Below are 62,975 nucleotides of genomic sequence, written 5' to 3'. Positions count from 1 at the left end.
CCTTGGAGGCAAGATTGCAGGTGGGGTGCCATAGCCAGCCAGCCAGCCAAGAGTGAAAATCCCGAGAAGCCAGGGTGCTGTGGCTTTTGTTCAAGAGCGGTTTGGGATTTGGAACCAGGAGTGTGCTTCATAGGAACTGGACCCTAATCCTCTTCTCCCCCCTAGAGACCAAGGTCCTACCTTTTAAGCAAGTGAGTTTGCATATTTATGGTTATTCCTTTTGAAACAAATATTTCTGTACTAAAAGATTCCATTATTCCATCAAAATACTGAACTCATGTAGCACACCAGTGGGCTCAAGGAACGCTGCTGTTATTGCTCGGTCATGTCCATGGACCATCATAGATCACAGCACACCAGGCCCTTTGGGCACATCAGTTGCTATCTCCTGAAGTCTGTTCGAGCTCGTGTTTGCTGCTTCCATGACGCTCTCTCTCCACCTCAACCACTGCCATATCCTTCTCCTTTGGCCTTCACTCTTTCCCAACATCAGTCTTTCCCAATGAGTCCCACCTTTTCGATATGTGGCCAAAGGATTGTGGGGATTAAAATTACCCATCTACCATAAGAGAGACTGAGGCAGAGCTCTGGGTCAATGGCCCTTTATTAAAAGGTCCATGATCATCTCTAATGAAGTAGACCTCAGATTTTCCTCTCTATCTGAGCTGCCTCCTCCTTCCAGGGCCCTATTTTTATAAGGTTAGATGTGCAGTCATTCCAGAATACTTAGACCAAATACAGAATAATGCCACTGATTGACATGTGACATATAAGCTAAAATAAGCAAAATAATATGTCAGTAAGGTCACAAGTTGGGTGAAGCAAGAAATAGCTCCAAACAAGATGAACGGGCTTCTCCTTAGGTCAAGCAGGAAGAAATGGAGCAAACTATCACAGTCAGTCACCTAAGTAGTCACAAGATGGTTATCTGCTCCTACTGGACAAGTGGATAAGCCACTTTGTCCAGAGGAACAAAAATATTGGGGGATGGGCCTTTCCATGTAGTTGTCATATCTGCCACACTGGGCTTGGCCACCATGACAAGGACAAAAAAGAGTGGGAGGCCTGTAATTAACTTCTTATGACCAAGCAAGTAAACTTAGAAATTGCAGATCACAGCTCTGGGATCTTATAGACAGAACTTTGATATGATTCTATCAAGGTGATTAAAAATGAATCACCTCTCACAGTATCTAAACTTCAGCTTCGGTATTTAACCTTCAGTGAATTCCTTTCAGCCTGAATTCATTTCTCTAAGTACTGACTGATTTGACCTCCTAGCTGCTCAAAGGACTCTCAAAAGTCTTCTCCAGCACCACAGTTCGGAACACCGACTCTGCAGCCCTCAGCTTTCCTTAAAATCCAACTCTCACATATCTACATCGCTGCTGGAAAAACCATTGTTTTGACTGTATTGACTTTTGTCAGCTAAGTGACGACTCTACTTTTTAATCTGCTGCACAGATTTGTCAGTTTTCCTCCCAAGGAGCAGCATCTTAACTTCATGACTGCAAACTGCTGAGTGCAGTGACCTTTGAACCCAAAAATATAAAATCGGACACTTCTTTCCTTTTCTTCTTCCTCTGTTTGCCAGGAAGTGATGGAATCAGTTTTCATGATTTTGGGGGTTTGAGGGTTTGGGTTTGGCTTTTGCTGTTAAACTTCAAGCTAATCTTTATAAATCTCTTCTTTCCTCATCAAGAGACTTATTAATTCTTCACTTTCTGCCATCAGATTGGTCTCATCTGCATAAATGAGACTGTTTCTCCTGACAACTTTAATTTTGGTTTTTGATTCATCCAGGTGATGTTCTCTGTGCAAAAGTTAAATTAATAAAGTGACAATATACTTTCCCAATCTTAAACCAATTGTTTTTTTTCCCAGTTTTCCAGAACTCCCTTTGTTTTCTCCATAATTCAGCAAATATTGGCAATTTGGTCTCTAGTTCCTTTGCCTCTTTGAAAACTAGCCTGTTCTTCTGGTAATTCTTGGTTCACATATTGATGAGGCCTGTAGCTTGTAGAATATAAAGTATAATCTTGCTGACATGTGAAATCAAAGAATGGGCCCTGTCCTGTTCAGATCTAACTCTCTTTAGGCCCAGAATATACTCTCCTAGTGAACCTTGGTCTTCAGGGTTTGAATGACCTTGAGCTCTGTTGAGAAGACTTGCCTAGTCATTTCCAAGATTTCCACAAATTCTTCCATCCCATTCCTGGTCAAAACTTGATGAGTAATCATATCCTCTGTTCTTGTTCATCCTACCTGGACCTATTAGGTGCAGGCACCTACTGTGCAATTCATTTAGAACCAGTCTGAAGACCCGACTTTCTGTAATCTACCTTTCCATTCTCCTTGGCTATCACTCCTTCCCTTCATTTGGCAATCCAGCCAAAATGGCCTCTTTGTTCTTCATCTGATACTCCATCTCCAGATCTCCATGCCAAGGGAAACTTGAGCCAAGGGTCCAAAAGACTCTGGGGACTTGGGGCCTTGTCTGGCATAAATATAGACAATGCAACACATAACCTCAGTCTTCTTTAATTCTAGCCAACAAAAGAGTTCCTTGGCTGTGTGATACAGTAGTTCTTACTTGGGCATCTTGTTCAAGCCCATATCAATCAGTCTTGATTCCTTGTGGACTTTCCTTTCTGTAAGTTGGTTCCTTCTGGTGTTCCGCTGGCTCAGAAGAGCTTGGACTGGGTAATCTCTTAGTGATTTTCCAACTCTGACATTACGATCCTGAGCTCCTTTGCCTCGGTGTACTCGCTTTAGTATCTTCCTCAGGTCTGCTGTAGCAAGAAGGGGCAGTCTTGAAAATCCCTCGGGAACTTGTGTGAGATCATTTGAAAACCATCTCAATACCTTCTTCTTCTCTGGTCTTCTTTGGTTTCCTCAGTTGTGCTGAAATGGGAGAGCTTGGCCTAAATGATGTCTTAGAAGCTTTCCAGCTGGGGAGAGGGAAGGGCAGGGGCAGAGAAAACATGGAGGATCCTCTTTTTTTCTGGCATTCCTCTCCCTCTGTGGATCGACTCAGGGTTCCTCGGTTCTGCCTGGCCAAGTTTTATAGCAGCCAGACGAGGGCAGTAGAAAGAAGATGGGGCTAAAATCAGAGGATCTGGGTTCAGAGGTTCTTCATCTGAAGGCTTACATTTAATTCCCCCATCACTGCCCATATCTGGTTCTGGCCATTGGGACTCCTTAATCAATCACGTGAGTTGAAATCTGCTTCCTCTGTGGTTTACACTGGACTACAGGAAGGATGTTTGGCCTGCAGCCCAGTTAGAGCTGCCAGAGAACTCAAGGTGAGTGTGCAGCTCATTTCCTTAATCACCTCAAACCTTCCTTCCAACCTGCTTCCCATGGCCAAACAAGGCAGCCATCGGAGCCAATAGGCATAGCAGGAAATGGGGTAAGTTGGCCCTGGACTTCTCTTCAGTTGATTGCTTCTTCCCCAAGTCACCTTCTGTAAAGCAACAGGACTTCACCCTAGTGAGAGAAGTGACTTTGTTGACCTGTACTGCCTGCAAGGGTCTGATGCACATGTGCAAATGCATGTGTGTCCGCAGTCACCCACACCAGGAGACACGTTGCATGCCCCAACCCTTATCCATTTGGAGCAATTATCTAAGAGCAGAGCACACGGTAAATCGGTAAGCCTAATGTCAAATCTAGCACTTTCTTTGTAATTGAGGCCATTGAAGTTAGGCGTTTGAAAAACCTTATTAGAAAAGCCTCCTGGGTTCTGGATTGAGTTGATCCACAGACTCACTAAGCACAACTAACAAAGTTTAGAAAACAGAAAACTGAAAGATGTCTGCAGTAAACTTTCTAGTTTCTTCACCTTTCGAAATGCAACTTTATTAAAGTGTGTTCAAAAAAGAAATGGGACTGATGTGGGGAGGGAGAGAAAATGGCAATCCTATCCTTGAACCTTCCCAGAAACTGGCACAGATGTGTATGGCAAGCTTTGGAACCACCACATGGGCTTTGAAGGCCATTTATCTCCTTCAGCATCTTAATAGTCAAGTATATGTATGCCCCCCCCCACTAAATAATAAAGTACCATTCCAGAACAGGCACCTGGCAAAATTGGCTCCTGGCCCTGGACTCTAGCTTCCTTTATCAGTTGTTTGAGTGATCTGGAGATGGCATGTAAAAGAAAAGTTGTCACCAAAATGCTAAAAATGAAGAGAGGCCCATAAGTTGCTGCCAACAGAAACAGAAACCTTTAAATCATGCTCCTTCTGTGCAGCCAAGGCTGGGTCCTTGACGATCTCTGGTGGGGCAAAAGTCTGTTTCACCAAAGATTACAAATCTGAGTTTCCAATAAGTTTCCTGACAAACCAGAGGAGGAGTAACTTCTCCTGACCAAGATGTCATAGTATTAGAGATCTTCTGGTGGAAGACAACAGCCTTGGCCTTGACCATACTGTCATTGGTGTCCACTTTGTTACCACACAACCCACTGGGATGTTGTTGCATGCTTGGATTGGATTTCTGTCCCGGTTTGGGATGCTCTTTTAGGTCACTTTAGAAGCAAGCCCAAATGTGATAATGGCACAGTAGACTTGGAGGTAGCAATCTTTGGGGAAGTCTCAGAACTTCTCTTGGAATTCCATACACTGAACTTGACCTCCACATCCAGGATAACCATAAACATACTTCTCAAACTCCCCAGTCAAGTGGTGCTTGGTGAAGGTAGTTTTGTCAGTCCCCCTATCACCTCCTAAAATGAGTTTGGACTGAACTTGGGCTGCCATGGTGATGGTAGTTCTCATAGTCCACTCAATAGTCACTTATCCAACTATTGTCATGCTGAGGGAACAATGCAAGGAAACTCCAGAGACAAATGAAACATGGACGACTAGGATAATTATGAGGTGAAGAAAACAGAAGTAGGGGAGATGGGATGAAAAGAGAGGAAAGGAAGCCAGAACAGGAAAGACTAGAACAGGAGGAGGAGAAAAGAAGGCGGGAGGAGAGAGAAGGAGAACACATTCCCCTGCCTTTTTTTTTCTTTTTCTTTTTCTTTTTTTTGGTCAAATTAATTTTTTTTTATTTCTGAACAAAAATTAGCCTTCTCTCCCACTTTCCTCTCACCTGCAGCCCCCTTGAGAAAACAAGAAAAAACAGAAAACAAAATCCCTGCTATAAACATGTATAGTTAAATAAAACAAAGGTTCTCACTGGCCAAAACTAAAAATATCTCTCTCAATCTACTGGACTCAATTTTGAGTTCTTTAGCGCTTGGTCAGGAAATGGGCAGCAAAAACCAACAGAAATTATATGAAAATCTTAATAGATGCAGAAAATACTTTTGACAAAATACAACACCCATTCCTATTAAAAACATAAGAGAGCATAGGGATAAAGGGAGCTTTCCTTAAAATAATAAACAGTATCTGTCTAAAACCAACAGCAAGCATTATCTGTAATGGAGAAAAGCTGGATGCATTCCCAATAAGATCAGGGGTGAAACAAGGATGCCCATTATCACCACTATTATTCAACATTGTACTAGAAATGCTGGCTTTAGCAATAAGAACAGAAAAAGAAAGGAAAGGAATTAGAATAAGCAAAGAGGAGATAAAACTATCACTCTTTGCAGATGATATATTTAGAGAATCCTAGAAAATCATCCAAAAACCTACTGGAAACAATTCACAGCTTTAGCAAAGTTGCAGAATTTAAAACAAACCCACACAAATCATCAGCATTTCTATACATTACTGACAAAGCCCATCAACAAGAGATAGAAAGAAATTTCATTTAAAATTACTGTTGGGGGCGGGGGGGTCTACCTGCCAAGACAAACCCAGGAATTCTATGAACACATTTGCAAAACACTTCTCTCACCAATAAAGTCAGAAATAAACAAGTGGGAAAATGTCAAATGCTCATGGATAGGCCAAGCTAATAAAATAAAAAGGACAATTCTGCCTATATTGGTCTACTTTTTCAGTGCCATATCAATTAAAAATTATTTCATAGAACTAGGAAAAATAATCACAAAATTCATCCGGAAGAACAAAAAGTCAAGGTTATCAAAGAAATTAAGGGAAAAAATACAAAAGATGGTGGCTTAGTAGTACCAGACCTAAAACTATATTATAAAGCAGCAGTCTTCAAAACCATTTAGTACTGGCTAAGAAATAGAGTGATGGATTGATGAAATAGATTAGATACATACAACACAATAATCAAGACTTATAATGATCTAAACCCCCAATCTCCAGTTTCTGGAATAAGAACTCTCTATTTGACAAAAAAAATTCTGGGAAAACTGAAAATAATATATCAGAAACTCAGCATAGACCTACATCTCACATCCCATACCAAAATAAGGTCAAAATAGGTACATGATGAATGCATCTAACCATTCTGGAGAGCAATTTGGAACTATGCTCAAAAAGTTATCAAACTGTGTATACCCTTTGACCCAGCAGTGTTTCTACTGGGCTATACCCCAAAGAGATCTTAAAGAAGGGAAAGGGACCTGTATGTGCAAGAATGTTTGTGGCAGTCCTCTTTGTACTGGCCAGAAATTAGAAATTGAGAATCAAGTGGAGAATGACTGAATAAATTGTGGTATATGAATATTATGGAATATTATTGTTCGGTGAGAAATGACCAGCAGGAGGATTTCAGAGAGGCCTGGAGAGGCTTACATGAACTGATACTGAGTGAAATGAGCAGGACCAGGAGATCATTATATACTTCAACAACAATATTATATGATGATCCATTCTGATAGACCTGGCCATCTTCAGCAATGAGATGAACCAAATCAGCTCCAATAGAGCAGTAATGAATTGAACCAACTACACCCAACGAAAGAACTCTGGGAGATGGCTATGAACCACTACATAGAATTCCCAATCCCTCTATTTTTGCCCACCTGCATTTCTGATCTCCTTCACAGGCTACTAGTACACTATTTCAAAGTCCCGATTCTTTTTGTACAGCAAAATAACTGTTAAGACATGTATGCTTATATTGTATTTAATTTATACTTTAACATACTTAATATGTATTGGTCAACCTGCCATCGGAGGGAGGGGATGGGGGGAAGGAGGAGAAAAATTGGAACAGAAGGTTTGGCAACTGTCAGTGTTGTAAAATTGCCCGTGCATATAACTTGTAAATAAAAATCTATAATAAAAAAAATAGGTACATGATTTGGGCATTAGGGATGATACCATAAACAAATTAGGAGAGCAAGGAATCATTTACCTCTCAGCTCTTTGGAGAAGAGAGGAATTTATGACCAAAGAAGAAATAGAGAACATTATGAAAGGCAAAATGGACAACTTTGATGATATTAAATTTAAAAGGTTTTGCATAAACAAAACCAAAAGAAACAAGATTAAAAGGGAAGTACAGCCAGTGTTTCTGATAAAGATCTCATTTCTAAAATATATAAAGAACTGTGTCAAATTTATAAGAATACAAGTCATTCTCCAACTGATAAATAGTCAAAAGGTATGAACAGACAATTTTCAGATGAGGAAATTAAAACCATCTATAGTTATATGAGGAAAAAAAATGCTCTGAGTCACTATTGATTAGAGAAATGCAAATTACAACAACTCTGAGGTACCACCTCACACCTTTTAGATTGGCTAAGATGACAGGAAAAGATAATGATAAATGTGGGGAGAGGGATGCATTGTTGGTGGAGTTGTGAGATGATCCAGCCATTCTCTAGAGCAATCTTAAACTATGCCCAAAGGGCTATAAAACTGTGCATACCCTTTGACCCAGCAGTGTCATTACTGGGTCTGTATCCAATGGAAATCTTAAAGGAGGGAAAAGGACATATGTACATTGCAAAAATGGGTTTTTTGGGGGGGATGAGATCTGTAAATGTTAAATTATAATTTAATTTATAAATAATACATAACATAATAAGAATATATAAACACATTTATATAAATGTATAAATAATAATATAAAATGTAACATGATAATAATATAAAATATAAATTATATAATTTATAAATAATAAGCACTTGTTAAGCACCTACTATGTTCAAGGCACTGGAGAAGATGAAACTGAATTGGATGAGCCTTTTTTTATTTAATAATAATAATAGCATTTCTATAACATTTCAGGGTTTGCAAAGAATTCAACATTTGCTATCTCTGTTGATTGTCATAGCAGCCCTACAGGATAAGTGCTGTTATTTTCTCCACTTTAGAGTGAAGCTGAGATAGGATTAAATGACTTGCACAGAACCACACATCTGATAAACGTCTGAGGCAGGATTGGAACACAGAGGATCTATCTTCAGATGCTCTATCCACTGTAGTACCTTGCTGCCTCTTTTACTTTGTATATATTTTGTATTTGTTTATTTATTCCTCTTACTCCCCAAGTAGAATTTAAATTCCCTGAGGACAGAGATTTTTTAATTTTTTTTTTTAATTAAAGCTTTTTATTTTCAAAACATATGCGTGGACAATTCTTCAACATTAACCCTTGCAAAACCCTGTGTCCCAATTTCCCCCCCTTCCCCCATGCCTTCCCCTAGATGGCAAGTACTCCAATATATGTTAAACATGGTAGAAATATATGTTAAATCCAATATATGCATATATATTTATATAATTATCATGCCACATAAGAGAAAAAGTGAAGCAAAATAAAATGCAAGCAAATAACAAAAAGAGTGAAAATGCTATGTTGTGAACCACACTCAGTTCCCAGTCTCTGGGTGTAGATGGCTCTCTTCATCACAAGATCATTGGAAATGGCCCAAATCATCTCGTTGTTGAAAAGAGCCATGTCCATCAGAACTGATCATCATTTAATCTTCTTGTTACCAAGTACAATGATCTCCTGATTCTGCTCATTTCACTTTGCATCAGTTCATATAAGTCTTTCCAGGCCTCTCTGAAATCATCCTGCTGGTCATTTCTTATAGAACAATAATATTCCACAACATTCATATACACTAATTTATTCAGTCATTATCCAACTGATGGGCATCCACTCAGTTTCCAGTTTCTTGCCACCACGAAAAAGGCTGCCCCAAACATTTTTCCACATGTGGGTCCCTTTCCCTCCTTTAAGATGTCTTTGGGATATAAGCCCAGTAGTAACATTGCTGACAAAGGGTATGTATAGTTTGATAACTTTTTGAGCATAGTTCCAAATTGCTCTCCAGAATGGTTGGATCCATTCACACTTCCACCAACAATGTATCAGTGTCCTGGTTTTCCCACATTCCCTCCAACCTTTATCATTATCTTTTCCTGTCATCTTAGCCAATCTGACAGGTGTATGGTAGTACTTCAGAGTTGTTAAATTGCATTTCTCTGATCTGTAGTGATGTAGAGCATTTTTTCATATGACTAGAAATGGTTTCAATTTCTTCATCTGAAAATTGTCTGTTCATATCATTTGACCATTTATCGATTGGAGAATGGCTTTAATTCTCATAAATTTGAGTCAATTCTCTATATATTTTAGAAATGAGGCCTTTATCAGAACCTTTGCAAGTAAAAAATGTTTTCCCAGTTTATTGCTTCCCTTCTAATGTTGTCTGCATTAGTCTTGTTTGTACAAAAACTTTTTAACTTAATATAATCAAAATTTTCTATTTTGTGATCAATAATGATGTCTAGTTCTTCTTTGGTCACAAATTCCTTCCTCCTCTACAAATATGAGAGGTAAACTATCCTATGTTCATCTAATTTGTTTATAATATCATTCTTTATGTCTAGATCATGAACCCATTTAGACCTTATCTTGGTTTATGATGTTAGATGTGGGTCACTGCCTAGTTTCTGCCATACTAGTTTCCAATTTTTCCAGAAGTTTTTGTCAAATAGTGAATTCTTATCTTCAAAGCTGGAGTCTTTGGGTTTGTCAAACACTAGATTGCTATAGTTATTGACTATTTTGTTCTATGAACCTAACCTATTCCATTGATCAACTATTCTATTTCTTAGCCAATACCAAATGGTTTTGATGACTGCTGCTTTATAATCCAGTTCCAGAGCTGGTACAGCTAGGCAACCTTCATTGCAAAAATGTTTGTAGCAGCTCTTTTGGTGGTAGCAAAAAATTGGAAAATGAGTAGATGTCCATCAGTTGGGGAATGGCTGAACAAATTGTGGTATATTAAAATAATGGAATACTGTTCTCTTAAAAATAATGAATAAGCTGATTTTAGGAAGGCTTGGAAAAATTTACACGAACAGATGCTGAGCTCAACAAGCAGAACCAGGAATACATTGTACCCAACAACAATAAGAATATGTGTTGATCAACTATGAAAGACTTGGTTTTTCTAAGTGGTTCAGTGATTCAGAGTAATCCCAATACACTTTGTCTTTTTTTCCCCTGAGGCAATTGGGGTTAAGTGACTTCCCCAGGGTCACACAGCTAGGAAGTGTTAAGTGTCTGAGACCATATTTGAACTCAGGTCCTCCTGACTTCAGGGCTGGTGCACTGCACCACCTAGCTGCCCCAACCCAATATACTTTGGACAGAAAATGCCATTTGTATCCAGAAAAAGAACTAAAGAGACTGAAGGTAAATCAACACATGTTATGTTCACTTCTTTTTTCTGTTTTTTTTTTAATCTCTCCCATGTTTTTCCCTTTTACTCTGATTTTTCTTTCCCAACATGATTCATAAAGTAATGTGTATTAAAAATAAATAAATTTACTAGAAAAAAAAAACAGAAATGGGCAGCAAGTTTCATCATCAGTTCTTTGGAGTTATGGTTAATCATTGTATCCAACAGAATTTCCAAGTTGACATATATACATACGTGTGTGTGTGTGTGTGTGTGTGTGTATCTCAGCCAAAAATCTGTCTTTTCAATTTGCCTCTGCACCTCCCATAACCCCCATCATTACATATGTACAATCAATCTATTTTCCAGGTAAATTGTTTTGCTTTGAGGTACCTGACATTTTCATCCTATTTTGACTTTGTTTTAATATTTCTTGTGCCATGAAGTCACTGACTTCTATTTGGTTCAATCAAATTTTCAGGAAGTTTGTTCCTTGGGCAAGGCTTCCCTTGAGCAAAATTCCCTTTTCCAGTTCATTCTTCCAAAGCTCTCATTTTTTCCAATTTTTTTCTCAAGCGTTCTCATTTTATTTATAAAAATATTTTTAACTTTTGTTTCATCTCTTCCAAGAATTCCAACTGAGTTTGTGCCCAAGCTGTCTTTTTCTCTGAGTCTTGGATTACAGATGTTTTAGTGCCATTCTCTTCTGCATTTGTGTCTAGAGTGACCCTGCCACCATAATAACTCATCATGGGTGATTTCTCTTTGTGTTTGCTCATTCTTCCAGCTCGCTTCCTGACTTCAGACCTGGTGTGAGGGCTAGACTCTTCCATACTACTGGAAGGAAAGTCTAGGCTGATTCTTCTGCTTTTTTTCTTGGAATTTTGAGTGTTGTATTCTAGGATCTCAGGAACAGGCTGGGGACCTGTAAGCTTACCATGCTCCCTAAGGGATCTGATGCAGGGCAAAGTTAATTGCGGTCCCCACTGCAATCTGAACTCCGAAAATTCCTGGCCTAGGTTTGGGTCTAAGCAACAGTAGATGCTGTTGGCCTAAGCCCCCGCTAGCCAGCTGACAAGCTCTTAACTCAGTGACAGAGTTGTAGGTTCCCCTTTGGTCCAGGACATTATTATTCAGTCAGACACAACTGAAAATAACTGCATAACAACAACACTATTATAATCATTATTTTAAAGTTAAGGAAAATTAGGCAGACTGAGGTGATTTGCCAAGAGCTAAGCAACTAGAAAATGTCTTAATCCATATGTGAACTCAGATCTTTTCTAATTTCACCTAGCTGCTTCTCCCTTCATTCTCCTATTCAAAAGGATAAGGTTTTCTTGGACCCTAAACAGGGTATAAAAGTTTCTGCTAGTCATTAGTGAAGGCTCTGTCTCTGTTATATAGTTATTTTTTCAGTCATGTCTGACATTCATGACCCCATTTGAAGTTTTCTTGGCAGAGATACTATAGTGCTTTGTTATTTCCTTCTCCAGTTCATTTTATAGATGAGGGAAATGAGGCAAACAGAGTTAAGTGACTTGCCCAGGATCACACAAATAGTAAGTATCTGAGACAAGATTTGAAATCAGCTCTTCAGTTCTATTCACTGTGAGATCTAGCTGCCCCTAGAATTGAATTCAGGAATAATAAAATATATTTGGAGAAGCAAAAAGAATTTCAAAGGGAATGATGAAAGCATGAAGAGGCAAAGAGGTTCAGTTACAGAACTCAAATTATACTACAAAGAAGTCATTTAAATGGCTTGATATTTTTAAAAAATAGAAAAATATATCAATGAGATAGACTATACACACAATACCAAGAAATGATCAAACATAGACCCACCTATTGTTCAATGAACACAAACCATTAGGGGAATGAGTCCCTATTCCAGAGTAATTGCTAGGCAGTTTGGCAGAAAATAAGATTAGACCAGCATATGCTACAATAAGCTTCAAAGGGCTAGTTAACCTATAACTTAAAAGTCATACCATTAAGAAAATTGCCAGGAACAGACAAAGATACCTTTCACAACTATAGCTAAGAGAATTATAAGTCAAAGAAAGTATAAAGGACATTTTAAAAGATAAGCATTTTATTATATGATATTAAAATTTTTTTCCATAAATGAGATTAATAATTAGAATAAGAACTGGTAAAATGGGGGGAAATTCTTTGGATCAAATTTATCTGATCTAGGTTGGGAATTGAAACCAAGATACTTAGATATGCCAGTAGATTTGTTATTCCCTCCATTTATTTAGGCATTCCCTCCAATGATCAAGTACCCATTCATCCTGGTCAAATCTTGTCTCTGCCCTTCCAAAAGATTGCCATGGAAGGCTCCAAAGGTTTTCTTTGCCTTCTGTCAACATTGAAGAATAGCAACAGAGGACTGGGGCCATTTGCTTGTCATCCCTCACTCTTTCTAAGTGACCAGCCCATCTTCTTGCTCTGTCAGTATTCTTTCATCTTGTTCTTCAGAGTTCCTGCTCACTCTCTTGAAAAGGTAGGTCTTAAAAATACTAAACTGAAAAGATAGGCTTTAAAAGAATACACTTTCACCCATCATTCTCACTATTTGGCCTGTATCCCAAAAAGATCAAAAGAATAAGAAAAGGACCTATATGTACAAAAAGAGTTACAGCTCTTTTTGAGGTGGCAAAAAATTGAAAATTGAGGAGATGCCCATCCATTGGGGAATGGCTAAACAAGTTGTGGTATACGATTGTGCTGGGATACATCGTGCTGTGGTTGGTTGTTGTTGTTCTTTCATGCTTGAAGAGGAAGAAAATGACATCACTGTTGTCGAGGTAAGTGTGTCTGACTATGACTATGAGTTCAAAAAGCTCTACCACAGATTGGGTACAAATAGTCCATGTGAACATTTGGAGTGTATGTGTCTCTGAATTTGTGCATTTTCACAGTTCTTTTGTGCTACTGCAATTCTGCTTTGCTCATAGAACACAGCACCTTCTTTGGTGTGGGCAGGCCATGCTGGGCAGTCCTGTCTCCCATGTCTCACAATCAGTTCCGAAGCTCCTTGGAGAGAGCTTAAGAGTGTCCTTGTATTACTTTTTCTGACTTTTATGTAAGAACTTGCTTTGTATGAGTTGTCTTGTAGACAAATGTACCTTTGGTATTTTGATATGTAGCCAGTCCGTGGGAATTGCACTCTCTGCTTCAGGGTTTGGACGCTTTGCAGTTCAGAAAAAGAGGATCTCAGTGTCTAGCAGGTGATCTTCAGAACCTTCCTAAGACAATTCAAATGGAAGCGGTTTCGTTTCCTGGCAGGGTCCCATAACGGTACAGATTTTACAGACATATGGCAATGAGGTCAGCACAACAACTCGGTAGATCTTCAGGTAGGAAGTCTAATACCTCTTTTCTTCCACACTTTGCTTCAGAGCTTCCCAAACACTGACTCAGATCTTTTCTAACTTTACCTAGCTGCCTCTCTCTTCACTCTTTCTATTCAACAGGACAAGGTTTTCTTGGACGCTAGGCATGGTGTAAACCTTAGTGAAGGCTCCGTCTAACCTCACTGCCTATGTGTCTGTACACATTTAACACCAGAAAGTATACTGCTGAGGTGAGTGAACTTATCTAAAGCATTCAATGTTTCTCCATTTGCTATAACTGATGGTTTCACATATAGATGGTGTGAGGCTGATTGGTGGGGAATCTCTTAGTGTTCTTAGGACAAAATTAGTACAAACAGCAAAGAACTGATGCATACTACATTGCACTTCTACCTGAGAGGTTGCAAAATCTCCTGCAAACAAAAAGTAGTTCAACTCTCCCTCCGCTTTAGTCTTGGCTTGTAATCTTTTCAAGTGAAATAATTTACCATCAATGTGGTAGTTGATCTTGACACCATGCTCATCTCTGTTAAAGGCATCCAGCAACATTGCCAAAAACGTCATATTAAAAATCATGGGAACAAGCATACAGCCTGGCTTCACTCTACTGGTGCCTGGGAAAGCACAAGAGCATTGCCTACTATGAAGAAACTGCAAATATGCTGTCATAGAATTGATGTAGAATAGAATATCAATGAACTTCTTTCAGCAACCAAATTTTGCCATGATCTTCCATAAACCCGCATGATTGACAGTGCCAAAGGCCTTGGTCAGTCATACAAATGTTCTGGACAGACCTCTGTTTTGCTCCTGGCATTTCTCCTGGAGTTGTCAGACAGTAGAAACCATAGCAACTATTATTTTTTGTTTTTTATTTTTTTTCTGGTTATACCCATACATTCATTTAAAAAAAAACATTTCCTTATGAATCATTTTGGCAGAAAAAAATCAGAACCATGAGAGAGAAAAAAAACAAAAAAAAAGGAAAAAAATGAACATATCATGTATTGATTTACATTCAGTCTCCATAGTTCTCTCTCTGAATGTAGATGGCATTTTCCATCCAAAGTTTATTGGAATTGCCTTGGTTCATTGAACTACTAAGAAGAAGAAAGTTTTTCATAGATGATCACTGAACAATCTTACTGTTACTTTGTACAAAATGTATTCCTGGTTCTGTTTGTTTTACTCAGCATCAATTCATGTCAATCCTTCCAGGCCTTTCTAAAATTAGCTTGTTCAGCTATTAACCAACTCCCTAAGAAAAAATCCCCAGGACCAGATGGATTTACATGTGAATTCTACCAAACATTTAAAGAACAATTAACTACAATGCTATATAAACTATTTGAAAAAATAGGGATTGAAGGAGTCCTACCAAATTCCTTTTATGAAACAGATATGAAACCTAAACCAGGTAGGTTGAAAATAGAGAAAGAAAATTATAGACCAACTCCCTAATGAATATTGATGCTAAAATCTTAAATAAGATATTAGCAAAAAGACTACAGAAAATCATCCCCAGGATAATACACTATGACCAAGTAGGATTTATACCAGGAATGCAGGGCTGGTTCAATATTAGGAAAATTATTAGCATAATTGACTCTATCAATAACCAAATTAACAAAAACCATATGATCATCTCAATAGATGCAGAAAAAGCATTTGATAAAATCCAACATCCGTTCCTAATAAAAACACTTGAGAGCATAGGAATAAATGGACTTTTCCTTAAAATAGTCAGGAGCATATATTTAAAACCTCAGTAAGCATCATATGCAATGGGGAAAAACTGGAACCTTTCCCAGTAAGATCAGTAGTGAAACAAGGTTGCCCACTATCACCATTATTATTCAATATTGTATTAGAAATGCTAGCCTCGGCAATAAGAGCAGAGAAAGAGATTAAAGGAATTAGAGTAGGTAATGAGGAAACCAAACTATCACTCTTTGCAGATGATATGATGGTATACTTAGAGAACCCCAGAGATTCTACTAAAAAGCTATTAGAAATAATTCATAACTTTAGCAAAGTTGCAGGATACAAAATAAATCCATGTAAATCCTGAGCATTTTTAGACATCACCAACAAAATCCAACAGCAAGAGATACAAAGAGAAATTCCATTCAAAATAACTGTTGATAGCATAAAATATTTGGGAATTTATCTACCAAAGGAAAGTCAGGAATTGTATGAGCAAAATTACAAAAAAACTTTCCACACAAATAAAGTCAGATTTAAATAATTGGAAAAATATTAAATGCTCTTGGATAGGCTGAGCGAATATAATAAAGATGATAGTACTCTCTAAACTAATCTATTTATTTAGTGCTATACCAATCAGACTTCCAAGAAAATATTTTAATGACGTAGAAAAATAACAACAAAATTTACATGAAGAACAAAAGGTCGACAATCTCAAGGGAATTAATGAAAAAAATCAAATGAAGGTGGCCTAGCTGTACCTGATCTAAAACTATATTATAAAGCAGCAGTCTCCAAAGCCATTAGGTATTGGCTAAGAAATAGATTAGTTGATCAGTGGAATAGGTTAGGTTCACAAGACAAAACAGTCAACTATAGCAATCTAGTGTTTGACAAACCCAAAGATCCTAACTTTGGGGATAAGAATTCATTATTTGACAAAAACTGCTGGGAAAACTGGAAATTAGTATGGGAGAAATTAGGCATGGACCCACACTTAACACCATATATCAAGATATGATCAAAATGGGTCCATGATTTAGGCATAAAGAACGAGATCATAAATAAATTAGAGGAACATAGGATAGTTTACCTCTCAGACTTGTGGAGGAGGAAGAATGTGTGACCAAAGATGAACTAGAGACCATTACTGATCACAAAATAGAAAATTTTGATTACATCAAATTAAAAAGCCTTTGTACAAACAAAACTAATGAAAACAAGGTTAGAAGGGAAGCAACAAACTGGGAAAACATCTTCACAGTTAAAGGCTCTGATAAAGGCCTCATTTCCAAAATATAGAGAGAATTGATTCTAATTTATGAGAAATCAAGCCATTCTCCAATTGATACATGGTCAAAGGATATGAATAGACAATTTTCAGATGATGAAATTGAAACTATTTCCACTCATATGAAAGAGTGTTCCAAATCACTATTGATCAGAGAAATGCAAATTAAGACAACTCTGAGATACCACTACACACCTGTCAGATTGGCTAAAATGACAGGAAAAAATAATGATGAATGTTGGAGGGGATGTGGGAAAACTGGGACACTGATGCATTGTTGGTGGAGTTGTGAATGAATCCAACCATTCTGGAGAACAATCTGGAATTATGCCCAAAAAGTTATCAAATTGTGCATACCCTTTGATCCAGCATTGCAACTACTGGGCTTATACCCCAAACAGATACTAAAGAAGAGAAAGAGACCTGCATGTGCCAAAATGTTTGTGGCAGCCCTGTTTGTAGTGGCTAGAAATTGGAAAATGAATGGATGTCCATCAATTGGAGAATGGTTGGGTAAATTGTGGTATATGAATGTTATGGAATATTATTGTTCTGTAAGGAATGACCAGCAGGATGAATACAGAGAGGCTTGGAGAGACTTACATGAACTGATGCTGAGTGAAATGAGCAGAACCGGGAGATCATTATATACTTCAACAACAATACTGTATGAGGATGTATTCTGATGGAAGTGGATTTCTTCAACAAAGAGAAGATCTAATTCAGTTTCAATTGATCAATGATGGACAGAAGCAACTACACCCAAAGAAAGAACACTGGGAAATGAATGTAAACTGTTTGCATTTTTGTTTTTCTTCCTGGGTTTTTTTTACCTTCTGAATCCTATTCTTCCTGTGCAACTAGAGAACTGTTCGGTCCTGCACACATATATTGTATCTAGGATATACTGTGACATATTTAACATATATAGGACTGCTTGCCATCTGGGGGAGGGGGTGGAGGGAGGGAGGGGAAAAGTCGGAACAGAAGTGAGTTCAAGGGATAATGTTGTAAAAAATTACCCAGGCATGGGTTCTGTAAATAAAAAGTTATAATTATTTTTTTTATTTTTTTAAATTAGCTTGTTCATGATGCTAAGTGAAATGAGCAGAACCAGAAGATCATTATATACCTCAACAACGATACTGTATGAAGATGTATTCTGATGGAAGTGGATTTCTTTGACAAAGAGATCTAACTCACTTTCAATTTATCAAGGATGGACAGAAGCAGCTACACCCAAAGAAAGAACACAGGCAAATGAATGTAAACTGCTTGCATTTTTGTTTTTCTTCCCGGGTTATTTATATCTTTGGAATCCAATTCTCCCTGTGCAACAAGAGAACTGTTTGGTTCTGCACACATATATTGTATCTAGGATATACTGTGACATATTTAACATGTATAGAACTGCCTTCCATCTGGGGGAGGGGGTGGAGAGAGGGAGGGGAAATATCGGAACAGAAGTTAGTGCAAGGGATAATGTTGTAAAAAATTACCCTGCCATGGGTTCTGTAAATAAAAAGTTATTTAAAAAAAAAAAAAAAAAAAGAATTGACCCTTGGAAAAAAAGTAAATAAATTAGCTTGTTCATAATTTTTATAGAACAATAATATTCTATTATCTTCATATATCACAACTTATTCAGCCATTCCCAACTGATGAGCATCTACTCATTTTCCAATTTTCACCACCACAAAAAGAGCTGCTATAAACATTTTTACACATGTGGATCCTTTTTCCTCCTTTATGATTTCCTTGCGATACAGACCCAAACATGTCACTATGGGATCAAAGGGTATGCACAGTGTAGCCCTTTGGGCATAGTTCCATATTACTCTCCAGAATGGTATTACTCTCCACAACTCCACCAACAATGCATTAATATCCCAATTTTCCCACATCTCCTCCAACACTTATCATTATCTTCTCCTGTCATCTTAGCCAATCTGAGAGGTGTGAAGTGGTACCTCAGAGATATTTTAATTTATTTCCATTTCTCTAATCAATAGTGATGTAGAGCATTTTTTTCATATGACTATAGATAGCTTTAATTTCTTCATCTGAAAATTGTTTGTTCATGTCCTTTGACAATTTATCCATTTGGGAATGACTTAAATTCTTATAATTTTGATACACTTTATATATTTTAGAAACGAGGCCTAATTCCAATGGTCTTGTGATGAAGAAAGTCATCTGCACCCAGAAAGAAGACTGTGGAAACTGAATGTGGACCACAACATAGTATTTTCACTCTTTTTGTTGTTCTTTGCTTGCATTTTTTTCTTTCTCATTTTTTCCTTATTGATCTGATTTTTCTAGTGCAGAATGATATTTGTAGAAATATGTATAGAAGAATTGCATATGTTTAACATATATTAACATGCTATCTATGGCAGGGGGTGGGGGAAAAGGAAGGAAAAAATTAGAACTCAAGGTTTTGTAAGGTGAAAATTATCCATGTATATATTTTGAAAATAAAAAGCTTTAATTAAAAGAAAAGAAAAGAAAAGAATCCTTGATATTTTGATATAATATTACATCTCTAAATTAGGATATATAATGCCACTGTTTTCATTATAATTTAAACAATTTAACTTTTTGCTTAAAAAAAAAGGAAGGAAGGAAGAAAAAGAAAGCAAGCAAGAAAGAAAGCAAGCAAGCAAGAAAGAAATTTCTTTCATATGAGGCCTTTATCAGAAACACTGGTTGTAAAAAAAAAAAAAAAAAAATTTCCCAGTTTTGTGCTTCCCTTCTAATCTTGGCTGTGTTGATTTTGTTTGTGCAAAAACTTTTTAATTTAACACAAAGTTGTCCATTTTGTCTTTCATATTGTTCTCTATTTCTTCTTTGATCATCAGTTCCTTCCTTTCCCAAAGGTCTGATAGGTAAATTATCCCTTGCTCTTCTAATTTGCTTATGGTATCACCCTTTATGCCCAAATCATGTCCCCATTTTGACCTTATTTTGGTATGGGGTGAAAGATGTAGGTCTATGCCAAGTTTCTGACACATTATTTTCTAGTTTTCCCAGCAATTTTTGTCAAATAATGACATCCTATTCCAAAAGCTGGAATTTGGGGGTTTATCAAATACTAGATTGCTATAATTATTGATTATTGCATCATCTGTATCTAAACTATTCCACTGATCCACCATGCTATTTCTTAGCCAGTACCATATGTTTTTCATGACTTCTGCTTTATAATAGAGTTTTAGGTCTAGAATTGGTAGGCCCCTATCCTTTGTATTTTTTTCATTAATTCCCTTGATATTCTTGACCTTTTGTTCATCCAGATGGATCTGATTGTTATTTTTTCTAGCTCTATAAAAAAATTTATTGGCAATTGAAAAACTAGACCAGTATAGGCAGAATTGAAATTTTTATTATATTAGCTTGGCCTACTCGTGAGCAATTGCTATTTTTCCAATTGTTTAGATCTGATTTTATTTCTGTGAGAAGTATTTTGTAATTGTGTTCATATAATTCCTGAGTTTGTCTTGGCAGGTAGATCCCCAAGTATTTTATTTTGTCTGCAGTAATTTTACATGGAATTTCTCTATTTCTTGTTAATGGGTTCTTTCAAGTAGGCTTTGGGATAATTCTCTAGGACTAAGTATGCCATCATATTACCTGCAAAGAGAAATAGTTATATTTCCTCATTGCCTATTCTAATTCCTTTCATTTCTTTTCCTTTTCTTATTGCTAAAGCCAACATTTCTGGTACAAAACTGAATAATAGTGATGATAATGGGCATCCTTGTTTCCCCCTGATCTTACGGAGAATGTATCCAGCTTTTCTCCACTACAAATAATGCTTGGTGATGGTTTTAAATAAACGTTTAAGGAAAACTCCTTTTATTCCTGTGTTCTCTAATGTTTTTAATAGGGATAAGTGCTGTATTTTGTCAAAAGCTTTTTCTGCATCTATTGAGGTTGTCCTATTGTTGAGGTCTAGCTTTGGGGTACCTAAATGAAATTAGGGTTAAGGTCTAGTGGCAGGTTTGGGGTACAGATTCAACACAAGGGGGGGTCTAGTAGCGGCGGGAGTTCCCAATAAAAGCATTTATTGGCCCAGAGAGCTAGATTAATAAAAGAGGTTTATTATTAGATAAGCAAAGTTAAAGTATAGGTGAAGGTAAAGATAAGGAGGGCACTGGATAGAGGGTCCAGTGGACAGAGGGTCCTCACATGGTAGCCTTGTTTGGAATCTCTGCAAAGAGGGGTTCCCAGCATGGCCTTTTTATAATAGGAGACTTAGCTCGAGGGGCTTTCGGGTGTAGCCCCAAAGTTGGCTCATATCTGGGTGGGGCTGGGAACAGGTCAGATCTTCTATTGGAATTCAAAGGGACCAGGATTTGTGAGTTAAAGGGCAATTTACATTATTAACTAGGAGAGGGTGGGAATCTAGAAAGCAAGCTTTCCCGCATCACTATGATTTCTGTTTGTTTTGTTTTGATATGGTAAATTATGGCAATAGTTTTCTTGATACTGAACCAGTCCTGGATTCCTGGTATAAATACCACTTGGTCATAGTGTATTATCCTGTTGATAAGTTGTTGTAATCTCTTTGCTAATATTTTATTTTAAATTTTTGCTTCTATATTCATTAGAGAGATTGATCTGTAATTTTTTTTATCTGTTTTGGCTCTTCCTGGTTTAGGTATCAATACCATATTTGTGTCATAGAAGGAATTTGGCAAGTTTCCTTCTTCACCTATTTTTTTCAAATAGTTTACATAGTAATGGAATTAATTGTTCTTTAAATGTTTGGTAGAATTCACTTGTAAATCCATCTGGCCCTGGAGTTATTTTTCTTATTTTTGTAAATATTCATCCATTTCAATTAGATTGTCAGATTTCCTGGCATATAGTTCGGCAAAATAGTTCCTAGTTATTGCTTTAATTTCTTCTTCATTGGTGCTAAGTTCACCCTTTTCATTTTTGATTCTGGTAATTTGGTTTTTTCCTTTCCTTTTTCTGATCAAATTAACCAAAGGTTTGTCTATTTTTTTTTCATAAAACCAACTCTTAGTTTAATTAATTAGTTCAATAGTTTTCTTAGTTTTAATTTTATTAATCTCTCCTTTGAATTTCAGAATTTCTTATTTGGTATTTAATGAGGGTTTAATTTTTTATTTTTTTAGCTTTTTTAGTTTAGCATGTGAAATTCATTGATCTCCTCTTTCTCTATTTTATTCATATAACTATTTAGAGATAAAATTTCCCCTGAGAACTGCTTTGACTGCATCCCATAGGTTTGGGTATGTTGCCTCATTGCCATCATTCTCTTGGATGAAATTATTGTTTTTATGATTTTATGATTTATTGTTTGACCCACTCATTATTTAGAATTACTTTATTTAATTTCCAACTGATTACCAGTCTTTGTCTTGCCCTTAATTGAATATAATTTTTATTGCATCATGGTCTGAAAAGGAAGCATTTACTATTTCTGCCTTTTTGCATTTGATTGTGAGGTTTTTATGCTCAAATATATGGAGAATTTGTTGTATAGATGCCCTATACTGTTGAGAAAAAGGTGTATTCCTTTCTGTCCCTATTCAATTTTTTCCAGAGGTCTATCATATCTAAGTTTTCTAGGATTCTATTAACCTCCCTAGTTTCTTTCTTGTTTATTTTGTGATTAGATTTATCTAATTCCAAGATGGGAAGGCTGAAGATGCCCAGCTATGGTTTTGCTGTCTATTTCTTCCTGTAAGTGGCTTAACTTCTTCTTTAAGAATTTGGATGCTCTACCACTTGGTGGATATACACATTCAGCATCAATACAACTTCATTGTCTATGGTACCCTTTAACAAGATGTAGCTTCCTTCCTTATTTCTTTTGATTAGATCTATTTTGACTTTTGCTTTTTCTGAGACCAGAATGACTATTCCTGATTTTTTTTTTTTTTGCTTCAGCTGAAGCATAAAAAATTCTGCTCCAGCCTTTGACCCTTTCGTTGTATGTGTCTTTTTGTTTCAAATATGTTTCTTGTTAAAAAAAAAAAAATTAAAAACACAATATTGTAGGATTGTTTCTTAATCCACTCTGCTATTCCCTTCTGTTTTATGGGCGAGGTTGTCCCATTCACATTCAGAGTTATGATTACCATCTGTGTATTTCACTGCATCTTATTTTCTTCCCTGTATATATTTTTGTTCTCTCTTTTCACCCTGTCCCTCTTTAGTAGTATTTTGTTTTTAACCAACCTTGCCCTTAGTAGTATTTTGTTTTTAACCAACCTTGCCCTCTGCCTTCCCTTTTATCCAACCCCTCGCTTTTCTTTCCCCTTTCTCCTCCTACTTCCTTACAGGGTAAGAAAAATTTCTTTACCCAAGTAAGTTAATATTTATTCCTTCTATGAGCTAAAACTGATGAGATTAAGCTTCAGATAATGCTCAAACTCATCCCCTCTTTCCCTCTATTTTAATAGATCTTTTGTGCCACTTCATGTGATATAATTTGCCCCATTTTACCTACCCTTTCCTCTCCTCCCAATACAATCCTTTTTCTACCCCTTAATGTCTTTTTCTTTGATATCATCACATCAGAGTCCATTCATATTCATACCCTCTTTTCATGTATGTCCCCTCTAACTGCTCTAATAACAGATACATATCTCAAGAGTTACAGGTATCATTTTCCCATCTAGGATGTAAAAAGTTTAACCATTAAATAATAGTAATAAGTATACATATATATTTAATATTAATAATTACATATATATTCCTTATTTATCTTTCTATGCTTCTCTTCAGTCCTGTGTTTGGAGATCAATTTTTCTGTTTAGTTCTGATCTTTTCAAGAGGAATGAATCAAAGTCCCTTTGTTCATTGAAGCTCTCTCTCTACCCCTGAAGGATGATGGTCAGTCTCATTGGGCAGTGGATTCGTAGTTGTAAACCAAGGTCCTTTGCTTTTGGCAATATGGTATCCCAGGGCTTCCCATCCTTTACTTTTACAGTAAAAGCTGCCAGATCCTGGATAATCCTGATTGTGGCTCCTCAATACCTGAACTGATGTTTTCCTTTCTGGAAACTTATGGTAGTTTTATCTTGAGAGTATCATTCCGGAATTTTGCAACAATGTTTCTGGGCGCCTTCTTTCTGGGAACTCTTTCCAGATGTGATAGATGGATACTTACAATAACTATTTTGCCCTGGGCTGCTACTATATTAGGTGAGTTTTCCTTAAGGATCTCTTGAAGAATGGTATCTAGACTCTGTCTCTTTTTTTTCCTGGCCTTCAGGTAGACTAAGAATTTTAAAATTGTCTCTCCTGCATCTATATTCCAGGTCGGCTGTTTTGTTTTGTTTTGTTTTTTTATAAGGTGTTTTATATTTTCTTCCATTTTCCCATCTTTTTTTAGTTTGTTTAAATGATTCTTAATGTCTCATAGAGTCATTAGCTTTGATTTGTCCATTTCTACTTTTAAATATGTGATTTTCTTCAGTTGGCTTTTGTAATTGTTCTTCCATTTGATTAATTCTACTTTTCAAGGTGTTGCTTTCTTCAGTGGATTTGTTTTTGCATTTGATCAATTGTATTTTTTAAGGACAATCAATTTTTGTCCTTCCTTTTCCAAGGTGCTGACTCTCTTTTACATACCTCTCATTTATTTTCCCAATTTTTCTTCTACCTCTCTTGTTTGTCTCTTAAAGTCTTTTATGAACATTTCTAAGAAGCTTCTTTAGGTTTGAGACCAATTCATATCACGCTGAGATTTCCCCTGTGGGCATTTTGTCCTAATCTGAATTGCTTTTTTAGTCTTCCCTTTCACCATAGTGGCTTTCTATAGTTAAGGTTCATTTCTGTTTATTGCTCATTTTTTTCTTTTTCTCCACTCCTATTTTGTGACTTTATATGGTTGTGTTCTGCTCACAGCAGGGAGTAGCTCTGCTGGGTTCCCATTTGGGCAATTTTTCAGGGGCCCCTTATGTATGGTGTATTATTCACAACAAGTGGTAGCCCTCCCTGTTGTCTGCAAAAAAAAAAAAAAAAAAAAAATAGCCTGATTTCCCGGGTTGGCAATTGTCCAGGCGCCCTTTGTGTTTGGTGTCTTGTTACAGTAGGGGGTATTCCCAAATAGGTAGCTCTGCCTACTGTCTCCAGACAACAGCCTGGTTTTCAGAGATGGAATTTTTCCAAGGGACTCAAGTGTGATGGCTTGCTCCCACCAGGGAGTAGAACTACCTGGTTTCCAAAGTTATAATTTTCCAGGGGTTTCTTGTGTTTGGTGTCTTACCCCCAGCAGAGGGTAGCCCTGATTGCAATTTTCCAAGGACCCCTTGTATTTGGTATCTTGCTCACAGTAAGAGGTATCCCTGCATGGTTTCCTGGGAAGGAAATTTTGGGGGCCCTTTGCTCACAGCAGGAGGTAGTCCTACATGTTCTCTTCAGAATACAGCTGAGTTTTCCAGGTTGTTATTTGCCAAGGGCCCTTTGCTCTCAGTAGGGAATAGCCCTGCCCCTTCCTTGCAGAAAAGTCCCGGTTTGGCAATTTGCCAGTGGCCCCTTTGTATCTTGCTCATAGAAGGGGGTTACACTATCCATTCTGTCCAAAAAATAGCCTAGTTTCCCAGTTAGCAATTTTACAGGGACCTCTTGTGTTTGATATCTTGCTCACAACAAGGGGTAGCCATGTATGGTTTCCCTAGTAAGCAATTTGCCTGGGCCCCTTGCTCACAGCAGGAGGAAACTCCTCTTTCCAGAAAAGTCTGGTTTCCAGGTTGGCAGTTTTCCAGGGCCCCCTAGTGTTTAGGATCTTTCTCACAGCAGGGAGTCGCCCTTCCTGCTCTCTCCCAGTCTAGCTTCACAAATTGGCAATTTTCAAGGGCCCCTTGTGTTTAGGGTCTTACTCACTATAGGGAGTAGCCCTGCTGGTTTCTTGAGTTGGCAATTTTCCAGGAACAACTTGTGTTTGGTGTCTTGTTCACAGCAAGAGGTCATCCTCCGTCTTCTCTTTAGAAAACAGCCTGGTTTTCCAGGTTGCAATTTAGAAGGGGCCCTTGCTCACAGTAGGGGCTAACCCTGTGCCCTCTCTCCAGAAAAGTCTAGTTTACTGGATTGACAATTCTTCAGAGCCCCTTGTGTTTGGGATCTTACTCATAGTACAGGGTAGCCCTGCTGGTTCCCCCAAGTCAGCTATTTCCCAGGGGCCCCTTGTGTTTAGTGTCCTGTTCACAACAGGAAATACTTCTTCCTTTCCTATGCAGAAAACAGCCTGGATTCTCAGGTTGGCAGTGTCACAGGAGCCCCTTGTGTCTTGTTGACAGAAGGGGGTAGCCCTCTCTCTCTCCAGAAAACAGCCTGGTTTCCGGAGTTTGCAATTTTCCAGGGGTCCCTTGTTTGGTGTCTTGCTCACAGCAGGGGGAAGTTTTGCTGGTTTCCTGGATTGGCAATTTCCCAGAGACCCCTTGTGTTTGGTATCTTACAGCAGTGGGCAACCTGGATTCCTGCAAAGAATTTGCCTGGGCCCTTTGCCCACAGCAGGAGGTGCTACAGCCCTGCCTGTTCTCTCCAGAACATAGCCTACTTTCCCGGGTTGCAATTTGTCAGGGGTCTCTTGCTCACAGCAGAGGTAGCTCTCCTGATTTCTTGAGTTGGCAATTATCCAAGGGCCCCTTGCGTTTGTTATTTTGCTTCACTCTGGGATAGTAATTTCCAGGGGTCCCTGCCTCCCCTTTCCAGAAAAGTCTGGTTTCCTGGGTTGGCGATTTGCCAGAAGCCCCTTAGTGTTTTGCTCACAGCAGGGTTCCTGGGTTCATAGGACCCTTTGTTCATAGTAGTCCTACCTGTTGTCTTCAGAACATAGCCTGGTTTCCCAGGATGCACTTTACCATTGCTCACAGCAGGGGGCAGGCTTGTCCCCTCTCTCCAGAAAAGTCTAGTTTTCCCAGTTTGCAATTTCCCAGAGGCCCCTTGGTGTCTTCTTCACAGCAGGGGGAAGCTCTTCCTGCTCTTTCCCAGTCTGGCTTCCCCAATAGGTAACTTTCCTTGTGTTTGGGGTCTTACAATAAAGGGTAACCCTGTTGGTCTCCCAAATTGGCAATTTCCCAGAGACCCCTTGTGCTTGGTGTCTTGTTCACATCATGGGTAGCCATGCTGGTTTCCTGGGTTGGCAATTTTACATGGGCTCCTTATCTTGCTCCCACCAGAGGGCAGTACTACCTGTTCTCTCCAGAAAAAAGCCTGGTCTCCAGAGCTGCCAATTTTTCAGGGGTCTCTTGTGTTTGGTATCTTGCTCCTAGCATGGGGTGGTCTTCCCTGTTCTCTCCAGAAAACATCCTGGTTTCACAGGTTGAAATTTGCCAGGCGCCCTTTCTTCACAAGAGGAGTGCCTTTTTCCTGCCCCCCCCCCCCTTTTCCAGAAAACTCTTGTTTTCCAAGTTGGCCATTTTCTACAGGTCCCTTGCATTTGGTGTCTTGCTCACAGCAGGGGGCAACCAGGGTTCCCTGGCAAGGAATTTGCCTGGGCCATTTGCCCACAGCAGGAGGTAGGCCTGCCTGTTCTCTCCAGAACACAGCCTGCATTCCCAGGATGTCATTTGCTGTTGCTCACAGCAGGGGGTAACCCTGTCCTTCTCTCCAAAAAACTTGGGTTTCCTGGGTTTGCAATTTTCCAGGGGTCCCTTTCTTGATGTCTTGTTCACAGTGGGGGTACTCTTGCTGGTTTTGTGAAATAGCAGTTTCCCAGGGGCCCCTTGTATTTGGTGTATTTCTCACCTCTCAGTAGAGGGTAGCTCTTCATGACCTCTCCAGAAAACAGCATGGGTTCTCAAGTTGGCAGTGTCCCAGAGTCCCCTTGTGCTTGGTATCTTCCTCAAAACAGGGAGTAACCCTGATTCCAATATTCCAATGGCCCCTTGTATTCAGTGTCTTGTTCAAAGCAGGGCATAGCCTTGCTGGTTTTGTGGATGGGCAGTTTCCCAGAGGTCCATTGTATTTAGAAGGGACCCCTGGAAAATTGCAAACTAGCAAACCAGGCTGTTTTCTGGAGAGAACAGGCAGGGCCACCCCTTGCTGTGGGCACAATATCAAACACGAGGAGCCACTGGAAAATTGGCAGCTCTGGAGACTAGGCTTTTTTCTGAAGCGCACAGGCAGGGCTGCCCCTGCTGGAAGGAGGACAAGGAGCCCGTGTAAAATAGCCAACCCAGGAAACCAGCATGGCTACCACCTGCTGTGAGCAAGACACCAAATAAAAGGGGCTTTTGGATAATGGGAACCAGGGTTACCCCCTGCTGTGGGCATCCCACCAAACCCAAGGGACCCCTGGGCAACTGCCAGTCCAGGAAACCAGCAAGACTACTCCCTGCTGTGAGCAAGATACTAAACCCAAGGGGCCCCTGGGACACTGCAATCCAAAAAACCAGCAAGGCAACCCCTTGCTATGAGCAAGATACCACACACTAGGGGACCTGGAACACTACCATCCTGAGAACCCAGGTTGTTCGCTGAAAAGGGCAGGAAGAGCTACCCTCTACTGTGAGAAATACACCAAACACAAGGGGTCCCTGGGAAACTTCCAGTCCAAGAAACCAGCAAAACTATCCCCTGCTGTGAACAAGACAGCAAAGAAGGAACCCCTGGAAAATTGCAAACCAGAAAAATGGGCTGTTTTCTGGAAAGAGCAGGAAGAGGTACCCCCTGCTGTGAGGAAGACACTAAACACAAGGGACCATTGGAGAATTGGAACCAGGACTACCCCCTGCTGTGGGCAAGACACCAAACACATGAGGACCCTAGGAAACTCTCAATCCAGGAAACCAGCGAGGCTACCCCCTGCTGTCAGCAAGGTAGCAAACCCAAGGGGATCTTGGAACACTACCATCCTGAGAACCCAGGCTGTTTTCTGGAGAGGGCAAGAAAAGGTACCAGCTGTGAACCAGACACCAAACATAAGGAACCCCTGGGAAACTGCCAGTCCAAGACACCAGCAAGACTTCTCCCTGCTAGATCCTCCCCAGGGATCAAAGGAGGGATCCCTGGAAAATTGCCAACTTGGGAAAGCAGTCCCAAAGAAAGATTTGGAGAGAGGGGGCATGTTTACCTGCTGGTGTGAGCAAGGGTTCACTGGTAAATTGCAACCTGGGAACCCAGGTTCTGGAAAGAACAGGCAGAGCTTGTTATGTTTTCCTCCTGTTATGAGTAAGAAGCCCCTCACACTCACAGTAGGGGGTATCCTGCTGGTGTCCCAAGTTGGCAATTTCCCAAAGGCTCCCTGTGTTTGGTGTCTTGCTCACAGTAGGGGTACCCAAACTGGTTTCCTAGATTGACAATTTTACATGGGCTCCTTGTCTTACTCTCAGCAGGGAATAGACCTGCCTGTTATCTTTAGAAAACAACCTGGTTTCCAGAGCTAGAAATTTTCCAGGGACCCCTTGTGTTTGGAATATTTCTCATAGCAGGGGGTAGCCCTGCCCCCCCTACAGAAAAATATGATTTTCTGAGTTGGCATTTTGCCAGAGACCTCGTTGTGCCTTCCTCACAGCAGGGGATAGCCGGCTATCTTCCTGCGCTCTCCCAAAAAACAGTTTGACTTTCCAAGGCCTCCTTGTGTTTCAGGGTATTACTCACAGTAGGGGGTAGCCTGCCTGTTTCCCAAGTTGGCAATTTCTCAGGGGCCCCTTGTGTTTGGTACCTTGTTCACATCAGGGGATAATCATGCTGGTTTCCTTGGTTGGCTATTTTACATGGGCTCCTTGTCTTACTGCCCACATGGGATAGACCTGCTTGTTCTCACCAGAAAAAAGCCTGGTTTGCAGAACTAGCAATTTTCCAGTGACCCTTTTTGCTTGGTGTCTTGCTCACAGCAGGGGGTAGCCCTGCTTGTTCTCTCCAGAAAACAGCCTGGTTTCCAGAGCTGGCAATTTTCCAGGGGCCATTTATGTTTGGTAGCTTACTCACAGCAGGGGGTAGCCCTGCATCCCAGGTAAGATATTTGCCAGGGGCCCTTTGTGTTTGGTGTATTGCAGTATCTTTTCCTGGTCTCTCCAGAAAACAACTTAGGTTCCCAAATTGGCAGTGTTACAGGGACCGCTTTTGTTTGGGGGTCTTATGCACAGCAGGAGATAACCCTGCTGGTTTACCATGCAGGCAGTTTTACATCAAGGAGTAGCCCTGATTGGGTTTCTTGGGTAAGAATTTGCCAGGGACCCCTTGCTTTCAGGAGGAGATTGTCCTGTCTATTCTTTCTAGGAAACAGCCTGGTTTCCCAGGTTGACAATTTGCCAGGGGCCCCTTGTGTTTGGAGTATTACTCACAGCATGGGGTAGTCCTGCCTGCTCTCTCCAGAAAACAGCCTGGGTTCTCCAGTTTGTAATTTGCCAGGGGCCCCTTGTATTTGGTGTCTTGCTCACAATAGGGGGTAGCCCTGCTGGTTTCCCTAGTTGACAATTTGCCAGGGGCCCCTTGTGTTCAGTGTCTTGCTCACAGAGTGGGTAGCTGTGCCTGCTTTTTCCAGGCCACAGCCTGGTTTCTCAGGCTGGCCATTTGCCTTTCAAAGGCTTGCCTGTCCTGGGACTGAAGGCTGTGTCACTGATCTGATCTGCTACTAAGCCAGGACAAAAGGACTCCTTTGGTGAGAGATCCTCTCACTGGCTCTTCCTGATAGCCTCTGAGTGGGGCTGAACACCCCTTTCACCCCAGGGAGACTGATCTTTCTTGAAGTCCTTCCAATCTGTCTCGAGTTGGAGAGTGGTTTCATTCCATCAGACTGTTCACAACTTCAAGGGAGGTCCCATAGGTGTTGGCGTTGGGTTCGGTGTTGGGGAGCTTAGATGGACTCTTAACCAATCCCAGCATTCTCTTTCTTTACTCAATCAAAGACATTCATGACTCCAAAAGAGAGGACGATATAATAAAAAAATGGCCATCTTGCCTAAAGTAATTTACTTATTTAGTGCCATATCAATCAAACTATGTGGTGTTCTCTTCTTTAAAATATAATGGTTCTCTCTGGGAGCAGGTTTCTTGGGGAGGTTTTCTGGAAGCAGCCTTAGTTTCAGTTCAGAGTTATAATCACTCCAAATACAGCCAGCTGATAAAATCCAAACATTTATTTCTCATTTCTTTTCTTGGGTCCGGTTAGCTTTCTTAGAGGCTTATCTTTCTGCTTGGTTCCAAGAGCTCTTGCAGCTTGACCTTTGTCTCTGCTTTCTTCAGGCTCCAGCCAGCACAAAGGTGGAAGATGAAATGAATCTGACTCCACCTCCGAGAGTGGGCTTGTGGCCTTCTGTATCTTCCAGAGTGCTCTGTGTCTGTCCCAGAGTGCTCTGTGGCCCTAAGAGCTTCTTGCTTATATGAGCTCTCTAAAGGTGTGAACACAAGCCTTGTTTCTATCAGTTCCACTTAGTAGCTTGTTTCAAGTTCTGGCCCATAACATCTCCTTATAGGATCAGATCAATCATACTGAACCATGCTAAATTAGATAATTATTGTCTCTATCAATTCTAATGACTTAACAGCTTGTAAGGATTCTAACAAAACTATCCCAAAATTATGGATAGAACTAGAAGAAATAACAAAATCCATCTGGAAGGAAAAAAGGCCAAGAATATCAAGGTCATTAATGAGAAAAAAATACAAAGGAAGGTGGCCTAGCAATACCAGATCTCAAACTATATTCTAAAGTAGTAATCCTCAAAAAATCACTGATAAAATCCTATTTAGGCCTGCTAAGGCCACAGAAGGAATGCTACTCGAGTAACTGTTCCTTGAACCCAGGCAACCATATAGATGTTCTATTTTTGTGTTCAATAAGTCCTAGGCTACTCTCTAAAAAGACACTATTTCTAACAACCTCTGCCTTGCTATAGAGATTTTACTATTCCTAACTATGGCTTAGAGCCAGATTTATGGACTATAAGCATTCTTCCCCGACCCACATTGCCAATGAGGCTACTTGATCCTCTTAAAACTCTGACTGAAAGAGAATCCCGTGTGAATCTTCTCATTCCGCCATTGAATCAAATGGTCTCCCACAACAAAAGGACCTGCGTGTGCAAAAATATTTATAGCAGCCTTTTTCATGGCGGCAAAGAATTAAAAATTGAGGGAATAGCCATCAATTGGGGAACAGCTGAAGAAGCCATAGCATATGAATGTAACAATACTATTGGGCAAGAAGAAATAATGAACAGGCAGATTTCGGAAAAACTGGAAAGACCTGTAGGAACTGATGTAAAGTGAAATGAGCAGAACCAGGAAAACATCAGACACAGTATCAGCAACTGTGTGTGATGATCAATTATGAATGACTCTACTCTTCTCTGAAACACAGTGTTCTAAGACAAGTACAAAGAGTTCAGGAAGGAAAATGCCATCTCCGTCCACACCAAGAGCTGATGGACTCTGAATGCAGATTGAAGCAGATTTGTCTTTGTTTACCTTATTCTTTCTCATGTTTTTTTTCCCCCTTTTGATCTGTTTCCTTTTTTTTTTTTTTTTACAACTGTGACTAATATGAAAATGTGTTTTACATGATAGCACATGCATAAACTAGAGGGGAGAAGAGGGGGGAAATTTGGAATGCGAAATATGGTAAGAATGAACAATTGCCTCAGCAAAAAAAAAATAAAATAAAATAAAAGAATGAATACTAAAAAAATTTTGACATGTAACTAGAGAAAAAATACTATTCAATAAAAAAATAAATTATTCATTAAAGAGAGATAGGATGTAAGCAATCTTGTTTATAGATTTCTTTTTATTATTTTCATGTTTCTTTTTTTTAACAGAAAAGCAGTACAAAACAAAAGAGAACATTGTCATATATCCAGCAGAACATCAGAAGGGATTCAAAATATATAACAACAAATTCCCAGTTCAATAAAGTATATATATATTAGTGGAAGAAATCATATTCATGAGTGATCATCTTTTCTTTACTTCCTTGTAAAGTGTTGTTCTGTTCTCTGCTGCATACCCTTTTTCTTTATTCTTTTCCGCCCCTTTCATCCCCTCTATCAGCCCCAGGCAGGCTATCGTTCAGAAAGGATACATTTATGTATACATATATAGATATATACATACATACACTCCACCCCACCTCCCATATACATACCCCTATTAACTCTTTGCTTTAATTTAGCTCCTAACTTGCCTTGCTATTACTTAATTTATCCCTACCTGTCCTCTTCCCTCACCCTTTGCCCATCCCTGCCATATTATTTCTTTATAGATTTTGGAGGTTGCTATACCCTTCACATTATATATGTAGCACTGTCTATTGAACCCATTCCGGATTCGAGTAGGTTTTCCGAACTCCTCTCCCTTCTAATACCTCTGTGGCTATTCTTCCTCCACACCTCATTTGTATAACAGGATTACTATTTTTTACCTTAACTCTACCCCAATCTTTCTTTTGAGCTATCCTATTGTTGACGTCAATCTTAAACATACGTATAAATTTTCCATGTTAAAAAAAATCAACAATTTGTCCATGTTGAGTTCCTTAAAACTGATCTTTGGTATTAGCTCTTATATGTCAAATTTTCTATTAAGTTTGGGTTTGATTGATAGAACGTCCTGAAAATCTACAAGTTTGTTCAACGTCCATTTTTTTCTCATTTAATATTATAGATAATTTTGCTGAATAGGATATTTTTGGCTGCAAGTCTAGTTCTTTTGATTGTGGGTAGATATGATTCCAGGACCTGCAATCTTTTATTATGGCTGCTAAGTACAGTATAATTCTAATTGTAGCTCAGCATATTTGAATTAGTTTTTTGTTTTGTTTTTTTTTTTTTTTCAAAATTGTCTCTTTGATCTGGGCTTTTTGAAATTTGGCAATAATGTTCCTAAGTGTTTTCCCCAAAAGATCTCTTTGAGATGGTGTGTTGAACAGTAGATTGTTTTTTCTATTTCTATTTTCCCCTTCTGTTCTATCATTTCAGAACAATGTTATTGCATTATTGTGTCCAGGTTCTTTTTTTGGTCTCAACTTTCAGATAGTCCAATTATTCTTACGTTTTCTCTTCTTGATCTGTTGTTTTTCTTAGAAGATGCCTCACATTCTGTTCTATCTTTTCATTCTTTATAATCTGTTTTGTTATTTCTTGGTCTCTCATAGCTTCACTGGCTTCCCCTTGCCCTACTCTAATTTTCAAAGAGTTATTTTCTTCTTTAAGACTTTGTATCTCCTTTTCTAATTGAATAACTTTTTTCATAATCTTAGTTTTCTTGGATCATTTTAAAAAAATTTTTATTATTTTATTCAATTTTATTTATTTTTGTTTTGCCTCAATATTTCTCATTTGATTTTTTTTATTTCTTGTACAAATTCTCTCTGGGCAGGGAGCCATTTAACAATACTCTTTAGGATAGAAGCTTTTTTTACTTCAGTGTCCTCCTCTGAAGATGAACCCCAATCCTAATGCTATTACCATAATAAATTTCTATGATTGGATTCTTTTTTCTTTGCTGGTTCACTTTTTTTTTTTTTTTGGGATGAGAAGTATTAGTGTAAGCACACCAATAGTGGGGTGGGGAGCTCACTTGAGCTCTCCCCTCTGACCTGGAATTCCAAACCAAAAGCTCCCCCCTCCAGCAGGTGCCCGAAGCCAGCTTTATCCCTGCCCCCTGCCTCTGCACTCCTGGTGCGCTGGCTCCTTCTCACCCAGGGCTGCGTCTCAACACCACAGCTGGGCCTGGTGTTCCCAATCAGCCCAGGGTCCCTCGATCTCTCCAATGCATTCCCCAACTCTTCCCCCAACTCCTCACGCTGTCCCAGAGGTGAAAGTCTCTGTGGTTCCTGCTGAGGCTCTAGCCAAGCCCAGCTAGCCCCAAGGGTCTGTACTAGGCGTTTGTGTAGAACTAGTCCGGAGCTGTTCACACTTCACACAGGTTAATTCCAGCCCAGGGTCTTTCTTCAGATCTGCTTGGGTTGTGCCAGGAGGATCCCACTTCTGCCCCAAGTCTTTTGGATTTTTCACCAGTTTAGGGTCGTCCTAAAGTGTGAATTTGTTGTTTGTGGGGAAAATCTAGAGAGCCTGAAATTTACCAATCTGCTTTGCCATCTTACCAGAATCCTCCCCCATGTATCTATTTCTTAATTGATTGGAGTTGGGGGAGAGGGGGTGCAGAATATTACGCCTCTGAAATTGGCAGACAGGAAAGAGCAGTGACCGCCCTTCTCCCTGGATCCCGTCACCTTGGAAACACTGCAAACTGACAGATACTTAGAACTAGCTCTGGAAACAGCAGCACAAAAAAAGCAGAGCCCAACTTCAACATAAAGTTCAAAGTCAAGAAATAGCCCTGGAAAATGAGCAAACAGAACAATGGGACTTTAAAAAGGTGCTATTGCTGGTTGTGAAGACCAAGACATACATTCAGAAGAAGACAGGTGCAAATGGCTACAAAGCTTCAAAGTGCTAGTTAGAATGAGGAATGATTTTCTCACATAAAAGAGGTGCACAAGGGAGACCTTTTTACAAAGAAAAGGGAAAATGGGGGGCACTGATGGGCAATGCTCGAACCTCACTCTCATTGGGATTGGTTCAAAGAATGAAAGAATAGATATACACACTTAGTTGTGTATAGAATTGTAACTTATCCAACAGGGAAATGAGAGGAGAAGGGCGTAACAGAAAGTGTGGGGAGAATGAGGAGAGGGAGGGTGGATTAAGGGAGGCACTGATTAGAAGTCAAAGAGACTTCTGAGGAGGGACAGGATAAAGAGAAGGAGAAGGAAAAAAAAACAGAAGAAAATAGGATGAAAGGAAATATACAATTAGTAATCATAACTGTGAACTCGAATTAATGAGCTCATTCATAAAACAGAAGCAGATAACAGAATGGATCAGAAACCAGAATCAAACAATATTTTGTTTATAAAAGACGCGCTTGAAATAGAAAGACACACAGTTAAAATAAAGAGCCGGAGCAGAATCTAATATGTTGGGATGGGTAAGGGGAGGAAGGCAGGTACGACAATCGGGATCCAGACAAAGCAAAAGGAAAAATCAACCTACTTAAAAGATGATCAGAGGAACTACATTATGTTCAAAGATACCATTGACAATGAAATAATCCTTTTTTTTAAAAGGGTTTACAGCAGGTTCCTCTGGCAAAAACCTCATTCAATATATTCTGAGCATGGAATTGAGTTAAATTTATAAAAATAAGGGCCATTCCCCAATTGATTAATGGTCAAAGGATATAAACAGGCAATTTTCAGAGAAAAGAAATCAAAGCTATGTCATTTTTTAAAATGCTCTGAATCCCTATTGATTAGAGAAAGGCAAATTAGAACAACTCCCTGGTACCATCTCACATCTCTCAGAAATGAGCAATGCTGGAAGGGATGAAGGGAAAATCAGCACACTAATGCATTGTTGTTGGAGTAATGAACTGTTTTAACCCTTTTGAGGAACATAAAGAACTAGGCCCAAAGGGTAATGAAACTTTGAGCCAGCAATACCCTACTAGATCTGTATCCCAAGGAGATCAAAGAAAGAGACAAGGTTATTATATGTACCAAAAAAATCGGTAGTTATCTTCTGCTCAAGGGGAGCCAATACAAGGAAACACGTTTGACCCTGACAGTTGAAAATCCAGGGCCCCTGAAAATTTAACTCCTCAAATTTTGCAATTCATCTAAAAAAATCTGCCCGTTGACCCAGAAGGCAAACAAAAAGTCACTCACTCTGGAACTCAGAATGAGTTCTCGAGGGTCATATTCTTTAAAGGCAAAGTTAGATTATATTCTCGGTAATATTTCAGCCCTTTACAAGCCAAACAAATGAATACAAGTTCTTAGTATTTCAAATAAGCAACCGTGTTGCCATTGTTTCGAGCGCGTATCAGTCAAGTAGCTTAAAAGTTAGAACTAAATAAACAGGTCAGCAGCCTCTATTCTCCCTCGAGTATGCACATCTGACAAGACACATACATGGACACTTATGGGGTTACACGGAACTGAACTCCCAAAGCCCAACCCGGGAGACACACATTTTCCCAGCCATTTGAAAAGAGCATCATTTATCCTTCTTGATTTATGTGAGAATGTAAGGTACACAGGAATGTTTTTTCGAATTATTTTTGTATTATTTAGCTTTAATTATGCCATCATTTGTGAAATGGAGCTGCTCTGGTTTTCTCTCAAAGATGGCAAGGGCTCTTTATGTCTGTGTAGAATTTTTAAAAAAGAATAGTCACTTTCTGTTTGGTGTAAATGGTTTACACTCAAACACACACACACACACACACACACACACACACACAGAGGTAGTAGCTATTTTTGAGGTGAGAAAGAATTGGAAATTGAGGAGAAGCCCATCAATTGGGGAATGGTTAAACAAGCTGTGGTATATGATTGTGATGAAGTACTATTGTGCAATAAGAAAAAGGAAGAAAAGAAGGGAGGGAGGGAAGGAGGGAAGAAAGAAAGAAAGGAAGGAAGGAAGGGAGGGAGGGAGGAAGGAAGGAATGAGGGAAGGAAGGAGGGAAGGAAGGAAGGAAGGAAGAAAGGAAGGAAGGAAGGAAGGAAGGAAGGAAGGAAGGAAGGAAGGAAGGAAGGAAAGAAGAGAGGGAGGGAGGGAGGGAGGAAGGAAGGAAGGAGGGAAGGAAGGAAGGAAGGAAGGAGGGAAGGAAGGAAGGAAAGAAGGAAGGAAAGAAGGAAGAGAGGGAGGGAGGGAGGGAAGGGAAGAGGGAGGAGGGAGGAAAGAAGGAAGGAAGGAAGGAAGGAAGGAAGGAAGGAAGGAAGGAAGGAAGGAAGGAAGGAAGGAAGGAAGAGAGAGAGGGAGGGAGAGAAGGAGGGAGGGAGGAGGAAAGGTAGATAGTAAAAATCAAGGCTTGATTTACTGTTCGATTATCTAGACTTAAGAAAGGGATGTAGGAAACTTCAAGAATGCCCATCAAACTGTGTCCTCTGTCATCCCCTCCTTTTGTTGGAGACCTTGTCGCTCAGCATTGGCCCAGTTGGCACGTGGCCGCCAGGAAGGCTGGCCTGGCCTTGAGTGTGCCCATCTCTGCTCCCATGAAGTTGGACTTCCCACCAGGGTTCTCTTAGCCTGTCCTTCACAGGAGGGAAGGGCACAGACCACACTGCCACGGTTTTAGAGTGCGAGACATTTGCCAAACTCTGATGTCACAACAGGAAACGCTGGGTTTGAGGCCCAAAGATTTTATTAAGAGGACCCCCCCCCCCCCAGGAAGGCAAGCTCAGGGTCTGGGCAGGCCCCACACTATATAGGTGAAGTTTAAGTTTCTGTGCAAACCTGAAGCGCTTTGCCCATGGGACCTTTTGTCATGGCTTGAGCGGTGCCTTCCTTAACCGGCCAGGGCTCCCAGCTGTGGCCAGGGGACACTGAGGTAATGGTCCAGTTTGAATTGGCTCGTATTTGCAATCCCTGAAATGGCCACCAGATGACAGCCTGGTTGAGCTGCTGTTTGCCTGATTAGGAGCCTAGGTGCCAGGCACCCACCGGGTTCTGAGCATGCCCCACGAAGCTGAGGTGGGCCACCGAGGCCCAGGGGCCCTGGAGAGCACAGGGCTGGAAATCGCCTCAGCTGGCCCTGCTTCTCGCCCCTTCCCACCCTGGGCTCCAGGGGCCTCTGGGCAAGGGTCCTTCCAAGTACTCAGGCACTTTGCTGTCAGTGGTCTCCGGCCTGGGGTCAGGACTCGGCCAGCGGGATCACTTGTGCTTGGGGAACACTTGGGTGGGACACCCCATTTCTAGGCCCTGACTCCTACTGGCTCCTTCCCAGATGGCCCCGGCTCCTGACAACTCTCAGAAAGTGATGCCGTGGGGGGGCACTGGGGCCCTGGGAGTCACCGTTTCCTGACTGGGTCTGCAGCCAGAGGCTGTGCTAGTGGAGAAAGTGCTGGGCCTGGAGGCAGGAAACACTTGACTTCCCATTACTCCTGGGGCTTCTGAGAGGGGGGAGTCCCTGATGGCTTCACTGTTGTTTGCCTGGGTCTCCTCCCCTGTAAAATGGGGAACCCCGGTTCCCAAGGACTTTAAAGCACTCAACCCAGGGTCTGGCGCACAGTAGGTACTTACTAAATGCGTTGCCTGTCGCAGACCTCCTGTTGCTCCGCTCCTCCCAACACGGGCCTTGGATCCTGCGAGAGGCCAGAGGGCAACGCTGAGAGCGGCCCTAGCAGGTGGGGTGCCCGGGGGGCCGGCCTCTGGGTGCGGGGAGGCCATCCTGCTCCTGCCCTAGCTGGCCCCTCCGGCTCCGGCCTTCATTTCTCTGACCCCGCTGGGCCCTGACTCAGTTACTGGAGCCGGTCTCCGCACATGGGGGGCAGTGCTGGTCTGCCCGGGATCGCGAGGACCCACCCAAGTCTTAGGGAGCCCGGTTGGGGAGTCCCGGGGAACATCCGGGGATACTGGGAGGAAAGGAACAGCCCCACACCGCATGCCCACAGCCTCAAGTCAGACGAAGATGCACACGCATGCGGGCGCACACACACAGACACACACACACGCACACGCACACAGGCACACGCACACACACAGGCACACGCGTACACACAGGCGCGCGCGCGCGCGCACACACACACACAAAGGAACACTTGCCCTCTCCCACCCCCACGGAGGCCGGCTCTTTGGCCCCCCACCCCCGGATACACACCCGGGACGGGGGCCAGAGCCTTCCAGCGGCCTTTTGTGTGACCAAGGATCAGGGACACAGAGTGTGCAGACAAGTGTGAACCAGAGCGGGGGCTGGGCTGGGCGGGGGTCCGGGACTGGAGAACCTGTGGAAGCAGAGTCCTTGGGAGCCCCTTTTCCCCCGCCCCGCTGGAGGCAGGGGGCGGCACCAATGGGGGGAGGGACTGTGGGAGGGGCTTGGAGGCAGGGGGAGGGACGGCGGGGGGGCTTGGAGGTAGGGGGCGGGGCGGACTGGGGGCCCTGGAAACAAGAGGAGGGGTCGATGGGGAGGGGGCGGTGAAGACAAGGGGAGGGACCGATTGGGGGGGGCTCGGGAAGCAAGGGGAGGGGCCGATCGGCGGAGGTGGGGAGGGAGGGACCGCGTCCTCTGCGGATTCGGCCGGGAGGGAGCCTCTTGGGGTTTGGGGGAATCCCGGGGCCCCTGCGCAGGCGCCCCCTTCCCCCGAAGAGCCCGCCTCCGCGGCCCTGCCCCTTGCGGGGCCAGCCGCCGGCAGCTTCCTCCCCGGATACCGGGGAGGGGGCGCCGCCCCCCGGAGCCGCCGCGCCCGGATCTACGTCGCGCCCCGGCCCCGGCCCCCTCCCCCAGGCCCGGCCCCGCCATGCCCGGCTCGGCGGCTCCCCACACCCCAGCCGCTGTCCCCCGCAGCCCCCGCCCCCCGTGCACGGGGGCTGCAGGCCGGCCCTAGCGGGCGGCCGGGCACTGGGGACGCCGGGGTTTGGGAGCCGGGAGCTGCGGCGGGAGGAGGAGAGGAGGGAGAAGAGAAGGAGGAGGAGGAGGAGGAGGAGGAGGAGAAGGAGGAGGAGGAGGAGGACAGGAGGAGGAGAGGAGAAGGAGGAGGAAGAGGAGGAGGAGGGCAGCAGGCTCTGGTGGCGGCAGCGGGATGCAGGGCAGTGGAGGGGCCGCCCCCCCAGGGAGCCCAGGGCCCCCGCGGCCCCCAAGGCCCGGCCGATTCTCCTGCCACATCGAGGGGGCCCAACCCAGGCCTGGTGAGTGAGCTGGGCACGGGGGGAGCGCCGGGGCCGGGCTGGGGGGGCCCTGAAGGGGCAGCCGAGCAGGTGGCCGGACAGTCGAGAATGGAACCGCTCCGGGGAGCGGTACGTGGAGGGGCGGGGGTCGGGGCAGACGGGCACACAGTAGGACAGGTGGGTGAGCGGGCAGGGTGGGGGTGGGGGTGGGGGGGCCCACTCTGCGCTCTTCTCTGTCTCTCTCTCCCTCTCCCCCAGGTTATCCCTAGATACTTTGAGGCCCTCGGGGACCTAACCCCAACTCCTTCATTTTCCAGGGGAAGAAACTGAGGCCCCTGGGGGACGCCTGTTGCCATAGGGTTTGGTCTCTGCCAGTCATTGGGGTTTGGATCCCGGGGAAAGAAAACTTTCAGGACCCAGGGAGAGCCAGAGCAGGGGGGCACCCAAACCCGGCTGCACTTTTCCTGAAAAAGAGCTGGAGATTTGAGTGGACCACACGTTCAATGAGCTCAGCAGCCCAAAAAGCAACTCCTTTAAGCTGCTCCTGATACGGAGCCAGGGTCCAGCAGCAACAGGGAGGGGCACGCTCCCCACGGCCTTTGCCCCTGCTCAGCCACAGCCGGACGGTCGTTCAGCTGGGGGCCCCGCTGACGATGCGTCTCCCAGACTGGGGGCCGGGCCGCGCCACGTGCGGCGCCCTTAAGTCTCAAAAGGACCGTGCCGAGGGAGGGGGGCCGGTTAAGAACCCTGGCCTGGCTTGGTGCTGGCATGGGGGAAGGGGGGAATGATGGAGAAACCAGCTGAGGCCGCGAGCCTTCTGAACGGGGAGAGCCGGGGAGCTCAGCCCAGAGCGCGGCCCCCTCCCGGCCCTGGCGTACCAAGGTCCTCGGGCCCCCTCTGTGAAGGGCTTCGAACTGTACAGCCAGACATTCTGCCTTTCCTGGCTCAGAGACCCCGTGATCCCGGGGGCCCCCATCACAACCCAGCCCGGCACCCCCATCTCTGCTTCTCGTCTGGTGGGCCGGAAGCTGAGGAGGTGCCTGGAAGCCGGAGCTCCCCCCGGCACTGGCCCTGCCCGGGCCCTAGGCCTGGTGAGAGAGCTGGTGAGGAGGACTTTCCTTGAGGTAGCCTCAAAGGCCTGGCTGCCCAGGGGCACCAGCCCGGCCTGGACCAGAGAGGTGTGGCAAGCGGGGTGGGATGCGCCAGCTTGGCCCGGGGTCCAGGGGTTCTTGCAGCAGGGGCAGCGTGAAGCCGAGCCTTGAAGCGGCATCGAGCGCAGGCAGGGCTGGGGAGCCGCCTCAGCCCCTTGGGCCCCATCAGCCCCCTGACCATAACCCTTATCTCCGAAGCGGAGGGCGGCACTCAGGGGACTTCCAGGGCCCCTCACCAGTTCTAGGCCAGTGATCCTCACCCTGCCCACTTGGGAGAGTCCTTGACCCCTAAGGGCCTTCCCCACTTTGGGCTGCTTCAGTGTCCCTTGAGTCAGATGAAGTGGGACCAGATGAGGGAAACTGAGGAAGCCCTGAGAGTTACTCTATCTTATTCTTTCAACAGAGAAACCCTTCGCCCTCCTCCCCTCCCTAGGGAGAATCCTCCTTCCCCTTGGGGGGTTCTGGATCGAAACACTCGCTCCCCCCAAGGATGAAGCTCTTCTTGTTGGCCACCCCCATGAATGGAAAAGGTCGCTCGAGGCCTTGGGGGTGGGGCAGATAGCCGGGCATCCCGGGGGTACCGCCTAGAGAGTCTGTGGGGAGGTGTAGAAATCACCGAGTGGGGAAGAATCCCTTTGGCGGCAGTGGGGAGCTGGCTAGAGGGCCCGGGCCTGCTGGGGAGGGGCCTCGAAGGGCAAGCTCGGGCTCCAACCTGGCCCCTTGGAGAACAGAGGTAGGTGGGGAGCTTGAAGGGCCCTTAGATAGGGCTCTCCTTTTGTAGAAGAGGAGAAACTGAGGCACAGAGACGGGCCCTGCCTGCTCAGGATCCACAATGATCCCTCCGAAGCCTGCAGGGTGCTACGGCACATCCCGTGCGTGTCTATTTCTCCCCATTTTCCAGAGAAGGTGACTGAGGCTGAGATCCATGCGAGTGGCCAGCCAGTCCTCCGAGCCAGAGCGGGGATGAGGGCCAGCCAGCGCTAACGTCCCCTAATGAGGACAACAGCCGCACTGAGCGGGCGCCGGCTGCTGGGGAAGAGAGCCCGGATCTGGCCGCCGTCCTAGAGCGGGGCTGGCGCCTCCTTTGGCCAGACTCTGCAGGTCTCCCCCTCTTGAAGCCTCTGTGTGGAGGAAGAGGTGACTTGGCAGGGGAGACAATTTTCCCAGTTCTGGTGCACAGGGAAGAACCTTAGTTCCTCACTTTGGGCTGCTCCAGTTTCCCTTGAGTCAGATGAAGTGGGACCAGATGACAGATGAGGGAAACTGAGGAAGCCCTGAGACTCACTCTATCTTATTCTAACTTTTAATGGCGACAACCTCCACCATTCCCCAGGAGGAACCCTCCTTCTCCTCGGGTGGGGAGGGAGGGGGGGTATGTGTAAATAGTTGTCCCCTCCCCCCAACAATGAAGCTCTTTTTGTCGGCAGCCTGTGAATGGAAAAGGTCACTCCAGAGGTCTGCCTTGTAGTTAGGGGTCCAGAACTGATTTCCCCTCTGTGTGCCTCGGTTCCCCAATCTGTCAGCTCTGGGGATAAGGCTGGCTCCTTGGTAGAGGCAGGATTGGGGGGGGGGAGGGAGAAAGGGCTTTGTTTCCTAGAGAAGGTGGTTATTGAGAGAGACTTGGGATGGTGAGAGGCCAGAAGGAAGGCGGGAGGTTCTCCATCCGAGGGGGCCAAGGCCCCTGAGGTGGGCCGGAGTCCGGCTTCGTGTCCGGGGACAGTTTGACTCCGCTGCCCAAAGGGCAGCTGGGGCCTAGTGGGGCCTACTAGAGCCATCTGTCTGGGATTCTAGAGGTACTAGGGAGCCAGAGGAACTTATTGAGCAGGGGAGAATCACTTTGGTGGCAGTGGGGAGGCAGGAGGCCAAGGAAGAGGCTTGGATCATGTACCTGAAGAGAAGGATGTTGGCCTGGAAAGGTGGCGGAGCGACTGCGAAGAGACTCGGGGCACCCTTATGATTGTGAGGGGGAAACCAAGGCTGACTCAAGACCACAAAGCCAGCCTGAGACAGAGCTGGGGCTACACTCAGCCTCCTCACCTTCCCATCTCCCAGTGATCACATGGTCGCTGAGCTCTCGGCTCCACATCTTGGGGGAGACGGCAAGAGGCAAGGCCAGTCCTCAAGAACGGCCCTGGCACAAAGGCTGGGACACCCAATGGGCAGCACCAGCCTTGCCACCTCAGGCCACCACAAACTTCCGAATCCCACCCCTGCGCACTCGTTGGTTTGTTGGGTTCGAGAATTCAGGAAGCGATGAGACAACGTTAACGGTGCCCCTCCGGAACACAAGGGAGTTGGGCTAGGTGAGGTCTAGGGTTCCGTTCACTTGGAACAGTTCTTAAGTGCCTACTGCGTACTGGGAGGGACAGGGAGTAAGCTGGGAAGGTGAGGCCTCGAGGAGGGAGAGCATTTCGGCTGCTGGGGGTGGGAGGTGGGGGTTGGGGAACAGCCTGGCAAGGGCCAAGAGACAGGAGGTGGAGTGTCAGGTTCGAGGAACTGCGAAGGAGCCAGTTTGGCCGGAAGGCTGAGTAATGTTGGAAAAGGCTGGAGAGAGGGCCAGATTGTGGCGGGCTTTCAGGCCCTGTGTGAGCGAGGAAAGGCTGGATTTGGGTCTCAAAGGGTCGTCCGATCAGAGCCGCCGTCCGGCGAGGGCTCGGCGGCGCGAGGGAGCTCGGGTGTCGGGGAGCCCGGCGGGTGCGGGATCAGAGGCGACGGCGAAGAGTCAGATGCCGGGGGCCGTCCAAGCTGGGCGTGAGAGGAGATGAGCGTGCCCGCTCCGGGAAGGGCCGGGAGGGCCGGTCCTCTGCCTGAGCTCTTGGGTCTGCAGAAGCCCCTATCTGGAAAGTAAATCAGACTCTCAGATTTCCCTCCTGGGGAGCCGGTCTCTGTCTGGGTCTGGGCCTCCAATTACAGAAAGTAGAGGTGTGCAGGCCCAGTCTCCCCGTGGAACGTTGGGGAGAGGGGAGAGCGGGGAGAGAGCTGGCGGGCTGCCAAGGCTGGCTGAGGCTCCTTGCAGAGCCTCCAGGAAAAGGGACCCTGTACCTTTAAGTTCCCAAGGTCTGAGTCACCAGCCCCACTTTCCCTAATGCTTTAGACAGATGTGGAGCTGAAGTTGGCCAGATGTTTGCCTGGTGGGGCCGAGGGGCCCTGGCGGGGGAAGGAAACACCTGTCACTCGGGACCGGGGTTCGGGCGGGCAGACCCTCCTGCCGGGGATGAAGCTCCAAGCTCACCTAACGCAGCCTCCGGCCCCGCACGCTCGCCCCAGGAGAATGGCGGAAGCTCCCGGAGGTGCCATTCACCACATCAGGGCGGGGACGGGGCTGGACACGCGTGTGCCTTTGGGTCTAGGGAGCCACCGGCCCCGCTGGGGAAGGTCACTCCGGTTCCCCCCTTGTCGCATGGGGCCGAAAGGCTTCGCTCCCCACTGGATCTGGGGTCTCCAAAGCTCGGTCACCGAGCGAGGATGTAGTGGGTGCTTGGGTTTGTTCTGTCCAGGACCTCAGGGCGGTGACACGCAAACGAGGGAGGGCGGGGTGTCCTGCCTCATTTCCCCCTCAGAGCCATCTGGGGCCAATGGCTAGAGACATCAAGATAGCCCCAGATGCTTCAACAGGGCTGAGTTTGCCTGCCCCATTCGGTGCCCCTGAGGCAAGGGATCTGCTCTCTAGCTAAGTCCCAGAGATCTAAAGAAATAAGTAAATGAAGGAATGCCACGGGAGGGGAAGGTTTGCCCGAGTCAGTCAGCACCCAGTGACCTTGGCCAAGGACCTGTGGGCGGCCCGTTCCAATCACACTGGTTTGGGTTTGAGGCCCGGTTCTGAAGAAAGAAAGGAGCCCCCAGGCCCAGAGTCAGCCTTCGTGAGGGCAAATGAGGAAAAGGCGCCAAATCCCACTGTCGTTCCCCTCCAGGGCCCATCACAGGCCTAGGGAGAGGCCAGCTGGACCAGAACCCCCAGGGACTGGGCCTTCTTGAGCAGAGGAGGCCATCCTGGCTTGAGAGGCCATAGAAGGCAGCAGGGCCCACCGGCTTCCAGTCCTGGCTTCCCAGCTGGTGTGGGCCGGGGCAAAGACAAGCAGAGGGCATCGGCAGGCCCAGGAAATTGAGGCTCGCTGAATTTTTTGACCAAGATGGAAAAGAGAAGGCCCAAGTGGAGGACAGGCTGTGATCCCTTAGGGGTGGGGTCCTGTGGCACCCCCCTCCCTGCCCAAACCTCCCTTAGGCACCAGCTCAAGCTCCCCCAGTTTGGCAATAGGCACTAAGGGCGACTCACTCCAGACTTCGGGGAGTCATGAGACCACAGCCCTGATCTTCAGAGAGAAGCCGAGCCCTGGGCCACTCCCCCCAACCCTCCCCACTGTGGCCTGGGTTTTGAACACCTGTGTGTCCTTTAGCACAGTGGGGGCACAGAGTGAGCCCCCACAAATGCTCCTGCTGCAGTCCACTGTCTTCTCTCTTCCTCCTCCCTTTCTCTTTCTCTCTCTGCCCCACCTCCTTCCCTCTCTGGTGGCCAGTTGGTGACCCAGACCACCTCCACTACTGGCGCGTGCATGTTTTTCCACCCTAGGGGTCACAGGAGGGCTTTACTGAGTCCGGGGGCATTAGATTCGAATTTGCTTGCCCTGATGCTACGGGGGCCGGCCTCTTCCCTTCACCAGCGGCCATGGGCGGCACGCCTTCCTAGGCCCCCATTCCCCCCAGCCCACCTCAGAGTTAGGTCAGTGGTCTTCGGCCACCCGGCCGAGAACGCCTTTCTGTGGCGCGCCCGCTTCTTCCCCTGGGCTATCAAATGAAGTGACCCGGTAAAAAACCAGTCCAGCGCCCAGCACGGCGGCTCCTAAACCAGCTCGTGGCTCCAGCTCTTATCTCGGCCGCTGGCTCTCAGGGACTTCTCAAGGGGCGAAGTCGGGGGAGGTCGAGGCCTGAGTGTGGGTGGCTGCCCCTGCACCCTCCCAGTCCAACGGCCTGTCCCGGTGCTCCAGGGTGCCTTTGGGGATAGGGGAGTGCTTCTGTTTGAGGGGAGGTTATTTTTATGCGTTCCCATTGACCAGACTGTACGTGGCCTCGTTTGTAAAATGGGAGTAAAGACAGCCCCTGTTTACCTGGCTGTCCGGGAAGGGCCAGAGATAGGAACCGTGGGGTTCAATCTCTCCACTTTCCCCCATGAGGATGGCACAGTCACCCTCACATGCACTCGGCATCCTGAGTAGTAGTGAAGGGCCTCCGGAAGCCCTTAGTACAATGCATCGCATACAGCTGGCGCTTAATAAATGCTAACTGGTGGATAGTTGATTCCACATCTGAAAGTTTTGTCAGCAGGATCGGAAACCGAGGCCCAAGAGCCCAAAGCTGGCACTTCTGAGCAGCCCCAGCTTTCTTAAAGCCTTGGATTTTGTTCCATCATCTTACCAGCTCTTAGGGGCAGGGCATGGGATGGGGGAAGATATCACACACACACACACACACACACACACACACACACACACACACACACACACTCCCAGCTTGACCTCCTCAGGGTATCAGAAGAATCTGGTGTCCTCTTGGAGCTCCCACAGTGTATGGGGGCCCAGCCTCACCAGGCCATAGGCTCTTGTACTAAAACATCAGCTCCGGAATTGGGGCATGACTCAACACTCCCTCAGTGGTCAAGGGAGGACCTCGGCAGCTTCTGTGCTGAAACTCAACCCTTCTGCTCAAGAAACTACCATGGCTCCCTCCTGCCTTAAGACCGCTTGCCTTTTTCTCTGCCATCTTTGTCTCCCCGGGCCCTTCCTCAGGTCATTCTCAGCTCTGTCCCTTTTCCCCCACCCCCCTTCTCTCTTTCTCCCCAGAACAGGTCATCCCTCTCGTTCCCAAATCAGGCCTGCGGTTGACCACATCCCTCCGTCCCAGATGCAGCTGACCCTGTCCCATCCACTCTGCCCCCCTTGGATAGGAGCTGAAATAGGGCACCCTGGGAGCTGAATCTCTGCCTGCTGTCCCTTAGCAGAGGACATAAGGGGGCAATGGAGTGAGTGGCAGGGCCCTTGTGATCCTCCTGGCAGCCCAGGCCCTTAGGATTCTGGCACCCACTGGGCCGTGACCCTCATTCAACAGGAGACAGAGACCCTCCCCCGATGGGGAAGGTGCCCCCGAGGCAGTTGGCGGTGGGCTGCACCTCCTCAGGAGCACAGCCTATGCCCGCCCGGGTCTGTAGCTTGGCCCGGGCTCCATGGCACCCTCCCCACGTTTGTGTTATTCCCAGGGCTGCTCCCAGGGCCACGGCTGTTGGTCAAGAGTCTCTCCTTGGAACCCGCCCCCCAGGGAAGGTCTGGAGATACCCCTGGTCTGAAACCCTCCCCTTCCAAGAGGGCCCCAGGGCCCAAGCCTCAGGGTGAGTATGTTTGGGAGGTGGGAGGGGGATGAGGAGGTAAGAGAAAGAGTAATGAGGGGGAGTGGGGAGGGCTTCCCACAGGAGAGGGTCTGCCAAGTGCCCGCTCCAATTTGTCTTTCAGTGCCCCCCAAACCGGCCCACCTCCTGGGGTCTCGGCTGGCCCCCCTGCTGGAACCCATCCCTCCGCCTCCCTCCCGCCCACTCCCCGCAGACCCCAGGCTGACCAGGGCGTTGCAGCCTCGGGCTGAGGCAGCTGCAGGGGGCTCAGCTGTGTCCTCCCTGATCGAGAGGTTTGAGAGGTGAGAGGGTACCCGGGCTGGAGAAGCAGAGGGGCAAGGGTGGGGCTTTGGAGAGGCTGGGACAGGAAGTACTGGGGGGGTGGACTCAGGGCGTGATGTGGGAGCAGAAGCGGGAGGGCTCTGACTCCGCTCTCAGCCATGGATCTTCCCCCCTCCAGAGAGCCCGCCATCCTGGCACCCGAGGCGGGGGGGTTTGTGCCCTCGGAGCTGACGATGGGGCCAGACTCCAGAGAGGGCTCCCCTTGCCCCCTCCTGTCCGCTCCGGGGGAGAAGGTGCCCAACCGAGACAGTGGCATCGGAAGCATCAGCTCACCCTCCGCCGGCGAGGAGACCTGCTTTTCCAACACCACCGGGGGTGGCGGTGGCGGCGGCGAGGGGGGTGCTGAGGCCACCCCAGGGCCCCCTGGGGGCCCGCTCCCTGTGGCTCCTCTGCAGCCCCCACAGGGGCCCCCAGAGGCAGATAGTGACCTGGATGAGGAAGAGGAGGAAGATGAAGATGAGGGGAGAGAGGGGCTGCCCAGGCCCAGAATGGAGAGGCAGGATTCTTCAGAGGTAGGTAGGGGAGCCCGTAGGAAAACGCGGGCCAGGACAATGGGGCCCCTAGTCTGTGGCTCCCCAGCTGGGAGGCTGGGAGATTATGGGTGGGGTTGCCCTCATGTCCCCCACTGGGTCCTCTCCACAGCTCACAGTTCAGCAGAAGGTGTTTCACATTGCCAACGAACTCCTGCAGACCGAAAAGGCTTATGTGTCACGCCTGCACCTCCTGGACCAGGTAGCGCCCCTCTAGCACTGCCCCCTCGGGGGCACCATCTGCTCCTGAGGCTCCCAAGCCTCCACCTCTCAGCAGAGGGAGCTCCTGAGGGAAGTCTTGCCACCGCTGGCAGTCCTGCTTCAAACCCAAGGCCGTGAAGCAAACCCCAGGAGAGCGCATCCTGATTCCAACCCTGGCCCTTCCGAATGAAGCTAGCCCCCCAACCCCGAAGGCAAATCCCAAGCTTCCTTGGAATCGTAGCTGTAGGTCCAGACCACTAATCACTGCAGCAAAGGCCAAAGGCTGAGACCAACCCAGACTCCAGAGCCCTTTCTCCATTGCCCCCGTTGTTTCTAACACCAACTCCAGCATCCCGCCGCCATCCCCGTAACCTCCCCGCCTGAGCCGCCAGGTCACAGAGGGCACTCCCCAGCCCCTGGTACAGCTCCGCCTCTACCCCTCCAGGTGTTCTGTGCCCGGCTGTTAGAGGAAGCCCGAACTCGAAGTTCCTTCCCCGCTGACGTGGTCCACGGCATCTTCTCCAACATCTGCTCCATCTACTGTTTCCACCAGCAGTTTCTGCTGCCGGAACTCGAGAAGCGCATGGAGGAGTGGTGAGGGCGGTTGCGTCGGGCACTAGGTTTCCGAAGGCTGCTCTGCACGGTCTCAGGCGGCACGGCTCCTCCCCCAGCTTTGTCCCAAAGTCATTCCCTTGGCCTCGGTTCCTTCCCGTAGAGTGTTTGGGGGGGGGCGGGAGGCTTGGTGGGCTTCTAGTTTCCAGAATCAAGAAACCGAGGCGGGCCAATTTGCCGATTAAGGCCAAGGCCAGTCCTCAAAACGGGGAGGAGAAGGGGTATCCCTAACCTTCCTCTTTCCTACCGCCCCCCACAAAGGGACCGATACCCTCGGATTGGGGACATCCTGCAGAAGCTGGCACCGTTCTTGAAGATGTATGGTGAGTACGTCAAGAACTTCGACAGGGCCGTAGAGCTGGTGAACACGTGGACAGAGCGCTCGGCCCCTTTCAAGGTCATCATCCATGAAGTGCAGGTGAGGCGGGGAGGGGGATCTCTCCCAGGTTCTCAGTCTAGAGCTGCCACACCATGGGGTCCTGACTGAGCCCAGCCTGGCCCCCTCTCCCCAGAAAGAGGAGGCCTGTGGGAACCTCACCCTGCAGCACCACATGCTGGAACCCGTGCAGCGCATTCCCCGCTATGAGCTGTTGCTGAAAGACTACCTACTCAAGCTTCCTCATGGCTCCCCAGACAGCAAGGATGCGGAGAGTGAGTGTCCCGGCCAGGGGGTGGCGGGGCCCACTGTGCAGGGCATTTCTCTTCCAGAGAGATCACTGGGTGCTGAGTGGCTACATGGTTGGATTTCTGGAAGGAATAGATAGATGGATGGATGGGGGGGTGGAAGAGATTCAGGGATCAGTCTCTACTCCCAACTTCTTGGTGAAAGCATCTCTGGCCCCAGAGCGGTTCACCCCTATCTGAAGCTACTGTTTTGTGTCTCCCAGAATCCTTGGAATTGATTGCTACCGCAGCCGAGCATTCCAATGCTGCCATACGCAAGATGGTGAGGCTCTGTGGGTCCCCCAGCCTGAGCTGGGAGGGGGGTAGGCGCGTGTTCGGGGCCGAAGCCTCACCCCGGTCGGCCTGGCCGCTCTATCTCCCCAGGAGAGAATGCACAAACTCCTGAAGGTCTATGAGTTGCTGGGAGGGGAGGAGGACATCGTCAGTCCCGCAAATGAGCTCATCAAGGAGGGCCACATCCTCAAGCTGTCTGCCAAGAATGGAACCACTCAGGATCGGTACCTCATCCTGGTAAGGGTAGCAGGGCCCAGCAGGAGGTTGGGGTCCAAAGAAGTTCCACTCCTTCATCCCATTCTTCCCCTACATGCTTCCTCTCTTCGCCTCCCAGTTCAACGACCGCTTACTGTACTGTGTCCCCAAGCTTCGACTCCTGGGCCAGAAGTTCAGCGTGCGAGCCTGCATCGATGTGGATGGCCTCGAGGTAGGTCCGGTAGGCTTCGGGATCGGATTCGGTATCGGGGAGGCCACACAGACGGACGGTTAGACGGATGATTGATAGAGCCAGGGTAGGGTTACCGTGACATTCTCCATGTCTTCCACTAGCTGAAGGAAAGTTCTAACCTGAACCTGCCCCGAACCTTCCTGGTGTCCGGGAAACAGCGTTCTTTGGAGCTGCAGGCCAGGTACTTCCTCACCCCGGGATGGGCAAGTCCACAACGGCTTTTCTCAGCTCCCGATGGGAGAAAGGGCTGGCAAAGGCTTGGCCGCTCCTGGCCGGCCTTTCTCCACGAAGTAGATGGCTCCACTCCCCGAAGGTCTGCATGGTCCCTCTCGTTTTGTGAAGCAGCTCGGGGGCGGGATGGACGAGTCTCCCGAGCCCAGCTCTCCCTCTCCAAGAAGTCCCAGCCTCCACGCCAGAGGCGGGCAGTGTTCTTTTTCCCTGTTCCATCTCCCCACCTCCCCACCCCCCTGGCAAAACTGGGCACACAGAAGCCGGGTGGTTTAATGGCGAGAGAAGCAGCCTGGCCAGCGACATCTACCTACGCTGCAACTTCAGCAGGTGGGCAGATTGTCCCTCGCTCTTACTGCAATGAGCTTTTTCCTATTTTTTTTCAGGACTGAGGAAGAGAAGAAGGACTGGATTCAGGTAATGAGATCCCTGGGCGGCTCTGGCTCCCGGCAGCTGGGTCCAAGCTTGGTCGAGCCCAGGCAACTGTCAGTCCTCGACAGCATTACGAGAACGGGAGAAATCAGAGGGGAAAGGGGCAAGGGGAGGGAGGCCACAGGAAGCTGTCCAGGTCATGAGCCCTTCTTGTAATTCCTGTCCTTCCCCCCCTACCCCAACTCTCCTTGGCCACAAGCCAAACCAATGGACACCATGTGCAGTATTCATCCCATCATTCTAGAAATGGGGAAATTAAGGCCTAGAGAGGTAGGTGTCAGGATCCCACAGCAGGTCACCAACAGGACCAAGGCAGGCTCCTGGCTCCCCTGGCTTACAGCCTAGGGTGCTTTTATTTCCTGCCCTGAAGCGCTTTCCATTCCCAGAAATCCAGGCCCTGATCCCGGTTGTGACTGGGCAAAGCCCCTCTCCTGGCTGTGCTTCCTCAGCCTTCTCCTCTCCAGAGGCAGAGAGAAGGCGGGGGTTTGGGAGTGGGAGCGGCAGCTCAGTTCCCATAAGAAAGAAGTCTCCTTCCACATCCCCGGTCCCTTTCTGGGAGGATCTCTTCCCCACTCCCTCTTACCTCTGAGCTCTAATCCCCCTCGCCAGGCTATCCATGCCACCCTCATGAAGCATGAGCGCACCCTGGAGACCTTCAGACTGTTTAACTCAGCCCACCGAGAGGAGGATGAGACCCCCCCCAGCTCACCGGTAATTGGAAGCGGGGACTTGCTGCTCTTCTGCCGAACCCCTCCTCTCCCTTTGTCCCAGGCCCACATAGGCAACATATTGACCAAAGCCACCCAGTGAGTTCTTCCCGGGCTTGGGGTTGGCCCACAGTGACACAGGAGGAAGGCCCGGGGTGGGGCAAGTCACGTTCGGGGGTCAGATTCGCAGCCTAGGAGATGGAGACTGGAGTCATACTCCAGAGAGCCTCAAATGTCAGGCTCAGAACTCCCATCTCTATTTGGTGAGATCGAGTAAGAGGCTGAGATGACAGTGTGGGAGGGTCACTGTACATGGAGCGGAGAGCCCACTGGCTCTCCCAAGTCACTGGTCACTGGGGCCGGGGTTCTCCCCAGAATGTGGACCTTGGGAAGCGGGCCCCGACACCCATCCGAGAGAAGGAAGTGACAATGTGCATGTGCTGCCAGGAGCCCTTCAACCCTATCACCAAACGGAGGCACCACTGTAAAGCCTGTGGCCACGTGAGTATGGGACGGGCCTGCCATGGCTCAGGCTCCCCAATCTCCCCCCAGACTGTCAAGGCTGGTGCCCCCTAACCCTCTCGAGCTTCTGGCTTCCCTCTTCTCACATTTCCTTTTTTCTTCCTTTCAAAACCTGCCCTCCCCTGGGCTGCCCCCCCCCCCGCCCCCACATTGGCTTCCTTGAAGCAGGCTGAGGGTCCTGACCACTGGTCTCTCCCGGCCCACCTCCCAGGTGGTGTGCGGCAAGTGCTCAGAGTTCAGGGCCCGATTGGTCTACGACAACAACCGCTCCAATCGCGTGTGCCTGGATTGCTACACTGCCTTGCGTGGGGCCCAGGGACCCAGCCCAATCCCAGGGCAGAACACACCCCAACGGAGGCGCTCTATCCTAGAGGTGAGCCTTCTGTCTTTGGCCCCAAGGAAGGGGGCCAGCTGGGCCGTTCCTTCGGGTTCCGACCCAGATCCCTAACCCTAACCCCGGCTTCCTTCCTGGCCTAGAAACAGGCATCTGTGGCTGCTGAGAACAGCCTCGTTTGCAGCTTCATGCACTACATGGAGAAAGGTGCCAAAGGCTGGCATAAGGCCTGGTTTGTGGTCCCTGAGAGTGAGCCCCTTGTCCTCTACATCTATGGAGCCCCTCAGGTGAGACTGTCTTCTCCCCACTCCCTTCCCCTGGCCCAACACCCATCTTCCTTTTTCTGGGTAGTCATAAGCAGAGCACTTTAACTCCATGGGGGTTCGGAGCTCTTCTTCCCCTGGACGGTCTGTTTCTCCCTCCGAGACTGGGGGGAAAGTGTTCCCCCTTTGTCAGCACCCACCTCTTTCTTACTTTTTGCCCTTCCTCCTCTTCATCCTTCCTCTTTTCCCTCCGGTCTCTCGTATTCCCCTCTCTTCCTATCTTTTTTTTCTGCGGCCTAAGAGAGTGGGGGTGGATGGAGGAAGCACACAGGGGACACAGGTTGAATGCTTCCCAACGAGAACTGGGCTTCCACTTAACCACAGAAAGGATAAACAAGGAATCTTTAGGGGCAGCGTGGGAAAACGGGCTTCAGGGGACAGGGACCATCTCCAGCAACTCCTCCGCACCATCTTGAACCAGAGGGAGGCTGGGGATAGGGAAGGGCGGGAGCTCCACCAAGACCACAGTCACAGAGCCAATCTGTCCTGCCCAGGACGTGAAGGCCCAGCGCAGCCTGCCCCTTATTGGCTTTGAGGTGGGGGCCCCAGAGGCCAACGAGCACAAGGAGAGGCGCCATGTCTTCAAGATCACCCAAAGTCACCTGGCCTGGTACTTCAGCCCAGAGACTGAGGAACTTCAGAGGCGGTGGATGGATGTGTTGGCCCGAGCTGGGAGGGGGGATGAGCTCCAGGCGGGCCCCTCCATCCTCGAGTCCCAAGAGGAGGAGGAAGCAGCAGCCTCTGCAATAGCAGCAGGCCCAGAGCCGGAAGGCCCTCTTTCCACCTCCAAGCAGGGCCCCCAGGGCTGAGCACCCCTGGGTAAGCTGCTCACCCCTTGTTACTTGAACTCCAGATCGTGGCCACTTTTGATCCTCTTATGGGGTTCGCTCTTTTGACATTTTAGCCAAATGTGAGGGGTTTGTTTTTTTGTAATTTCCAACCTCATGTTTTTCACTTGGGGCGGGGTGGTAAGTAAACCAAAACCTGCCCTCCCCATCCCCTACACCCCTATGTAAAAGGCCTCAGCTGTGCTGTGACTTTGGGCAGGCTGCATGCCCCACGCCTGTTTCACCATTTGTAAAATGGGTGAGCTGGCTGACTCTCCAAGGTCCCCTCCAATTCTGACACGTGGTGCTAAGTCTGGGCATCTGGGCTTTTCTCCTTCTCAAAACGTTCCCCCGGCTTTTACACTCTTGAGGTCTGAAGCCTCTTCTCTCCAGGCCTCCATTTTGCCATCTATAAAATAGGTGCTGGGGAGAACTAAATGGCTTTGAGAAAGTCCATTTCATAGGCAGACCCTGGGCTCCCCCCACCCGTCCCAGATGTGATGAGCACCATCATCCCCCTTCCCATTTCTGGACCCGTTTCTCTTACACAAGGGTTTGGAACAGATGGTTTCTAAGGTTCTGTCCTGCACTAACAGTCTCAGATCTGAATTCCCAGTTTTTCTCTGAGCCTCAATCCCTTCATCTATAACCCGATGGAGTCGGCTGGGCCAGGGACTCCAAAGTCTCTTCCAGATGATTCCGAGTTCTGGGACTTCCAAGTCCTTCCTTGGTCTCATTTTCATCTCCATAAAACTGAAGTGGGAGGAAAGCCTACTTTGAACAGCCCTTCCCTTTCCTCTCATGCAGCTAGGACTGGAAGGCATTTGAGCATCTCCTGTTTCCCCCGAGTGGCAGGACCACTACACCAGGCAACAGCGGGGCTTTTGGGGGACTAGCAGAAGGAGATAGTCTGATGTTTTTTGTTTTAATGGAAAAATACAGTTTTGGTTGCAGTTCCAAGGAAGCCCGATTACTGTGTGTTCGTCTGTCTGAGGGGCCTGATTACCATGTGTTCATCTGTCTGAGGGAGGCCAGGAGCCTAGTAACCTAGAGCAGAACTGGAGACTAAAGGGAAGGCAGATGGAGAGGAGAGCTGTGGGTGTGGAAGTTCCAAAGCTGCAGATGGGGGGGAGGGGGGAAGTTCCTAGAAATCGGAATCGCTCTCCCAGACAATGTGCTGTTGCCTGGAGAGCTTGGAGCCTCCTCCTTGGAAGCCTTCCAAACCTGGAAGACCAGTTCTCAAACAAATCAGAAAGCATTTCTCAGACACTGTGTGCTAAGTACCAAGGATACAAAGAAAGCCCTCTTCCAGCTTGGTTCCCAGCAACCCTACAAACCCAATTAGCAGCTTAAGCTACATAAAGCCTCGAACTTTCTAAGACCAAGACTGAGCACCCAGCCTGGCAACATGAGAAAGGGCAGCTTGGAGGTTCTGGACAGAGGCTAAAGTGAAGTGAGGAGAGGATTCCAAGTATAGGGGACCAATGGGAAAGAGATTTTTTTTTTTTTTTGGGGGGGGGGGGGGAATTGGCTCAAAGGCCAGGCTGAGCAGTTGAGTTCATCGTAGAAGGAAGAGGGAATCACTCAATTAGAGTACAGGTGGGACAATAACCCAAGCTCCCTGGAAGGATTACTTGGGCAACTGTGTGGAGGATGGAGTGGACAAGGAAGAAACAAGTTTTGAAGTTACTTTAGTTGAGGTGAGAGTAGACTAGGGAGAGGAAGGGAATGAAATTAGGGTGGAGATCACCTGAGGGAAAAAGAGATCTCTGCTTCTTGAGTGGGGACTAGAGGTGGCCCTTCTATTACATCACTCAGCACTCTTTCTAGCAGACTAATTCGGGAGCAGGTGTTACGAGGTGGGGAATAGAAGGGGGAAAAACAGGGATGAACATAGGCTGGGAAAACTCCATGCTTCATTTCTTCACGTCCCCATTCCCGTCTCCTTCCCCCAGCTTCTGAGAAGCAGAACAAAGTCAATGTCTATTCCTCCCATCTCGGGAAGTCATTTTTGTCCCCATTTTACAGGTAAGGAAACGGGCCCAGAAGTCAGGTGATTTGCCAAAGAACACCTGACACTGGTAAATGTCAGAACCAGACAAGCAATACTCTCAAGGAGAGATTCTGCATGGACTGGGGGCCCCTCTGGGTGCTCTAGGCCAGTTTCACAGCTGTGCAAGGAATGTCCCGGATCGAGCGAAAGGCTCAGGAGATACTCTTCCCTGAGAGGTCCCGGAGCACATGTGGAAGGCCAGGCCTAGCCCACTAGGAAAAAGTTAGGCTCTCACTTCTTTTTCCTTCGGATGACAATCCAACCATCTTCAGCAGCTTCAGGCCCAACAGTAGTCAGGCTAGTGGTAGCTGACGGACCAGCCTGGGAACCATAAGGCAGGGCAGGAGACTCCCTACTTTCAGTCACCTAGAGGAAAACAAAGGACAGAGGCTTAAGAGACTCATGAATAAGCCCGCAACCGCCCACATACACTGGTAACGTGCCAAAGGACCGCTCCCCTTCTGGTGATTCTGTGGGGACAAATGACATTGTGAAGAGGAGGAAGCCGAGAACACAGAAATCAGATGCTTTAGGCCCACAGGTGCTATTTCCACTCAAACTGAGGAGAGAAGGGGAGAGAAACAAACCTAGGGAAGTAAGCAGCTTCAAATTTTGGGACCATGGCTTATAAACAGGTATGGTAGATGGTAGGTGGCAGGCTCCCAACTAGCCCTAATGTATAGCTAACAAGGACTGCTCTAAATAAAATGGGTAGGAGTGCTGCATAATGGATTTGAAAACCACTTTAAATTCAAAAAGGAGCAAAAAGCCCTCTATCCACACAGCTCTATGAAGACAACTGGAGGACAAACAGCAACCGAAAGCTGTCTTCACAGAAAATAAATCCGCAGAAGGAACCACGGATAGGAGCTATGTCCCCACTTGTCAAGAAAGAAAGGCACAAAGTTGGGGTCATGAGCAAGCGGGATCCTGACAGGAGGCCAAGCTGACCTCATGACTGTCACTGAACACAGGACTGCTATACACATCATCCACCCAGTGACTTGGGAGGGAGGGGAAAGCAAGAGAAGGGGAAAAAGGATGGAAGAGAAGGGAGGTACAACCAAGTGAGCTCTGGATAGAGACAGGTTAGCCTGAGGGTGGAAAAAACTGCAGTATTTATGAAGATGTTCGGGGGTGGGGGGCCGGAGGAGGAAGGGAAGGAATACTTCAAGAAAATATTAGGATGCAGAACAGCAAAGCAGTGTGGGAACAGAATGTGGTCTCTCTGCTAAAGGAGAAAAGGCCTCAGAGGCTTGGCCCAGGGTACTACCTGCTACTATCAGCTAAGCATCTTCAAAGCAAAGCAGCACCAGTTTGGGAACTTGTTTTGGTAATCATTTCCACTAAAAGAGGAAATAATGAAAGAAACTAGTTATGGATTTTATTTTAACCTAGAGGGATAAATGGATTCAAGTAAAAATGATGAAAACCAAATGACCGTTCCCTCCTGAGCTTGCTGGATGGCCCAACAGGTGTGTCCCCCTCCTCCACCCCTCACTTCCAGCAGAACAGATTCCAAGGATTGAGGGTTGGAGGAGGGGGGAATAATCTAAACTAAAATAATGTTTGGGAAATTTGCTTCTTAGAGATGGGACTCAGCTCTGATGAAGAAAAATCTCTAAAGAGACTGATGTCAAGGACCAAGAAACTCATAAGAAATAAGAGATGACAACATCAAGGGCAAGGATGAGAAAGGAAAACACAAAAACACGCAAGGTGCCAAGCGGCCAAGAAAGCTAAGAATGAGTTGAAATTGCCAAGAGTCAGAGAGGAGAGAAAATTAAGAGTGAAATGGCAGGGGATGGGAGTGGGAGATGATTACGGGGTGAAGAGAAGGCCAAACCAAGATTCAGGCATGTGATAGGGCCACAATAAAGGCGTGAACAAGCATTACTAAAGGCCTACTGTGCACCAAGCACTAAGCTAAACAACTTTTGCAAATATCTTGTTTGATCCTCACCACCACTCAGTGAAGTAGGTGCTATTATCAGCATCCCTATGTTTTACATTTGAGGAAAGTGAGTCAGGCGGTGGCTAAGAATGACTTGTCCAGCTATTGTCTCAGGCTGGGATTTGAACTCAGGTCTCGTTGATGTTCTCTCTGATCAGAGCTAAGTCTAAAAATTGATGGCATAAGACCAGACCCGTGCTGAGCCACGGAGAGCAATGAACTGGTGACTGTGAGCAGGTCCTGAACGATGGAAGAAGCACCAGGAGACTCGAGAAGGTCCAACTTTCTAAAGATGCTAAGAGATGAAGTGCGTGAACAAATCAATGGGTTTGAGCTCAATTCCTGGCAAAATTGTAGATCTTCTTCAAAGGGTTATCAGGATTACTAAAAATCTAGAGGAGGAAACAGTGACCAGAAAGAGCTTTGGTAGAGGCGGAGTCTGATGGCAGAGCTCTACCTCACCAACTCTTCCACAAAGATCCAGAAAATGCCCGAAATTGAGTCCAGACTGGGGAAACCAAGAAAATACAAATCACAGCAAATCATTTTTCCAGATCAGCCTATAGAGACAGATATTTCTGTAGACACTGGAGATGGGGGTCTTGCCAGGAGTGGGCCTCAGAGCTTTCCGAGGCAGGGACTGAAAAAGAATCAATGCTGTGCACCAGACCCAAAGAGAAGGAACTGACCTCCTGAAGGGATGCAGGAACAGGTGCCAACTGGTAGCTACTCAATTCCAGGTCATAAATGCAGAATGGCATGAGGAGAACTAGGCCTAGGAGGGCATTCCAGGACATAAGAGTGGCCCTGGGCCCTTGCCTGCATCCTGGGAAAGAAGGAAGTATAGAAGTGAGCTGTGGCTGTGTGGGTGATGACCCCCAGGTCCAGTCTAAGACCTACAGGGGAATAACCAGGACAGAAACACCAGACCAAACACAAGCCTGTAGTTCTGTCCCTCAGAACCCATAGAGGTTTCCATCAGGCTGACTGCTAGAATTCATCGACGGTTGCTTAGACGCACCAAGTCAAGAACTTAGAGGAAGGCAGTGAAACGTTTTATTTTCAATCAATCCTCTGTGGGAATACTAAAATCTTACGGATTCTGGGGCTGAGTTGTACCTAAGAGCCTGGAATAGCAACACTCAATAATTCAAGAAAGCAGCAATAGAAACTTAGGACAATCCAGGCTGGCTTTCTTACAGATGTTTACAGAGCCCAACCTTAACATAAAAAAAACAAACTACCCTCATTGCTTTTCTGCTGGGGTTAAGACAATAATAGATCATGGGAATAATGCACGTAGTTTCTTGAGATTTCCTGAAAGCATTTGACTGAGGACTATTCTTACAGAAGAGATGGAGAAATGCTCATGAGATGACAGGACAGCCTGGGTGGGTTTGGATCTGGTTTAATGAATACATTCAAAAAGTAATCATCGATAACCCTCTCATAAGCAAGTAATGTAGCAGATAGAGCTTTGGACAAGAATCGGAAGGTCAAAGTTCACATGCCACTTCAGACACTTACTAGCTACGTGAATGGCCATGGGCAAGTCATAACCTCTCAGCTTCAGTTTCCTTACCTATAAAATTGGGAATAGTAATGGCACCGACTTCACCAGGGAAATGTGCTTTCTTCATATACTTCAAGCCTTCGTGCAAAATGCTAGCTATAGTTAGTTCTAGTCAACTAGTCAACGCTCTTTCGAGCATTCCGGGAATTTACTTTTGCGCTGACGCTGGCTAAATGCGTTTCTCTACAATCTGTTTCCATCAGAGGTCCACAGCTCACGCACAACCAGATTAAAGCACAACTTGAGAAAATGTTTAACCGGTAAAAAATACAATTTATTGCAAGTGATGTTAATGTGTACGTTTCCTCAATCGGTGGCACATTCATTTCTATATTCAGTCCTTGGCAGTACTGGTTGGTCTATGAACTGGAAGGATCCTTAGAAATCATCTACTCTAATCCCTAATTTAACAGAAAAGAAAACCCAGCACCAGGGAATTGTCCAGATGACCGAGTTGGGAGGGAGTCCGGATCAAAAAGATCTGGGTGGCATAGAATGCCGGGGTCCTGAGTCAATCAGAAATGTCAGTTATTTTATAATCAGGTTGAGGAGAGATCTCCTACTTGTGGCCTAGCCAACCCAACCCCTCTCCTCCTCACCTCCATCTCTTCAGCTCCCCCATCTATTCTTCCCTCCTTGTCTGAGACTGCATCTTTGGTCTGGTCGATTGCCTGGACCTCCGTGGCTGTGGTTGTGGCTGTGGCTCTGACTTCCATTTGTTTCTGGCCCAGCTGAGTGATGAACTGTCTCAGCAAAGTCTCCTCACCTCTCTGGCAGTATCTGAACATAGTCTGGAGCTGCTGGCTCACCTGGTAGACCCCACCCCCACCACAGGTATTCTTTTTGAACCCTCATTTAAGGTCAGAGGCCGGAAGGGAGACAAAGGGAATCAGTTTTGATATTTTTGAGTTAGGAAGGAAGGCTTCCTAAGCAGCTTGTGAAGTTAAACTGGGTTTGAATCCAAGGTCTGTGGAAGGGGAGATGGAAATCAGGGAATATGCTGGAAGGGATGGCCTAGGCCTCCAAGGCTGAACAAAGGGGATTTTATTTGAATCACTTTAATGAGGACGGACTGGAAACGGGGAGATCTGAACAATTTTGATGAGAGTCGAGAGGCCAAGCTCGGTTACCCTAACACCCGGGGAAGGCAAGGGGGAGCGGGGCCGACACCACCAGAGCTGGGCCTCAGCGCCAGAATCATCTGGTGACTTGGGGGGAGCTGACCTGCGGCAGGCTTCCATCTTCTATCAGAGTATCAAATTCGGTGCTCATGATGTCCGACAGGAAGTCCTCCACCTCCTCCTGCTCCAGGTCGGCTGGGAAGGGATTGACCCCAGGCAAAGGCCCCATTTAGGTTCTGCCCAGGCCTCCAGCCACTCGGGGATCCTGCCCCTTCCCCGTACTAGACTCACCGTTCTGTAAGAAATAGTCCTCGACCACTCCCCCTAGCCACAGGGCTTTCTCGCGGCTGTGGACTCCCCCGAAGCTGTTCTCCACCGCAATCTGCGAGAGAAGAGACTGCGAACTCCCGCAGGGGGATGGGGGGAGGAGAGCCTCCCCCTGGCTTCCGGACCCCTCAGGCTCACTCTCTTCCCCCCCCCCACTTCCGGGCCCCTCACGCTCGCTCGCTCCCTCCCTTCTCCCGGCTCGGAGCCGCCTCACTCGGTCTGGGGCAGGAAGATGCTCAAAGTTTCCTTCCCTCTCCGTCGCCCTCACCTGCAGCGCCGGCCAAGCCTCCAGCACCGCCCGAACGCCGACGCCGAATAAAGCCCGCGCCTGTTCCGCGGACGCCGCCATCTCCTACCTCGCCGCCTCAGCCAGTCACAAGAGCACGGGGAGGCACCTGCATAACACGCACGCGTAGGGGCTGGTCGCGAGGGCCAGCCAATCCCGACCCGGCTCCGCCCCCTGCGTCTGCGCGCGCACGCGAAGCTAGCCCTTGGCCGTCGTTTTCCTTCGGGATCGAGGCTACGGCTCCTCCCCCATCCCATCTGACCCGACCCGACCTGACCCGACCCCATTCGACCCTCCCCGTCCGTTTTGGGTTTTTTTTTTTTTTTTTCCGGCCGTCTTCTTGACGTTCTCTCCTATTCTTACAGTCAGTCAATAAAAGCATTAAGTGCCTACTACGTGCCGGGCACTATACTAAATACACGCTGGGGAGATCAAGAAGGGCAAAAGCCAGTCCCAACCCTCAAGGAACTCCCAGTCTGATGGGGAAGGCAATTCCAGGCAAGAGCAAGGAGGGGGTGGGGGTGGGGGGGTTAAATCAACTGAGGGGGAGGGGGGGCGGATCGGGAAAAGCTTCCGGCAAAGCATCCGCGGCCCCGGCTCCAGAAAGGAGGCCGCCTGCCCATCCCCCAGCTCGTCTTTTTCTGCTCGGCTTTCCACGCTGGGTTCTTTGGGGGCTCATTCCACCTCCTTTGCTCTGCCCGCTCGGCTTCCATGCCTTCCTCGGGGAATCTCGCCCCCCCGCCCCCGACATTGTCCTCCATCACTTCAGATCTAGACTATTGTAATAGGTATTGGAGAATCTGAGGGCCTCGGGTCTCTCCCCACTCCAGTTCATCTTCGATTCAGTTGTCGACTCGATCTTCCCAAAGTACAGGTCTGACTGTGTTAGCTGCCCCCTTCCCACTCAAAAGATAAACGCCAGTGGCTCCCTATTTCCTCCGGGATCAAATACAAAATCATTTCTGGCGTTCCAGCCTTTCATAAGCTGCTCCCTTCTTCCTTTCAAGTGTTCTTACCCCTGCCTCTCTTCCATCACTCTTCCATCCAGGGCCATCTTCCTCCTGGCTAGTCCTCAAACAAGAACTTCTACCTCTTGCCTTGGACGTTTTCTCCAGCTGGCCCCCTGCCTGTGGAATACTCTCCTCATTTCTACCCGGCTAAAATCTCCTTTTCTTCAGGAAA

General features: G+C 46.5%; 3 protein-coding genes across 5 annotated transcripts; 1 reads left to right on the top strand and 2 right to left on the bottom strand.

Moving 5' to 3' along the window:
- Positions 1-38,030: 38,030 nt before the first annotated feature.
- On the bottom strand, positions 38,031-40,127 carry LOC127543179 (uncharacterized). The gene is made up of 4 exons (XM_051969195.1): positions 40,003-40,127; positions 39,489-39,766; positions 38,912-38,973; positions 38,031-38,257 (listed from the first exon to the last, which is right to left on the bottom strand). Exons 1-4 carry the CDS (start codon positions 40,125-40,127, stop codon positions 38,108-38,110), a joined length of 615 nt encoding a protein of 204 aa, XP_051825155.1. The 3' UTR covers positions 38,031-38,107.
- Positions 40,128-40,358: 231 nt separating this feature from the next.
- On the top strand, positions 40,359-55,443 carry FGD1 (FYVE, RhoGEF and PH domain containing 1). The gene is made up of 18 exons (XM_051969312.1): positions 40,359-40,513; positions 47,891-48,019; positions 48,141-48,318; positions 48,477-48,870; positions 49,001-49,090; positions 49,535-49,683; positions 49,963-50,119; positions 50,214-50,352; positions 50,589-50,647; positions 50,749-50,895; positions 50,993-51,085; positions 51,208-51,287; positions 51,721-51,751; positions 52,376-52,477; positions 52,849-52,974; positions 53,207-53,368; positions 53,473-53,616; positions 54,147-55,443. Exons 1-18 carry the CDS (start codon positions 40,408-40,410, stop codon positions 54,459-54,461), a joined length of 2,601 nt encoding a protein of 866 aa, XP_051825272.1. The 5' UTR covers positions 40,359-40,407; the 3' UTR covers positions 54,462-55,443.
- A 935-nt stretch (positions 55,444-56,378) lies between these two features.
- TSR2 (TSR2 ribosome maturation factor) lies at positions 56,379-61,981 on the bottom strand. 3 transcript variants are annotated; one of them, XR_007949178.1, is made up of 6 exons: positions 61,776-61,972; positions 61,472-61,562; positions 61,284-61,375; positions 60,659-60,868; positions 59,176-59,312; positions 56,804-56,898 (listed from the first exon to the last, which is right to left on the bottom strand). XR_007949178.1 is itself a non-coding variant. In XM_051969313.1 (5 exons), exons 1-5 carry the CDS (start codon positions 61,854-61,856, stop codon positions 56,764-56,766), a joined length of 609 nt encoding a protein of 202 aa, XP_051825273.1. In that variant the 5' UTR covers positions 61,857-61,933; the 3' UTR covers positions 56,379-56,763. The 3 variants fall into 3 exon arrangements, 2 of the variants coding, with proteins under 2 accessions (XP_051825273.1, XP_051825274.1); XM_051969313.1 differs by lacking the exon at positions 59,176-59,312 and having other exon boundaries at positions 56,379-56,898; positions 61,776-61,933; XM_051969314.1 differs by lacking the exons at positions 56,804-56,898; positions 59,176-59,312 and adding an exon at positions 60,310-60,565 and having other exon boundaries at positions 61,776-61,981.
- Positions 61,982-62,975: the final 994 nt, after the last annotated feature.

The sequence above is a fragment of the Antechinus flavipes genome, chromosome X (assembly GCF_016432865.1).
Source record: "Antechinus flavipes isolate AdamAnt ecotype Samford, QLD, Australia chromosome X, AdamAnt_v2, whole genome shotgun sequence".
Lineage (NCBI taxonomy): Eukaryota > Metazoa > Chordata > Mammalia > Dasyuromorphia > Dasyuridae > Antechinus > Antechinus flavipes.
This window is presented reverse-complemented; position numbering and strand designations above follow the sequence as displayed.

Bases quoted from the DNA above. Each gene is read 5' to 3' on its own strand.
- FGD1 (XM_051969312.1), top strand. From the start codon at position 40,408: ATGCAGGGCAGTGGAGGGGCCGCCCCCCCAGGGAGCCCAGGGCCCCCG. The intron at 48,871-49,000 runs GTAGGTAGGGGA...TCCTCTCCACAG, and splicing joins AGAGGCAGGATTCTTCAGAG to CTCACAGTTCAGCAGAAGGT. The intron at 53,617-54,146 runs GTGAGACTGTCT...TGTCCTGCCCAG, and splicing joins ACATCTATGGAGCCCCTCAG to GACGTGAAGGCCCAGCGCAG.
- LOC127543179 (XM_051969195.1), bottom strand. From the start codon at position 40,127: ATGGCGGGGCCGGGCCTGGGGGAGGGGGCCGGGGCCGGGGCGCGACGT. The intron at 39,767-40,002 runs GCAAGGGGCAGG...TCTTGTTTCCAG, and splicing joins AGCTGCCGGCGGCTGGCCCC to GGCCCCCAGTCCGCCCCGCC. The intron at 38,974-39,488 runs GTGTGTATCCGG...GGCCTCTCGCAG, and splicing joins GGCTCTGGCCCCCGTCCCGG to GATCCAAGGCCCGTGTTGGG.
- TSR2 (XM_051969313.1), bottom strand. From the start codon at position 61,856: ATGGCGGCGTCCGCGGAACAGGCGCGGGCTTTATTCGGCGTCGGCGTT. The intron at 61,376-61,471 runs GTGAGTCTAGTA...ATCCCTTCCCAG, and splicing joins GGACTATTTCTTACAGAACG to CCGACCTGGAGCAGGAGGAG. The intron at 60,869-61,283 runs GTCAGCTCCCCC...GGGGTCTACCAG, and splicing joins AAGATGGAAGCCTGCCGCAG to GTGAGCCAGCAGCTCCAGAC.